At 40.2% G+C, this 72,089-nt stretch overlaps 2 protein-coding genes across 3 annotated transcripts; both read left to right on the top strand.

The window, feature by feature from the left end:
- Nucleotides 1-34,747: 34,747 nt before the first annotated feature.
- LOC111229307 lies at nt 34,748-46,804 on the top strand. The gene is made up of 10 exons (XM_022755588.1): nt 34,748-34,929; nt 36,873-38,952; nt 39,545-39,644; nt 41,272-41,349; nt 42,008-42,109; nt 42,770-42,899; nt 43,073-43,187; nt 44,597-44,721; nt 45,674-45,754; nt 46,381-46,804. Exons 1-10 carry the CDS (start codon nt 34,890-34,892, stop codon nt 46,485-46,487), a joined length of 2,958 nt encoding a protein of 985 aa, XP_022611309.1. The 5' UTR covers nt 34,748-34,889; the 3' UTR covers nt 46,488-46,804.
- A 1,423-nt stretch (nt 46,805-48,227) lies between these two features.
- Nucleotides 48,228-59,017, top strand: xpnpep1 (X-prolyl aminopeptidase 1). 2 transcript variants are annotated; one of them, XM_022755685.1, is made up of 20 exons: nt 48,228-48,374; nt 49,562-49,686; nt 50,048-50,111; nt 50,728-50,832; nt 51,294-51,386; nt 51,724-51,867; nt 52,134-52,229; nt 53,147-53,228; nt 54,080-54,290; nt 54,900-54,989; nt 55,118-55,168; nt 55,532-55,590; nt 55,979-56,056; nt 56,166-56,237; nt 56,419-56,479; nt 56,641-56,710; nt 57,381-57,554; nt 57,973-58,049; nt 58,348-58,446; nt 58,722-59,017. In XM_022755685.1, the coding sequence occupies exons 2-20, from the start codon at nt 49,570-49,572 to the stop codon at nt 58,839-58,841; spliced, it is 1,863 nt and encodes a 620-aa protein (XP_022611406.1). In that variant the 5' UTR covers nt 48,228-48,374; nt 49,562-49,569; the 3' UTR covers nt 58,842-59,017. The 2 variants fall into 2 exon arrangements, with proteins under 2 accessions (XP_022611406.1, XP_022611405.1); XM_022755684.1 differs by lacking the exon at nt 48,228-48,374 and adding an exon at nt 49,023-49,248.
- Nucleotides 59,018-72,089: the final 13,072 nt, after the last annotated feature.

Raw genomic sequence — 72,089 nt, 5'->3', positions numbered from 1 at the left:
CATGCAGACAAAAAGCCAGTAAACTGACCTGAGACCTGAGAGCGGCTCATTGAGGATCAGGTTTGTTCAGGCTACTCTTTCTGGAAATAAACAGGCTGTTGATAAACTGAGGTATCAGTTTTGTGCAGATGTGGAATTTGTAATTTTGCTTCTCTTGTTACAGAGCGTGTGACCAAATATCTTCACACAGACCACACTGCTCCACGCGGTACCAAAACTCAGGGTAAGCTCCTCCCATCAATGCTTCCTGATTGATTTCATAAACCCCACCGTGTAAACAACCCTGTCTCCTAGAAATTACGTTTGTATTCAACCACTTTGCAACTGCAAATGTATTTTGTAGGAAATGTAATGGCAAGTTGCAATTACGCCAATACTGAAGAGTAAAATCAGAAAACGTATCTGTTTTCCACCGATATATCTAATGTCACAGAATGAAACTTTTTTTATGTTTATGTTTTACGCACTCACAGCACTTTAATATTAATGTTAGGAAAAGATCGTGATCTGGTTTAATACAGAAAGAGTTCAGTGACATCAGAACCAATGTGTTTACTCACATTTATCCAACACCAAGATCTTTCACTGACCTTAACAAAGTGCTTTTGTTGCTTAAACCTAACCACAGAGCTGGTTCGCAATTGGTTCAACTTGCGAACCTTCTAAGAACCAGTTTGCTTTTCCACGGGCTAGAGAGCCATAATAGAGCCACGTCATGACGTCAGTTCATACGTCTCCATTTTCCCAGCAACACTCGGGCCAAGCAAATAAACAAGAAAACTAGAAAAACCGGTTCCACCTTTGGCACTGGCTCCGAACCAGCACCAGAACTGCCTTGGTGGGAAAGGGGTAAGATAGGACTGTGGATGTGAACCTCAGTCTCTGAGGCGGTTGTGCTCTTTGTACTTTGTTTCTTCCATATCATATCAGCAATTGAAGCTTGTACGCTTTATATTTTTGAACCATAACCTTTAGTATTTGTTCAGTATGAACATGGTGATGACAGTCATAATTACATAATTATCCAATAAATACAGAAACAAATAAACCGTGTACTTTTTGTATTCAAATAAATTAAATAAGTTTGCTTGTTAATTTCTCCTCACATCCCTTTATTTAGGAAAAACATCTTATTTGATATATTTTCAATGCGCCTGTGAAGTTCTTAATGTGCTCCTAAATTTTTCAACTTTGACGCACAAAAAAAAACCCCAACTGCCTCCGAACGTAACCCAGCCAGCGATTATACTGCACCCACAACGTAATTGGAAAAACAGTGTAGTAGTATATGAACGTAACTTTTAAAGAGACACAGTTGGTGTAAGTGTGTTTACACAGAGGCAGTTATGTGGGCAGCCCGCTTGTGTGGTTTGGACCCAGTGAGATAAGAGCAGCTGTGATGCCATCCAGATGACTGGAGAGGAGACGCCAGCCAGTCAGAGTCAGTGCCAAGTCAAACCAGTGTCTCAGGTCCCAGAGCTGATTAACTGCACCACGTATCCAACACGGGAAAGCTATCTGTGGTGATGGCAGCCTGGAGGTCGGAAAAGCTGCCTATTCACTGGGAGACTGGTGGCCAGTTTGATGCTCCAATTTATTTTGTCAACATTTTAAAATCATTCATCATCAAGCCTTTCTTTTCATGTTCAAGAAAATAAAAAGCTGAACAAGATACACCGAAGAAAATCTATTTTTCTTATGCTGCTATTATTAAGTTACTAATCCTGCCAGACTGAGGTAGGCAATAACAAATGGCATTCATTTTAATTTTGCTTCACGAAATCACAAGCCAAATTCCCCAAATCTAAATTTATGTCACTGCCTTTATACTCCGCAAAGTTCATATTCCTTCTGTAAAAACTAAAATAATGACATTAGAACGTGGTACATGACATTATCAGGGCGAGAAAGTCAGGACCGGGCTGCACGCTGAGGCATTTCACAAAGTCAGAGGACGAGGAGACTTTAAATGAGGGCAGAGGGAGACGCTGACGTCTCTTCGCTGCCCTGCTGAGTAAAGGACAGCTTGTCTTACCGAAGGAAATTAAGAAGGAAAAAGATGGGGAGAGGGAAACAGGAGGAGAAGGGATGACAAACAGTCGCAAAAAGAGAAACTGAGAGGGGTATATACTTGAAGTAGAAGGATGAAAAAAAAAGTAGAGACAGAAAAAAAGAAGAGAAAAAGACAAAGCAAGGACTTCCAGAAAAAGAAAATGACCAATGGAAAGTTCTGACCTTTGCTCTCCTACTCCAGTAAATGGTTTAGCAGTCATGAGTGTTTTATATCTCTGTTCCGCTCCTTTGTATTTTTGGCTAGTTCTCAACTTGTCTTTTCAGCTTTCCTTGTTGTGCAGACGCCCTCGAAACCCTCAGGAACACTCGCTCCTCTCTTCTTTCCTACCCCTGGTACTGACTTTGTTATCTGGTTACATGGACACCTTGACTATACCGTATGGGATGCCAAGTGTTTTGCTCTTTCAATTTCAACGTCGCGCACTGATGTTAGTCGCATTAGACTGGCTTACAGGAACAGTTAGCTGACTGGAGAGATAAAAGAGAAAGAAAGGCACATTACTCAAAGCTGCTATAATCAATATCTTTGGCCGGTCCACAACAGCACGGCCGGTCTTATAAACGTGCATGATTGACCGACTGACCGACTGACTGGCTGACTGACTGACTGATGACGTTAGTGAGTGATGAAGTTACACCATTGGTCGTTACCCTTTCAAAATGATTTGGTGCAAACTGTTTCTATTACATCATTAGGGAGTGCGTCTTGTTTCTGTTGGCCGCTCCGCTACTCTCAGCTCTGATGTCAGGTGTTTGTCGAGATCTGCCTGCCTGTCGAGATCTGCCTGTCGAGATCTGCCTGCCGGTCATGGGAATGTGCACAGCTAGAGCGGAGACTACCAGTGTTGTGGCGAGTTAACACCAGCTGACAATGTTGTCAGCAGCTCTGCAGAAGAGATGCTCCTCGGTGTGGTAGCATTTCATAACTGAGCAATGACCAAGACACCAACTTAATGTCTGTGTGAAAAAAAGGAACAAAAAGTCGAATCTTCATGGCAAACAGCCAAATCCCATTCGGCTGACAAAAGTCATTCCCAGATTTCTCCCTCCATCAAATTTAACGAGTTACCTTCCTACCTGCTGAACAGAGCGAGGAGTTGGTTGCAAATATTTGCTAACATGTTGGCTAACTTTGTAAGGTGCAAAAAAAACAACAACAAAGAAACAAAAGAGCAGCTGTAAAGAACAGGAGGAAGAATATGATTACCACTACATTTCAAGATTATTATAAAATGTCATCACGCTAATTCAGTTCAGTATTGTGTATTACTCCTGCTATCAGTGCAGGATAAACAAAATCACAGGAAGCACTATGAAACTCATTAAGGGATTACATCAACAGCTGTTAATCCACTTTCTATTGTGGTGTAATTTATAAATGGAGCATTAGGAGCTTAGCCAGATGGCTTAGTTGTCGTTTGCACTCTAAATGGCAAACGTGTCCAAATCACAAAGCTGTCAGCGCCAGTGGGAATCCTGGGGGCAGAGTCGACGATTGCACTGAGTCAACTTGTGGTCTACTTGTGAAGTTTTTTTTTTGTTTTTTTTTTTTTAAAAAGAGATTACATTAAATTAGAAAATCTGAACGCACCCATTGAAGTAATTTGAGATTTGTTACAAAGAGATGTCCAATATAAAAAAAAACACAGGAGTACATGTTCAATTTTAGATCAAGACAGATGTTAAGTGCATAATTGAATATTTGCCATTGAGTAAATGTTTAGAAATCTTCACACTAATTACAAAATCCAAAGGAACATGAACAGAACAACTTTGGTACTCTATGTCCGATAGAAAGAGGCAGCTGATAACTCAAAGTTTATATTTTACGATATCCTTACCGCCCCGTATTAGCTACTTCATTCTCTATTCTCTGAAAAATTTATACATGCATGCGTCTCACTGTTCAACATACTGATCTAAATAAAAAACACAGTATTATCAACCAGCACAAGATGAAGCAGCTACACCTGGTGAGGGTTCAAATGGTCCCATACAGGGATAAAGTACCCTGATATGAGAACGCCTGTCGCCTAGGTCAGACTGCAGCAGTACTCTGAGAGGTGTTTGACACATTATGAGACACCTCAGCAAGCACAGCTGCAAAGTTTTTTTTTTCCATTAACCTCAGAAGCTCTAGATCTGGGAGATCTACCAAACTGGGACTGAGAGGATGAGGAAGATGCTCAAAAAGTATTTGAAAAAGATAGAGTGGGAGGGTAAAATAAGACAGAGACGGGGCAGGTGGTAAAAAAAGGATGGATAGAGAGAGGATGGCCATCCTCAAAATGCTCTCTTGTTGTCCTCACAACGCATTTTTACATATATTTAATGGCCCAAATCACAGATCCAAAACAAAAACTAAATATGTTCAGTCTCCCCTTCTGTTCCCAGGTTACAGTTACTGTGAATAATGGCCAGAAGTGTTTTTGCAGAACAGTGTTGAACCCTGCTTTCTTGAGAAGCTCATATTCTTCAAGATAACATGGGAACGAAGGTCAAAAACATCCAAACAACCCAACATTTCTTTTGGTTATGATTATCATAAAGGAAGAGGAGGAAGAAGTATCTTTAAATACATTGTATTGAATTAGAGAGTCGAATAAGAATTATACTTTGACATGCACTTCTGTATAAACATTGCTTTAATTCAATGTTTGGTTAAATGGTTTAATTCATTCCACAACAACCCAAGGATTCAAATGTGCCCTTGGCCTTCGGCATGAAATATCTGTACCACACAGTACTTCTGTTACACCCCTGTGCATTATGCCTGCTGAAGTTACATTACATAAAGCAGGAGCTGCTGCAACAAATGGGATTATCTCAGTTGCGTTTGTGTAGGCTTCAAGTGAATTTGTATAAAAGAGGAGAGCACCATTTATCAGAAAGTGGAAATGAAGCATGGCAGCTGTGGCCTGTGCAGAAAATGCTCTTCAATTCTAAAATCCTGAAAGGCAGATAGTGAAATAAACAGGTGTTCTCCCATTATACAGCTGGGATGACTGACTTAAAGCAAGGCTGAATAGGCTAAGGTGTAAGTGCAAAGACTTGAAAGATGTAGGTATGAAAGACTGATAAACGAAAAGCTGAAGGTATTTGGAGAAAGGCACCTTTGCAGTAGACACAGTGGTCATCAGGACGTGTTGTTGTGTTGTGGTGCTTGACTTGCTTTGCCTTCAATTTGCAGCATTATAAATTAGCAAATGCACAGACTAATAATGTTCATATACAGCTGTCGTGTGACAAGAATCTGGTTAGTTTCATATATATATATATATATATATAAATGAAGAGAGCGAGAGAGAGAGAGAGAGAGAGAGAGATGAGAGAGGGAGAAAGTCCTGTCACTCTTTCCTTTACAGGATAACTTCCAGCACAGTAAAAAGTCTGGCCAGAAGCAGTTTGAAAGCTTACCACTGACCAAAGCCGTGTCATTTATTCAAGGCTCTCCAAAAAGTGCTCACTATTACACTCCATGTACCTTCTGAGTCCTTGAAATAAAAACCAAAGACAAGGGTGGAGGCGTTTGGTTGACAGAAAAAAAAAAAAAAACTTTCCACTTCAGTCAACACTACATTTCAGATTTTCTTTTTCCACTTTATTTCCCATCAACTATGAGTGTTACGGCATAAAATAATACTCCAAACAGTGTTGTGGTATTGATGGGATCAACAGGTGTTTTAAAAGCTGGAGCAGGAGCTGAAACGGTGTGTGTTGATGTAGAAAGTCTTACCTCACAGGGGACTGCTTGAGTTAATGACGTCTCGCCAACTAGGACAAAAACAGACACAGACACATTATTACTTTCTGCATCCAAGTCTTCTGAGGCCTGCCACAGCTCACCAGTAAAACTCTGAGCCATATTATGTGTCTGAGGTGAAGAAATCTGTTACAATTAAAAGCAGACATATATTTGTTTTAAATATTATTTACTCATTGCGTGTTTTTTGAAGTCTGTAATACCAGGGTACGAAAACACAAATTAGGCAGGAATGAGTCAAGTAAAACCTGAAATGAAAGAAGACAGCTCCCACAATAAAGTCTACTATATCCTCAAGAATGAAGCCTTTTCATTATCCTTGAAAACCCTGTACGCTCTGTAATTCAACATATCTGGCATACTGAAAAAATCTAATCAAATAGAAGATACTCAATGTTAGCAAACACCTGTAATCTTTCTTTTCCAACAAGTTAAACAACCAGATACTGTCGGTCCTTTGTCCCAACCCTCGGACACGACCCGTAGGAGCGTACCACAGCTTCATCGTCATGGTAATAATAATACAACTGCTAAAAGTGTACCAGTGGCAGTCATACAGTTCCTTCATTGTCATGATAACAATAATAAACGTAATGTGGAGTATACTCTATATACTATGTCACCTGACTTCCTGCTTTGCTCCCGTCATAATCACCACGTGATATATTACAATGGGTCCTAATGCGCTGCTTACACAAACAACCGATGGGGTCGTTTTTTTTTTTTTTTTTTTTTTTTACAGGACAGTAGCCCCTTTTCTATCAAGTGACTGACATGGAATTATGTTACTTTTACATCACATGCCTGGAGTGTCGTTTAATGCGCAGAGACCAAATTACAAACCAGCTGCCCTATTTTGAGAGACAGCAGACCTCGTAACTCACCAACTTCCTTACAAAGGAAATGTTAAATGCCCTTCTACGTCTCTTATGAACCTTTTCCAAGAAGACAGACGCTGGACAGACAAATCGACACATTGATGAAGTGTTGTATTTATTTATGTCCCTAAAGGTCCACATACTACAGGAATCCCTTCTTCCATCTCTGGATGCGGTTCAATTACTACCTATGTGTGTGTGTGTATGTAAGCTTCTACATGTGTGTTCTTGGTCACAGCAGTCAGCAGTTTCCACTCCGGAGGGTGAGCTGTGTCCTGTACTGTACTGGGAGCTACACCGAGTGGCAGGCGGTCTGCCCTTGATAGCCATCTATGTCATCTGCACAAACACCAACTGTGTCAACACCAGGGACCACGGCTCACCATGGGCGAACACGAGGGCTATTGATAGCATATGAAATGTGTTATTGCTGAGGGTGCTACGCCTGCATTCCATTATAATGATAATTGGCTACTGGGAATTTTGGGACTGGCTCAAAATAACACGTCAAAATATTCCAAATGTATGTCTGAAAGAATTATGGAACAATGTGTTCAGAGAACAACCTGCACAACCATGAACATTAGGATTACGCTCAGTCAGAACTAGTTTGTACGAGATGTTGTGCAATCACGTCAGAAATCAAAAGTGTTGACAGCCACACTGGAAGGTGGGACGAAAAGCTGGCCATCAGGGGGGAGACATGATATCGCTCAAATGTGGGGATACAGTCTTTCCTGGAAGACATTCATAGTGTTGCACTTGATTGTTTATGTGAAAATTGAGAAAAAATGTTTCAGTAATGATTTAAAAAGAGAAAGAGAAAGAAGTTCAAACACTGGCTCTTTTCTCGCCTCTCCACACAGAGCTGATCACTGTGTGAAGTGAAATTGCCATTTCTGAAAAGTTAAACAAATGGTTGGAAACAGCCCCCCCCCCAGCCCAAAAAAAAAGTTGATTTTTGCATGAGTTCGTTCAGTCACAATTGTGTAGCCTAACTGTCGAGTGGGAGCATTCGGCCGTCCACATCTGGGAGTTGTGCGAGAGGTTGTAGAACACCTGAAATGTGAAAAGCCCCAGATGACACTGCAGTTGTGGAAACACACTTCAGTCCAGGTTGGCTGAATAAAAAGGAATTGAAACCACCTGCCAAATCTGGCAGGAATGTTTTGTTAGTGGAGATGGAGAAATGGATTTTCCTTCCGTCCTCAGGTGTGTCTGCAGTCTGCAGTCTTTCACAGCTCAGACCTATCTGGCCATATATACAAAGCAGGAAGAAGCCAACCGATCACTCAGCTCATTGGTGAAGGCCTGACAGAGAAATCCAGCAATGAAATCTAGTGTCAACACAAAGGTAGACTAAAGATTCTGCTCAGATCTCAGCTTGGATATCTGTGCACCCACAAAGGGTTCCTAGTTTCCTGTAACCAGATACAGACTGCGCCTTGATCAAGTTGAGATGAAAAGACATCAGAGTCAGATCACAGGGTTTGATGGTTCGATCCCTGGCTCCTCCTGTCCACATGTTGAAGAGTCCTTGAGCAAAGAAAAACCCCCCAAATACTCAATGTTTAAGTAGTCAAAGAAAGTGTCAAATGATACCTATAAATCAAGTTTAAAAGTTGGTCTAAGTCTTCAGGAGGTTATTTCCTTCTCTGTTTGAAACAAAGAGGCAAAGAGCTGCATTTTAGTTTGGCCAAATACCCCCCACCAACAAAAGTCAAGATACGCAATGCCTTTTGCTGTACCACTGCCATCTATGCTGCTGTAATAGCAGTATAGATTGGTGCTGTCATATAAATGGTGAACATCACCACCCCATCTTTACAATCCCACATTCATTGGGTATTGCCTTCACCTTGAGAAAAAGACACTGATGCCACGGATTCAATCTAGGTCTTGGCAGCAGCAAGTGAGAGCTTTTTCCCCAGCACCATCTGAACCCACCAATCAGTCTGACACCTCAAGTGACTCTCATGAGGGTCACATACTGTATGTGTTATGGTATAAAGGTATATACATGAAATACATATGTGAAAAAGTACGTCTAAGCACGAAATGGACTCTGCTGTACCTCTATTTATACAGCCAGTCTATGTAGAATATGGAGTCTGCCAGATTGGTGTCATCTTGGGAATTCAAAGCAGTTTGAAGCTCCCCAATCATCCACACAGCTTGTCAACCCGCCACTTTAAAGTAACATCTGTGCTTCAAACTCTAGGGAACAGGGAACCGCAGGAAGGGCAGTGTCATTACCTTTAACCTGGACATTAGTCTTATGACCAGACTTACTGTCAGCAGCAATAATACCTTCATCCAGAGCAAGTGGAACAAACAGAATGAACTGTGCTTCAAATCATTCACTGAGTCGAGCACTGCACTTGACACTAATCATTTTTCTCTTTGGGCAAGGTGCAGAGAGACAAGGAAAACCAGCACAGTTACATAACAACCTTTTCTGCTGACCGCTGTGGTGGCCTCAAGGGATTTGGTGGATGTGACTTTTCCAGCCACACAGCTTGACCCCATTTGGCCTCCTTATATAAAATCCAGAAAATTCTAAGTGTTATTTTAAAATAATTATTACTTTAGGGTCACTTCAAACTTCAGCGTTTGGCTTGAGGTATTACCTACGTAAGCTCTAAGAGACACCACTGTATTATTTAAAAAAAATAAAAATAAAAATCCAGGGACGAGATAAGAGTCGACTTTTCTTGTTCCGTCACAGTTACACAACAATCCCGACATCTCATGAATCTGATTCTGTCAGACGGGTTTAGAGAGACGGTGTAAGAGCTGCAGTGTCCAGTCCGTTTAGCCCCGTCATTCTCTGATGGTGTGGCGGCTGGAGATTCGCTTAATTCAGAGGTATGAAGCGGGTGATAGATGATCCTTTCAATGCTGCTGAGCTGATTTGTCTACCTTGTGACTTTGAAATTGAATGAGGATAAGTAAGTGAGATGAGACGGTTGAGACACAGGGAAAGGCAAACATAGGGAGGCAAAGCTAACATCAGTGCTGAGGTCAAACTGTGAGCTGAGAAGCAAAACAATTAAGTTGAGCCCAAAGCAAAAGCAGAAATGTGCTAGAATTTGTTTAGCATTACATCACAGCCTCAGAGCAGATGGCAGATAAGACAGTCTGTCAGGACTGTGCTCATTCGGCTGGAAACATCAGCAGTTGACATTTTGTAAAATGTTGCTCGGGTGTGAAAATCAACCCAATTATCCAAATAATCCCACATGGGCACGGCAGCATCCCACCATGATAGGTTAAAATAATATCTGCACACGGTTGATTGAAGCCTGCTTTTAATTTTTCCCTAATACACTGAACTGGCTTCAGTTTGATGTAATAACAGTATGTAAATGGAAAAACTGAACTGAAGTGGACTCCAGTCAATCTATTCTATAATTCAATTTGTTCAAATCGGATCAGATAATATGTTTAATTTCCTTAGCATTCACTCTTTATGATCCCTTATTCCTTATTGAGTTAAGAGATAATAGCGGATATTTCTAATATTAAAAATTGAATTGGATGTTCCCTGGAAAAAGCAGATGGCAACAAAAAGCTGAATTTTCTACCTGGTAGCAGCAGTTTTTCGGATGGTGTGATTCTGTCTGTGCCACAGTCCACTGTACAGTAAAAGCCCCCTAATCTTACTACTGTTGACTCTGCTTTACGGGGATGTGTGTGTGTGTGTGTGTGTGTGTGTGTGTGTGTGTGTGTGTGTGTGTGTGTGTGTGTGTGTGTGTGTGTGTGTATGTTGTGTCCAGCACTATGCTACTACTGTTCATACACTACAGGTTGTATGAGATAACATGCTGCCTAAATAGATGAGTCACTTGTCCCACCTTCAATAAATAAACAATTACCAAAAATTACTAGATGAATGAAAACCAAAATGATAACTTAATACGAATACATAGAAAGCTGACTGTGATTCATCATCAACACAACTCTTCGTGTGTGGCTGCAGAAAATGGCCTGTTTCCAAATCTGCAAAATGACTGCACAGCTGATAAAACCTCAGGTGTGTGGCAATCTATAGTATAATCCAGTTCAATATAATTTCTCTACAATTAACACAACTGTATCTTTGTGGAACAATTGTGATACAATACTGAGTAAGTTGTGAGGCCATTGTTGAATTAAACTGCATTACACTGTAACTGTTACATCTTACATACACTGTAAGGTGTAACAGTTACAGTCCCCACCTCTCCTAAAGTGAACAAAATGACAAAAACTTCATATATGCCACAAACTGTGGCCTCAGAAATTCCCAGATAATTCAATCACCACCTTTTTTGATGCATTTTCTTTCTCTTACTGAAAGTTCAGAGGCTCTGTGAATAGAAAGATACTAAAAGATTTAAGAATATTACAAGTGTTTGCTGTTGTCTGTGTTTATTTGGAGCCGTTTAAACATGAGCTCATCTCCCAGCCCACTTTGAGGGTTTAAAACAAATACATACCCCAAAGCACTGTAAAACAAAATAGTATCTGTGAAATCTGCATTTCCATGTCCCTTCTCTTGCTTTTTAACTGTTTCATTATTTATTTTCTCCCCCACCTTACCCTACAAACTCACTGTAGACTTTCCACTTCTTACTGTGTTTATGTCTCCCCTTCCTTCTTCCTGTGCTTGGTTCTTACATTATGGTGCAATTAATGCCTTAAACCCAACCATAAAATGTCCCTTTGTACCTAACCCCTAACACAAAAAATGAACAATGTACAGTTCATACTACTAACAATCTCACTTTACAAGGGGAATCCCACACACACACACACACACACACACACACACACACACACACATATACACATTCACAGCACTGCAGCCCCAAACCAGTTATTTTTCCACAGTATAACAGTTGAGTATACTCATATACAGTTTTAGAGAGTTTGATTAATGGATGGAAACTTGTGGTCACATAATCACAAACAAACCAAACGCAGAAACCTTTAACAAAACAGATCCTCATCAGACACCTATAGTTCCCTTTTCCCATTAATTTGAATATGATCGAACATTTCTAAAGCAGATTTTGCTTAATTTGGCAGTAGGGAACCCGTTCTGACAATACACACATGCACCAACACACACCCACAAACCCATGCAGGCCCCTGCCTAGCAGGAACCTCTCCATCCCAGACTAACATGATAATCAAATTTGGATGATTAACTGAGAAACAACTGTTTAGAGAAAAACTTCACCACATCGGCTGCGGAGAAACACTGGGGTCGTCGTGGGTAGAGAGATGATACTGTAACCAAAGGGTCATGAGTTGTGAGATGTTTTTCATCAGTAATTTGTAACTATGAATACACACTTTTGCGAGACAAAGGAAACGCATTACAGCTTCTATTGATCATATCTAATCTATTTGTTCAGATTCATAATGGAAGACAAGCGTTCAACAGTTGTACGTAAGATGTTAACTGTCCATTGTCTACTGTTCTTGTGAGATGACAGAGTCTTCTGCTGCTCTTTCTCTCAGGTTGATCTGTGTTCACTTCTGGCAGCACGCCACTCTCTACAAAGCCTTTCTGAACAGCTCACACAGACAGCTGTATTAACAGGAAGAGAGCCTCACTGAAGGATGAGTTCAGGCAGAGTACATGACACCACTAGCACTGGGTACAGCCCCATTAAGCACTCAGTTTTGTTTTCGTTTGTTTTTATTAATAATAACAACAAGTCGAAAATGTGATACGCCATTAATCCCTGCAGGCAAAAACTCCTCTTCAGGGAGGTCAGTGGTCAGGCTCAGCCGGACAGCAACGCCTCTTGTGCTGATACAGAGTCAGACCCCTCAGCTGGGTCAGTGTTTAATGATGCAGCATTAGCCGTGTAGTTGAAGGATACAACGACCAACCCCGCGGCCAAAAATGGTTGGAAAGAAAACAAAAATGACTGCTAACATACACAAGCACTGTAACCGTTACAGCAACTACTTTTTAATCTTTTACATTCATGTAAAGTCTCAGCAAGGAAAGAAAAGAAATTGCTTTAGATTATATTGTAACTGTCTGAATGGCTTTCGGTCAATCCAAGCAGCTGAATAAGGCCAATGTTAGTTTTAGCCAGGCTAATGTTTCTTTAAACATGGACCATTGGTATCCAACCCACAAACTGGCAGGTCTAAGCAGCGTCTGGTGCCTGTAAACTTGAACGGGCTTCTCAGAGAGAAACCTGTGCCAGTCCCAGGAATCACGAAATGAAAAACCATCATATCAATGAAGATCAATGTGTCACAGTAAGCAATTCACAAGACTAGATTCAAGCCATGATAAGTCACCCTCATGTAGAGCTGTGGCTACAAAAGTCAAGCATATCTGTAGACGCACACCCATGGCTTTTTTTTCTTTTTCTTTTTCTTCCAAAGATTTGGGTCAGATCCTATTTCCCTAACCCTGACATCATCCCTGAGAGTTCGCCCAAACATGAACCATATTCAAACCTAACAATCACAACCACAATTGTAACCGTAGCACTAAACCGAAGCTCTAGCCTATAAAATTACTTAGAATTAAACTTGTCAACAAAAGGATCAATTTCATTTCATTCTATGTCCTCTAGAAAGAACAGTCAATAATTTGACAAAATACGCTTATGTGCATTCTTGCAGAAATTCAGATGAGATGATTGATAACAATTTCATGTCTCCCTCCAGCTTCATATTTAACAGACAGACATGACAGACATATCAGCCTTCTCATCTAACCCCCAGGAAGAGAGTGAATAAGTGTATTTCCCAAAACTTCCAACTACCCTTTTTAATGATAACCCTGGCAGGGATTAGTGTCAATCTACACACACACACACACACACACACACACACAAGCCTGTGAAATTCAGATGTAGTTGTGATTCAACTTTGCGGCTGGTTGTAAAATCCATCCGTCCCAACATTTATCACTATGATGCACATCTATTAGTCTAGCCCAGCTTAGACTCCCACTGCTGTTATGCTACAGTTCTAGCTGTGCCAGTGAAAACAGCACCGATATAACTCAAGGCTTTTCATGGCAGCAGCACTGACACAGCTGTGTGTGTGTTTCAATACAGACAAGCCATGTTCAAAATCAACGAAAGAAAGACGTAACAAATGATATCTGCATGTGACTCACAGGCCGCAAAAGTGTTACCACAAGTACTAAACCATCTTAAGCTCTTTATCTTTAGCCCGTAATGAGACGATTTTGGATTTGAAAAACCCCTGACACACACACACTCACACACACATGCACTGCCATTTCCCTCTGTTGTCACATCCCAGAGGCCATGAAACACATTTTTCCAGAGCAAAACAACATCAGAGTTGTAGGCTCACACTAATGACATCACACCACCGCACTCCCTTTACCCACAAAAACAATGACATCACTCGTCCAAGTCGTAAACAATTGTTCTCGAAACACCACACTGTCTCACTGGCCCACAAAGGCCACAGAAACATGCTATGTGGGGATATCACATGACCTTGTGCTACATGCTGTGTTTGTCTAACTTCCCACTCAAAGTGAATCAGTGACCGTCCTGGACGGACAGAACAAAAGATGGGTCCTCTCCAGTGATTTCCTTTGCTGAGGTAAAGGAAATGCTGCCTTCCCATACTTCCCATCCTGCGACGTGAGCCCGAGACATGTGACACCACACCACACACATCAGACAGGGTATCTCTCCCTGACTCTGACCAGATACTTCCTCAGTGGAAACTCTGCAAGTGTGTATGTGTGTGTGTGTGTGTGTGTGTGTGTGTGCGTCCATCCATCCGGAGGGGGAACTGATAAGGCGGAAAGTGTATTTGTCATGAGAATCTGTTTGTTGGCTTGAAGGAAAAACTGATTGAATTACAGACGCAGCCACTGTCAGGGGTTTACAATGGATGCTCCATTTCAAGATAAAACTAAAATAAAGATTAAAAACTTTTTTTCTTTGTTTCTCTCTACATTTGTAAGATGTACAATTTCCACTGTGATGGAATTTAAGTTTTCTGTGGAGTATTAGGTAAAAACAGTTTAAATGAATGAATGTCTGTCAAATCAATGATATCCAGACTCACATCTACTTTTTCTACCAGAGTAACTGGATATGACTGAGTAAACAAAAATAAATGCAATATTTATATCATATTACTTCAGAAAGATGAAAATTGTATCAATATGTTATCAATTTTTCTATCTGCACATCTACCAAACGACACGCCACAAAGAGCTGTCTTCTCACAGTACTTTTTAGGGCGGGTCTTTCCTTTAAAGAAAGGGTTGTGTTGCAGTCTGAAAGCACAGGATGTAATGCAACATCGCCCCTTAAGTAACTGAGATTACAATCTGCTCTCTAACGATCAGCTTGTTTATTTCTGCTCAGCCTCAGCAGATTCTCCTTTATAATGACTGAGATGCTAATACGAGGACAGAGCAGGAGAGGATGAGTGACAGCCGGTGGAGGCGGAGACAGATGGAGAGGCTCGGTGGTGCAACACAACAGAACAGCCAGGACACATACATTAGTCCGCTGTTTAAGGAATTTAATCGGTGAAGCATCTTAGAGGCAAAGAATAATCTGAATGCTGTTTCAAGGGTGTTTTCATAATTTTGAAAATAGATTGTGGGGCAATGATGAAGTCAAACTAGGGCTTAAAAATAAACTCTAAACCCTTGTGTCAGTATGCAAACAAACAAAAGCACCAACAGATTCTCTTACTGTAAGAAGAGAAACATTTACACTGTACATAAAAATTGGCAGTGAATTCAAACAAATCCAAAGGGAACTCGCTTGGTTTGCACATCAACATGTTAGCACTCCAAACACACAGACACAAACCAACACGCTGCATATACAGCCAGACTCACATGCTGCTCTGCGATGCCCAGGGGCCTCCTGAACAGAACGCAACATGCGTCACTAATGATACGCATCGGCCCTGCAGCGGAGGAGAAGCACAGCAACGTCAAACCACAGCAGAGTGTAAAGACACACGATACGTACCGTGGAGAGATCTGTCTTGCAGAAACATTGACCTGAATACACGTCTGAGGTCCAGATATCACGTCAAAGTACGGGGGATACTGTACATGTCTCAGAGGTTAAACACAGTGTACGGTTTTACATCATTAGATTAATTATAAAGTGGAACAGGTGTACTTCTTATGGCGTAGTGTTATATGCCCATGATTTTGAGGGCGAGAAGAAAGGTGATAATGATTCAGAACAGCCCTGAGCTGGCAGGAGTCCGCTGAAGTCTCTGTTAATTTAGCGTTTTAATGGTGTTCCATTTTGTTAATGGTGTAAATGGTATCCTCAGGAGCCACACACTCGGGAGGGAAACATTCTGCTACGTGTTAGCCTGCAGGTAGAGTCAAGGTTTATTAGCTACATCATCTTGTTCTTGTAATTTTTATTACATCACATCACATCAGGATTGATGAGCTGACAGGCCCAGATTCACAAACACTAGGCTGTGCTCACGCTTGTCCAGTCTAATAATCAATCCATACCATTGTAATCAGTTTTATTCATACTGTGTGGAAGCCATCCAGCCACAGGGCACATATGGAGCACATTTAAGATTACCACGGTAAAAAGCACAGCTTTACTTTCTCTCGTTGACAGTTTGGAGTTTGCTTCACCTCTGACCACACCCAGCAGCGCTGTCACTGTGTGCGTACGTGCCCTGGAGTCCTCTGTACATCACTTCAGCAATGTTTGCCGTAGGTCAGCAAAAACAAGATTTTCAGTTGGTGTTAAGTTGCTCTTTAAAAATGACTATGTAAATTGTTGTAACTCACTTAACTTATTCTGAAATGCAATACCAACATGTTTTCTAATGTATCCAGTACAGCTGCAGTGATTAGTTGATTAATCGGTTAATTGATCGACGAGGAATTAATCTGCAACATCATTATTTTAGTAATTTGCTATTTCCAGCCTCTCAAATGTTTGATTTGATGCTTTTCTTTGTCATATAATATTAAACTGAAAATCTTTGGTCTTTGGACTGATAAGACATTGAAAATTTCACATTGAGCTGCAGGAAATAATGAGATTTTTTCTCTATTTTTCTGACTTTTCACAGACAAAATGATTAATCAATTAATCAAGAAAATAAGTGGTGACTGATGGAGTGAAAATAACTGTTAGCTGCAGCCCTAGGATCCAGAAAACTAATGAAGACTAATGGTGGCTAATGGTGCATTCTTGGATGCATTGTGTCCTGAGTGGTATGCGAGGATGGGAGATCACGGGAGCAAATGTAACTCAATAAACACAAGGTCAACGCGACTATTTTCGATCAAGCAGGAGAAAAAAATAAACGAACTGTGGATTAGCACGATGGTGGTCCCATGGATCTAATGTCACCAGCTCACACGCCACCACCAACGCCATTTAGCCGTGTTCTGTACCTTTAAATACACCCTATCACTACGACCAGTTCTGTCAACGTGCTAAAAACACACACACACACGACACAAGACCGTCTGATGTAAACACTGTTTTGTAAGACAACACTCGGCGATATGCCACGCCTTGCCACGCCCTATCACACCGCACATCCAAATGAAGTTCACTAAACCAATCGAAAACCGTGACTAAGGACAACTAATAACTGCCAAAACACAACAACACAAGGCCACACTCTGCAGTGCTGACACAGCGTTATAGCTCTGAGGATGACAATCGTTGTTTAGTACACAAGCTGACCCAGTTAGACACGGCACAACAGAGGAGCAGAGCACAGTACATACCCACACCAACACCAGGACTCTGCAGCCAACTAAGCTCAGTGCTGTCAACTGTGATTTGTCACTGAGTGTGTGATGTGACAATACCACGGTGGGTGTGTGTGTGTGTGTGTGTGTGTGTGTCTATGCGTGTGTGGTATGTGTGTATCCACAAACAGGAACAGAGGCATGGGTGTGCCTGCTAGAACAGTGGCAGATGATGTGGTAAATCTAGATGTTTGGTCAGAGAGGCAGTAAAGTGTGTTTCCTGGACACAGGAGGCCAACAACAGTTCATTTATTCACAGACACAAACATACACATATCATTGTATTCCCAGCTTTTAAAATTAGAGCTGCAGCGATTCAATCAAAAGTAGATGAATCTGCAACTATTTTGATTATCATGGACTGCTTATATAATACATTGAACATATAAATAAAACAAGACATTTAATGACGCCTCCTGTGGTAGGGATTGTTCACTATTTTTTGTGTTTTATGGACCTAACAAGAAAATCATCTGCAGATTAATCAATAATGAAAATAATCATTAGTTGCAGCCCAATACAAATGTACTCGATGTTTGGCTATTTTGCCTCTCCAGCGCATCCACAACACTCTGTCAATAGAGCTGGACAATTAACATACTAAATTAATCATTCATTACTCCTGATACTGACAGTATGGATATAAATTATCTCATATTGCAGTTAATCACAGTCCAATAACTGTTGCAACAATCAATGATATCTCTCAAGAACTCTGACCAAGTAATCAGCCAACAGTTACATGTCTGTGACTGGTCATATTGTAACGAAATACGATGGAGAGCACACAATAGAAAGGAAATGCACTGATGTATAAGCCAATAATTATTGTGACAATTGCTGTTACTGAGGTTACATCTGATGTAGAGCGTGGGTCATATTATTCAGCCCTTCTCTGCTGCACATTCTCGCACCTCACATACCTCATTCAAATAGCGTAAAAGTGTCCACATTCAAATACAGGGGTTAAAAGTGATGTAAACTGATGCCGTGTTGAGACAGACCAAAATTGCCCTGCTGGTGGTGAACCAACTGAGAAAGTAATTGGTGCAACAAGTTCTTCCACATTTCATTTTTATCACCCAGAATGCTTTTCACCTGCCCAGCACTAACATCAGCATGTTGTGTCCATGGTCCTTAAGACTTCAAACTGCAGATTGTGTCCCTTTAGAAAATGCACAACACAAACCAGCATGATGATTTAACAAAAGGTCAGGTACAGGGCGATACATCTTTCTATACAATGATGACAAAACAAAGGGCGCACTAGGTGAAAGCCGCTCAGAGTGGACAAAGCACAACATCTGAGCTGAATGTCACTGCAGGATTCAGGGCTGAACTGTATGAGTGTGTGTGTGTTTTTATGTGTGTGCATGTATAGGAGAGTTATGTTGCTCTGTAGGACTTTTATAGCAGGGTAATAAAACAGCAGAGCAACATGGCTCAATAGAGAGGAGAGGAGAGGAGAGGAGAGGAGAGGAGAGACACACAAACTCACACATGCAAGTTGAGCTTTCCATCACACTCAGAAATAGTGACAGTGCATCCTTTCCAGATCCCCAAACAGCAAAGGGATCAACACCCAATTTGAAGGCATCCATAGATGCTACTCACGTGGCCAGACATACACACATGCACACGCGCACGCACACACACACACACACACACACACACACACACACACACACAGCCTCGGCTATAAATGAACCTCACATGAACACACTGTGGAGAATGGATTCACATGGGCTAATGAATACAAACTCCAATGGCTCACTGTACGGGACTGTATTTTTCCTCTGCCAGTAAATATGCGAAATGACAGTCTGTTAATTGAGAATATTAGGTGACCTGGAAGATTTCTAATCTAATCTCCATATTAACACAGACCCTTGGGGCACAGTAATGGGAAGGCAACCCTCCACCCACCCCCTTCATCAACAAACAGTGGCTGCACACTCACTCTCATGACTGGCACGTAGCCCAGGCAAAGCAGCATACCAAGTCAGTGCCATTCTCTGCTCACAATGGCAGCATTTCATCGGTCATCCACAGTAAAATCAACAATTAAGATTGATGGTTGAATAAGGATTGAAGCGTTCATGGATCCAACCTTGCAAGGACAGAATTCATAGATTGTCCTGCTTCTTATAATCATGACTATGTGATGTTGATGACCAGATCATTTGCATTTCCATGACTTTCAGCTCACAGCTACACAAGTTCATAAGCCGAGTGACTGAAGGGTGATGGTGTACTTTCAGATGGGATACAACATGTTCATTCTCATCATTCATGAGCACTCCAGATGATTAAAAGTCTGTCTCGACATTCCCACGTCAGCTCCGAACTTTCATGATCTCAAACGTTTGAGCCTCAGAGAGACACTTTAATAAGGTGACAACCGAGGGGATCAAAAGAAACGCTGTCTGCCTCAAAAGCTCATTTGGCCACAAACTTGGCATCTCTCCTTCTCCCATGGTCAGAGGCTGACCCCGTTGCCATGGTTACCCCACTCTAATATCTATGCAAACGCCTTCTCACTGCATGGGAAGACCCACTGCAGGCCGGGGCTGATGCTCTGCCAGGGACTGCCCCGTCACACACAAACAGAGAAAGGCCTGTGTAAACACAAACATTTTATGAACCCAGAGCAAAACAAACACACACGTACATATCAACACACATGCACAAAGTGATGGCATATGGATGCACATATGGACATACACACTTTCTCCAAGCTGGACAAGTCAGCTGTGCTCCACGTCGGGCCGGATGCTTTCTGTAATACATCCACCCACAAGTGTATAATAAGGTTATTCTAACCCCACCCCGCTGGGACGTCTGGCTCTGGCAACCAAACAATCCTGGAATCTAAACACTCAGCCCACACATGTATCACATCAAACAGCAGCCTGACTGTGGATGCACAATAGCATGAAATGAGAGACTGTTCAGCTTCGTCTGACTCCTTCAGTCAGAGGAATCAGAGCATGAAAAAAAATAAATCTCTAAGGATGCATCTCAGCAGTGCAGCTCAACAGCACTTGATCAAAATCCAGAACGAGACAAACAACAGTTAAATAGCCATCTAAAAATAATCTTAATTAGGTGTTGACCAAAAGCAAGCCATTCTGACAGTGTTGACCTTTGACGGAGTGGTGAGTCTTGTAGCTGATTTAGCTTTGTTGTACTGTGTCGCACTTTAATTTAGCCTCGTCTGTTGGAGTATAAACTGTTCCATAAAAGAGGAATCGTTTTTTTGGCAGTTGTGAGACAGGACAAAGGTCAGAAGCTCAGACAACATTTGTAACTGCACTTTGCACTAGCCTGTTCCTGGCTGGGTAGCATGTTAGCAGTTAGCTCACCAGCTAGCCCTTCAAGAGTTTCTACGTCACCAAGCAGCTAAAACTAAATATTTTTTTGACAGGCTGTTTAATGTTACTCCTCCTTCCTGGTGTAACCATGCTTTAACTCCCGGCAAAATGTTTTGATCCACCCAAACCTCTAAAGTGTAGTGTCAGAAAGTTTTGTTGTTTTTTTTTCTCAGACAAAGTCTCAAAAAGCATAACCAAGATTTTATTACCTTCACTTCAAAAAACATCTAATGTTAACAGCTTTTTAACAGGTTAATCTTATGAAGTTCAGAGCAAGCCTTTAAACCTCCAATTTCAAGTTTAGTTTAAATGAAAACGTTGACATTTTGGAAAATATGCTTTTTCACTTTCTTTGCCATAAGTTGGGATGAGAGGATACCACACTCATGTCTGTTAATATGAAGCTACAGCTAGAAGCTAGTTAGCTTAGCTTTGCAGAAAAACTGGAAACTACTAGCCTGACTCTTTTCAAAGGTAATAAAATCTTAACGCTGACAGTGGCACAGTCATATTTACTGTAGACTTGAGAGTGTATCATTCTTCATTCATGCTCTCAGTAGGAAAGTTAATATGAGTACGTCCAACCATATTGTATAGTTGTGTAATAACACAGTAAATAAAATGTTATCCCTATATCCCATATTTTTCATTTGGTTTCATTGGGTGTAACAGACACGAACACACAAGCTCAAACGCTCAGGCATGGAGTATAATCCTGTCCAACTCAGCAGGCTGAGGCCCTGTCTGACCAAACCCAGAGCTACACGCTGAAACAAGCCAAATGAATGACAGATGAAGTCAAGACCCAGAGAGAGACAAGAAAAATCCAACATAATAAAATGAAGCCTGGTTGCGCGCAAACACACACACGTCCTCTAACAAAGGAAAAACATTGGAATCCAAGACTCAATCAATTTGCAGTATGCAGGGAGAGTGGAGCCACATGTTTTTGATAAGTCCTCTAGCAGAGCAGGGTGAGGTAATGATGAAGTCATCTCTCTCCTCTGGACAGGTTCAACTTCACTGGGCCGTGTGCATTTTAAATGGCTTCAGGTTCACCAACACACACATGTATTTTCATGCTTTTTGGTGTGTTATGCAGTTAAAAAAAATTTACTGTTAAAAAAAACAAAAAAACATCCTAACTTTTGGTATCAAGACCAGACAATAAGTGAAGGAGCCGCAACTTGTGAGCAAGCTACCTCATCTTCTACCCACCTGTAACTCACAGAGCTCCTCTTTCATGAAAGAAAAACTCAAATTCTCAAGTCTCAAAACCTCAAATATTTTCCTCCTTGAAATATTCCTCCTTTTTCAACTCCCTAAAACATTCCCAGGCAATCAAGTCTTACTATGGACATGGGTCATTAACAGTCAGTGCAGACTGCAACCACTCAACTGGTCACCGCCACTTAGTTATTAGAGTCACTTCATCTATAGCCCTTTTTACAAACACATGCCACTACATTGCCATTAAGGAGACCCTTCATTATGCCTCCTTGGCTTGTTTATGTTAAGCCAAACAAAGTTGGCGTAATGCCGGCCCAGTGTGTGATTTAAGATAACATGCCCACCATCAGAGGCGTGACGTGCTAACACAACAGAGTCGGCATGTGTCCCGCCACGTCTCCCTTTTACACAGACGTCGATTCAGCTCTGTGGCTACCTGCTGCCGGCATAAAGGCGGTACAACAATGCCCACCAATTCCGTGTTTATTCCTTTTATACAGCATGGCGAGGTGGATTGAAGGCACAACATTCCCACCTTGAACAGGCTGTGTGAAAGAGGTTCATGAGACTCTCAGGCCATCCACCCACCGTAGAGGACACTGTACTTCCTGTGTCTCGGCATGGATCGTAACTTTTACTGAGCTCAATCGTGCCTTGGGTTATTATAACACCATTCATTAGGGGAGGGAAAATAAACAGGAGACAACTTCTCAGAGAGATAGACCTCTGCAGATGTGCTGGAACAAAAGACTTCCTTCTGCTCAGCCCTATCTAAATGTTATGCTGTGAGCAATCCAAAGGTCAAAACTATAAGCCTGTTACAAATGTAATATGGCCAAGGAGAATACTAAATGCAGATTGGCTGGTGCATTATTTTAAGACAGCTGTATGGCTCTGACATAAAATGCAAATGTCCAAGTAACACGCATAACAAAAAACAAAACAGTTTATTTTAATCACCAGTGTCTCAAACACATTCTTCAGCGAGCTAGTGGTCAGCGTCTGGAGACTTTGTCATGCCTCCTCATCAAAAGCAGTTGCGTGGAGCAGATTTGTAGATGCTGAGGGTGTTGTAAGCCCATGTGAGTAGGGCAACTAAACTGCATGACATTTAGTGGCAGTGTTGATTTAGAGAGTGGCCTTAAAGGAAGCAACGTGATGCAGAAAATGGAGATAACAAGTTAGAGTTTGGCCCTTTAAACCCAAATCAAATGGAAAACAGTTGTACTAATCCACAGAGCCTGTTCAGGGGAGTCTCATGGGCCTGTAACGTGTATTTTGAAGCTGTATAAAGACAGCATTATCATCAATCACTGGGTAAAATACTAACTTCAGATTACAGAGACTGGTGTGATTGGTTTTCACACATACTTCAATAAAACATGATGACATCAGTTGTTTGACTGAAAGATACTAAGTTTTCAAAACTGGAAAAAAACTTTTCTTTTAAGTTAGCTTTCATTGTAAGCTTGAGAAGAAGGCAATAATCCTCCTCTTCACTCAGTAAGACAGGGTACAAGAACCAGAAACCTCTCTGTCATGCCTCCCCTGAGTCCTAAGCAACTGCAATATTCATGAAGGCCATATGAAACACTCGGAGCAAAACAAGAAAGAAAATGGAGTTCTCATCAAAGAGGATGTGCGGAGGTGGAAGAAAAGTAAATATAGAGTATGTTTGCATTTTTCTATCTATTCCGTCATTAGCTCTGGGTTAAACGTCTCACATTATAGAAAGTCCCTGAGGGATTGTGGATTAGGGCCCCTTCTCTCCGAGTAAATCAGAGAATGAGGGGAATACCGTTTTGGATTTCAGGTCCATATGGTGAACATTCACAGTTTTTCAGAGAGCTCTGCAGAACAAAATAAAGGAAGGAAAAAAGAGAAAGAGAGATGAAAAATAAGTATGCCAGAGTGCGGGTCTTTTGGAGACAATTATCATATTTGTCTGGGCCAGGCTTTGGTGTGGAAATGTATATCCTAAGAGAGTCATTACAGGCTGTGAACTATCCAAGAGCCAGAGGTGCTGAGGAGGTGCTCGCAGGTAACATGCAATGTGGGGGGTGGGGGGGGGTGACTGCCAGACATTTGATCTGCAGAACATGAAGAAAAAAAAAAGAAAAAAAAAAATTGGGGAAAAGGCGGGAAACTGGGAGGAAGCACAAACAGTAACCCAGCTGTTGGCTATTTAACAGTTAATGTTTTCCTCAGGGCAGAGCAGTTAACACACACTGTGAGACTCTCTGCAACTATGAATAAACCAGCTAACAAAACACCTTTACCAGTGTGAGGCGTCTTATCTGCAGGTGAAGGAGTCATCCAGCAGAAAGGATGAATTCCCACCATCTCGCCTCTTTAATCACAGTCATAATAATATTAATCACCGCTTGATGCACTGATTTATGTTGACAGCAACGTGTAACAAGGCTCAGATTACACTGATCTCTAGAGGTGATTTCCGTCCGGTGGCACACCAAAGCCTGGTGCTAATTCTTGATTTATGAATAACTGTCAATAACGGTGCAATGCAAATAATTCAAATTACTTATGTATAGTTTGTCTTATGGATCATTTAGCCCAAGTAAAAATAACTCTGCTCCCTGCTCTGTAACTGTACAATGTCAGGTTCCAGTCAATACAGTAAAAAGCTTAACTAAACTAAATGTCAACACACTGTTCAAACAGCAGATCAGCATGATGCTTGTTTTTAAAGCCCTTAAGTGTAAGACATGAGGATCTCTTACTGGAGATACACAATACAACAGATTCACGCGCAGGGGCACTGAGGATGAACTGATTAAAAGCAACAACACACAACAGTTTCCACCAGCGTTGTCTCATGTTTCAACAGACAAAAACATATATAATCTGAACGATCTGAAAGATGCTATACACACACAAAGAAGATTTCCGTGTAGACCCTTTAACAGGCTCGTTTTCAGCCTTATCACTTTACATCTCATTGAAATATGCAATATATGTATGCTTCCTTACCTTCCACACCACAAGACAGTAAAGCAGATGAAGCTCTTACATACTCTGCTAAAACTGTCCTTTTCCCTTTCAGTACATGACTTATGGTTATGACCTCACCTTTGACCTCCTTCCATAAAAAGAGAACTGTAAAGGCACGCTGCTTCACCCTGACATTATACATCCAACATATATAGGCCTAATAAGAAATATGGCAGCTATTAAATCAAAATGAGAGGTACAATGACCTTACATGTTCAAATACAGTAGCAACAGTATTTCTGTGACACGGTGCAGATGACTGATACAAGTAAACAATATTTGCTGTTGTGTGGATGTCTTAGATAACTTTGTAAATTATGCACAGGGTTGCACATTTTCACAAGCTGCTGGACAAAACGTTGTTAATGCTTATAAAGAGCATTTCTGGTCACTGTGGCAGCATCTGTCTTATGAACTTATATAACCACACGATTGTCACTGAAAACAGCAGTAATTACAGCCTCTAACAAGCAAGCAGGCGCAGGTGTGCAACAATCACAAAGCAACACGCAAACTAGGTATCATGTTATACGACCCCCCCCGGTGCAGATATATGAAGAAAGTAATCCAGATACCTGCTGTGAGGAGGTCCCAGGTTAGGAGCCGACAGTCGACCTGCAGACACACAAGTATCCTCGGACCTCTTCTGACTCCTGATTCACTGTTTGAATTCAATGGTTCCGTTCAATGTGCTCGATGTGTCCGAGCACTTTCACTGATGTTCAGGCAGTGCGATGGTGTGTACTCGCTCCCCGAGGCCTGGGCCAGCAGCAGCACACATGATGTGGAGATCTACTACGCCGGCTGAGGCGGAAACACTGGCTCACTTTGTGGCAGGAAGTGAGGTCCCACTCACTTAAACTGGAGGCGCAGTTTTTCGCAAATCCCTTGCCTTAAACTGCGCACACGTGATTCAGGCTGGCTGTTGTTGGTGTGTTTTATTTATGTTTGTCCTAATTCGTATAAAAGGAGTGTATATGTGATCCTTCTTGGCGCTGGTTCACCAGACCTAGTTGGGAATATGTTTCACAATAAAGATTTTAAATCGAACCAATAATATGGACATGTAGAGTAAAGTAGGCTGTAGCTCTTATGGACACTTAAATTGGCTAACTTTTTTACGCTTACTGCATATTATTCACAGGATATGCAAATATATCAAAAATATAACTTGTGTGAATAACTGCCACGTCCATACAGGCTACAACCACACATGCTGCTGTACTTTCTGTAGGTCTACTGTATATTTTAAGCTATAGGTCGTTTTTGTCTGTCATCTCATAATGTTATGTCAAGTGTGATAATGTGTATTTGAGCAAAGACACTATCAGCTGAGCCTAAGTGTAGCCTGTATAGAAATGTCAAAAATGACCTGTCCATATCTGCTGCACTGTCTCCACCTAGTGGTCTTGAAAGGTGCTGGTGCAAAATGAATCAAGAATACGCAGATTCAAGATTCCTAATTATGTTATGCTAAATTTTTTTTTTTTCTTTGCTGAATTATGGTAATGCCATGGTTCATGTGTCTAAAGTGGATTTGTGTGAGCTTGATTGTGCAAGGCTGTGATTCTGGGGTAATAGCTGAGCCAGTGTCTCTGACTGAAATACACTCTGTTAAAAATAAGAAACCACAAGCTCAGATGACTTGGCATTTTCAGTGCAGGCCAAGCCACTTTTTACATACAAAGTGTGTGTGCGTGTATTTGTAAATGCTACATAGTAAGGATCAAAAAACAATATTTTCCGAACAGTGTGAGGACATTTTGGCCGGTCCTCACTTTCCAACACGTTCAAAGGGTTGTTTGAGGGTTAAGACTTGGTTTTAGGGTTAGGTGTAGAAAATAGTGTTTTTAAGAAATCTGACCTCTCGGCCAGATAATGGGCACCCTCTCTTTCTTCCTTCTCCTAATTACACTCTCTCCAGTGTATGTTCCTCGCCCCAGATACATCGATGGTATCCTGGGTCTTGGTCCTTTTTCCATCAACAACTTTTGTCTCCGGGGTATATTTAATTCAAAAGGGTGGATGTATTTTCCTGGAGTGGCATCGCACTCGATGTCCTAGGTTCTCTTAAGTGCCATAATATAAGTGCTAAAGTAATTCACATGCAACATAATAGTCAAAATATACAAAAAAATATATAAACACATATATACAAGCAAAAAAATAGAGAATTCTAGTCATTTTATGTACTTTTTTACCACTCCAAAGTCCTAACCTCCACCTGTTGAATCTCCTATCATGTTTATCTCCATTGTTGTTTAAAGGTTCCCCTAATTCAATTCCCAATCCAGTCTCCAAACTTCTATGAACTTTCTTCTAACCTCCTTCTTAATAAAGATTTTAAACATGATTGTTTTTTAATAAAGATTTTAAACATAATTGCTTTTAAATAAAGATTTTTAAACATGATTGCTATTTATTGCTTTTTAAACATGATTACTTTTTACTAAAGATTTTAAACATGATTGTTTTTTGATAAAGATTTTAAACATGATTAATTTTTCCTAAAGATTTTAAACATGATTGCTTTTTAATAAAGGTTTTAAACATGAAAATTAGGTTTAGGTTGGGGTTAGGGCAAGGTTTACAATTAGGCATTTAGTTGTGATGGTTAGGGTTAGGTTATGGGGCTAAGGAATGCGTTATGCATTAGCTCAACGAGTGTCCTCACAGAGATAGAAGTATGAGTTTTAGAGCATTACACTGAAATGCAATAAATGTTTCCATGTCCTCAGTGTATCATAAGGATACACGAGATAAAAAATTACAATTATTGTCTTTTATGAACAAATCTAAGGGCAACTTTTATATCAACTATCAACTAACTATATGATTTGTAATGTCTCAAAACAATAACCTAAAATTTATTAATACATATTCTGTCTCTATATGTCAGCCCTGTGACAGATTGGTGACCTGTCCAGGGTGTACCCCGCGCTTACCCAATGTCAGCTGGGATTGGCTCCAGCCCCTCCACAACCCTAAAAGGATAAGGATAATAAATGAATTAATGTTAATGTATGACAAAGTGCACATTTTGCACCCTGATATAATATCCACTAAGGGAATTAAATCAGATCATACTGGAGATTTTTCATGTTTTAGCCCATAAAGTATGTATATACAGTATATACTGTGTGTATGTATGAAATGTAAAGTATGCATGCTTTATACATTATGAAGTTATGTTTGTGGATTTTGCATTAATTTCATTGCACACAGGTGATGAACTTGCAAAGACTTGATACGTACTTGACATAGGTGACCAGGAAATCTGTATGGATGGTCATTCACAGAAATTTCGGTTCACAAATGGAATTTCTCTGTTTTTTTCACTTTCACATGCAGATTTCAAGTGTTATGTGACAACATAGGACTGTGGTAAAAACAAAAAAGAGAAGTTCTTCTTTTTTTTTCTTTTTTTTTTTAAAAATGCGAAGAACCAGCCAATTCAAATAAAGAGGTTTGTTATTGTTAACAGACTCAATACAGCCCGCATCTTCCAGAACCCAACCTGCTCTGCAGGAACATCAGATTCATCATCACTTGTATATGTTTTTTTATTTTAACTGGCAGGGAAAGATACGCACTGTGTTCTTGTCACTCATCTCAATCAAGCAACTGAATTATTTCCACTGCTTCATATTTCGGGGAAATGTAAAAACCAAACTGAAACAAAAGAAGGAGTACCAGATGAGTGAGCATATAATAGAGCAGCTGAAAGGCATATCAATTAATTGCTTTGTGGCTTTTATTGTTTTAGGCAACACCCAACGCCACCCAGCTGGTAGTACAAATAGTTTTAGCCAAAAAAAATCACTCATCAGAATGTTCAGGGAAATATAACATACATCTGACAAGAAAATATGTAACAGAGCTCAGTGTTGATGCTCACTGTAGAAAGAGTCTGAGTGGTTGAGAACATTTTGTGACAATGTAAATGAAACTAGCCAGGCCTGAAATAACTGGTGCTGCCATTCTTCCTTGTGATTCTGCACAAAACATAGACTTGTCCTGAGTGCAGGATGTGGGTAAACTATCCACACGTAGAAGCACCAGCTCAGTGTGTAAGTGTGTGTTTGTGCAAGTGCTTACATGTATTCTACCTACAGATTTATCGTGTCATGTCTCATCCAGTGGTGGGAGGTAACTATGTACACGTACTGAGGTTCTACATCCAAGTACAATTTTGAGGTACTTGTACTGTGATACTTGTATCTCCATTTTATGCTACTTTATACTTTTACTGCATGGCATATATCCGTCTTCTGTTCTGGTCAGTTTCACATTAAGCATAATTATCTGTTAAAATACAATATATTGTTAAAGACTAAACCAATGATTTCAAATTGTTTTAATTTGTGGATTATTACAAAAAAAAGTCTGGTTGGGGCCACTTGTCACGTTTCTGTGCGTGGTTAGCAGTTCCACTGAAGACATTTCCCCTTTAAACTTCTAAGATCTTTTCATTTCAGTAACCTAAGAGGACCAAGGAGGGAAAACTTTCCAATATGAAAAAAGACCAGAGAAAAAAACAAAACAGATTTGTCCAGCAGGACTTATTTGTCTTGTGAGATCATGTAAGCTTGTCAGTCACATTTCTGTGTAAATGATACTTTCATTATACCAGCCACACACAGACGTTGGTCTAGTTTTCCCCTTGTGAATCTGCGTGTCATCATGGCACAATGTGACACCTACAGTAGCAGGAATTTCTACAGAGGCGGTTTTGAGTACTTTTTCAGGTGTGTATTGTGTGTGAACACGATGTACGTTATGTTTGAATGTGGGTGTGGTGTGAGCCATTACTACTCATATTAATAATGTAGTAATAACTACTGGTGACCCTTACAAATGAGGCCAAACAGTTCAGTCTTGGTTTCACAAAAGAATCTTCTTTCTCATAGTCTGAGTTTCCTTTAGGTGCTTTATGCAAGCTGCAGTTTCTTTCCCCTTTCATGTGTCTTTCACTGAGGTGAGGCTTCTGTCTGGCCAATCTGCCATAAAGCCCAGATCGCTGGAGTGCTGCAGTGATGTTGTCCTTCTGGAAGTTTCTCCGTCTCCATACAAGATCTCTGGAGCTCAGCCAGAGTGACCATCAGGTCCTTGGTCTCCTTTCTTACCGAGGCCCTTCTCCCCTGATTGTTCAGTTTGGCTGGGCGGCCAGATCTAGGAATAATCCTGGTTGTTCTAAACTTCTTCCATTTAAGGATTAATGCAGATTGTAGCCTTCCCCAGACCTGAGCCTCGACACAATCCTGTCTCTGAGCTCTGCAGGCAGCTCCTTCCTCTTCATGACTTGGTTTTTGCTCTGATATACATGTTCAGCTGTGAGACCTTATAGGCAGGTGTGTGCCTTTCTGAATCATATCTACTTACCACAATTGGACTCTGATCAAGTTGTAGAAACATCTCAAAGATGACCTAGATAAATAGGAGGCACCTGAGCTAAATTTCAAGTGTCATAGCAGTCTGAATACATATGTCAATGTGATATTTCAGTTTTTCCTTTTTAATAAAATAGCAAAAAATTTTTAGAATTCTGTTTTCACTTGGTCATTATGGGGTATTTAATGATTTAAGCTTGAGGCTCCAACATAACAAAATGTGAAAAAAGTGAAGGGGTCAGAATACGTTCTGAATGCACTGTATATTACGTACTGAATGCACTGTCACTTTCAGAAGAAATGTGCTTTAGAAGCAATCAGAACAGACAGTGGCCCCTGAGATTTATTGGAATGTTATTATTTGTTTATTGTATGTTGGTGTTTTCATTTTACAATAGTTCTACCTGGAGATAATGCACAAATTCTCAGAGACCGGTGTGGCTGGACTGCACAGCAGCCAGCAGTCCTCTGGACATTTATTAGGCTGTATTATACTTCCTTTTTCATTATCAACAATGAGGGTGATTGTTGTCTACAACAACATCACCCTGCATCGTACCTGGAGTAGACATGCTGACAGATGCACCAGCTTAGAGTGAGATCTCATCCTCACTCCAGTTCTCATCACTGAACTTGATTATAGAAAATGCATTGTCTGCTAGTTTATTTTATTAGTTTTCATTACACCATATGCAGTATGCCACTTACAGTCACTTTGTGTGTATGTGTGTGTGTGTGTGTGTGGGTGTGTGTGTGTGTGTGTGTGTGTGTGTGTGTGTGTGTATGTGTTTCTTTTTCTATCAGCGTTCTTAACAACCTTATTGACATCTTTGACTTGTTTCCTCATACTGCCCTGATATCAGCTGAGTCTCTCCCTGGAGAGGTTCTGGTTATTTTGTCCCTCCCTTGTTTTTTCAGGCAATCTGTTTCCTCCTGCTGCCTTCTGAAATCATTTAATTTAAGTAACCAAAGAGGACTAAAGAGGTAAAACTCAATGTAAAACAAGACTAGGTCAAAACCTAGAATATGGCTGGACCGCCTTTGGTCAAATTCAGATTTTGTAACTGTGACGTCATCTGAAAAACTCACCAAACACATAAATTAAAGACAAAGAGTAAGCTGTGATTTCAGCTGTATTCACTTATGAAATGATCACTCAGAGAGAAAGTTAGAAGAGACAGACTACTACTGCGTGGCCTGCTCATTCTTTTTTGAAAATTTAAAGTTATGTTTTTGGGCTTTTGCCTTTATTTCAGTCATAGCGAGAGAAAGACAGGAAAATTAGGGAGAGAGAGAGAGGCCAAAGGCTGGACTCAAACCTGAGCCCACCAGGGAAGCCACCAGGGCACCCGCCCTGAGATAGACTGTATTTTTTGTTTTGTCTCTCACAAATCAGATGGCATCTAGAATAGTTTAGCTTTTAATTACTTCCAACTTCAGAATGTAACAGACTTTTATTAGAGGAAGGTCTTGTCTAACTGGTTTGATATGTAGAGTTGGTCATAGTGGTTAGTACAAAGCCTAGTTACTGATGACTTCTCTCTCCCTCCCTCTCTCTTGCTTTTTCTGCTCGGTGTGTCTTATGTTTCGTTATTCCTGTGCCTCCTTTAGTAATAATGATACATGTAATGAAAGTAGATTATTTGCTGTAATGGAAGCGCTCCTCCACTTCCCTGCAGTTCCCGAGCAGCCAGGAAACCAGCTTCTGTAGACTGCGGTTTGGAACTCCGCTGACCAGTGGTGGAAATATTATCACTCAGTCACTCAGGGACATTCACTCAGTCAGTCACTCAGCAACATTCAGGATCAGTGTTGTGCATAAACGCCATTCATTGAACACGTTCATATTTTACACTGAACTGAACGAATCAGTTTACAAATGATGAACGTGAACGTGAATGTGAACGTGAGTGGCGTCACGACAGTTTTACGGCACACCGCATGACATCTCAATAGATGCGACCCATTCTTGTGAACGTGATACCTCAATAATACTTTATGGGAATTTCTTCACATATGGCACAAATGTCCACTGGGACTCAAGGATGAACTGATTAGACTTTGGTGGTCAAAGTGCAAGGTCAGCGTGACTGCACAAAACACTTTTTAGCCATTAGTCAAGACTTCACACAGCAATTATGACTAAATTTCACACAAATGGTTCATATTTTATATGATTCTGGCTAAAGAGATGTAACCTTAAATTAGTCTGAGTGGGCATACAAACCATGAGGCGGCATTTCTGTCATAGGAGAGACCGGGGATGTGACACTGGTCAGTTCTCCAATAAAGAACAAGTTATGAATCACCTGATTCACTAAATACTGTACATGCTCAGTTTAGTTCTCATTCCACAATTTTAGAGGGAAATTAGAATTACCACCTTGCAGTTGTATGTGACTGTGACCTTGACCTTTGACCTTTGATCTTTGACCACCAAAATCTAACCAGTTCATCCTTAAATCCAAATGAATGATTATGCCAAATTTGAAGGAGTTCCTTCAAGGTTACAAATGTTACAATCATCCATCAGAATGTTTTGTTTTCTATCAGCATTCTTGGCAAACCTTTTGACATCTTTGACATTTTTCTATGTGCTGTTATGATACCAGCTATGCCTCTTCCTCATTCCTTGTGTTTCCTATTTGTCCCCTCTTCTCTCTGTGTGGCATTCTATTCCCTCCTGTTACCAATCCACTCATCAAGCTTCTGCAGCGGCTTTAGTCTTCCAGTCTGACACTAACGCCATGACCAAACTCACAAAGTTTCAGTTTCTGTTTTTCTCCTGCTTGCTTGGACCTAGTTTGACTCTGTATTTTGCTATGGTTCAGATTCAGCTTGCCTTCCTGTTCCCCCTGCCTGCTCTGCTCCACCGTCAACTTTGGCTCAGCTCCCCAAATCTTTGTTACACCAAATCTCTAATAAAACAGTATTTGTCTTGCAAATCTCTTGCAATCTTCTTCTGAGCCCTGCTTTTTGTTCCAACCTTAACATAACTCCCACGACTTGACGATGAAGTCGATTGTTTGAAATCAATTCTCAGTATTGTATTAAAAGACTAAGGAAGGGCCTGCGACTGAATTATTACAACATTAGGTGAAGTTTTTTCAATAATAAATGATCAACCTCTCATCATTAATAGATTATTCTATTTACAAGGTAATAATGAAATTCAGGTTCAGATTCTGCTCACCACCTATGTTTGCATGTAAAATTTCTCAAAACTGTGGTGTTATAGATCGGTTCATATATTTCACAAAATGACAGCATCAATTGTGACCTTAATGTAATTTGTGCCATCTTACAATACAATGTTTTCAAAATTTTTGTGCGCTTAAAATGCATGGAAATACAGTAATTGGTGTCAATTAATATACTATATACTCTATAGAAGATTCTTTATTTTTGTTCTCCCTGTGTTTACTGACATTTTCAAAGTTACTTTACAAAGTGAAAAAGCTTTCCTGGGAGCCACCCTGTGTCATGCAGTGGAAGGGGATCGCCTCATTGAGAAAAAACAGTCGACTACCAACGTTACGTCTCTGCTCTGTTTCTATTTGTGCCAGTCTTTAGCAGTCACTGTCTATTTCTGCATGTGTGTGTGTGTGTGCATGCACATATGGGTAAACTCCTGTGTACGTGCAGCGACAGAGACGCGGTCACATCATGATTCCAGCTCCCGCCGCAATCAGTGATCTAAACAAGCCGAGTGAAGGACCTGACCCACTTCACTGGCCCTCCAATATGTGTAAATAGCTGCGTGGCCTACCCCAAACAGCTCACAATGATGGGCCATTGGGCTGCTATTCTCGGAACACATTACTATTTTCACCCCTTTTCTCCCTCAGCCCTGTCACAAGGGCAGATGAGGCATATTGTATGAGAAGAAAGAGGAAGACGTAGAAATAGGGCCTAAACAGAGAAAGAAAAGAACAAATCTTTGAACCAGAATCATCTTCAAGGAGTCACACAAAACCACCTGGGTGTTTCCCTCGTGGTTAACGCTTCCTTATTGCTTGTATTGCTTTATTAAATATGTTACTGATTTGCATGGTCACACCATTGCCGGGCACCTCCACCCATCCAGCCTGCCTAATATTCTCCCTCCCTCCCCTGCCTCCATACATGAAAGACTTGTCTGGCTGACCAATCACAGGCTGACACAGACAGACTGCAGCTGAAAACAGAAGTACAAGAGAGGCTGCACATATCCCACATGACATGTTGCTGTAGAACACACTTAGAAACACACAAATAGATGCCATCTTTTTGCTCTCATTGAACTTCTTGTGCTGAAACCGAGCTGTTTTTTTTTTTTCACTCACCTACTCAAACCACACTAAGAACACCTTTTCTTTGCTGCGTCTTTCACACATCTGCAACATGTGCTTTCTGACAGCTGCCCTGCTGTTTTATTTACTTGGTGAGTATTTTGAGCATTTTGCAATCTTTGATCTGGCTTAAAGTCACACATGGAGTTAATGGATGATTCATCTACTGAGCAATGTAATGTTTACGCCAGGGTTTTTAAACAATGTGCTGTTCAGTACAAAGAGTCTGCAAGTTTTTTTTCTTATAGCGGATCATTTCACTGAGTAGTTTTTTTTGTTTGTTTTTTTGGTTAGTGTTGTGTTTGTTATCATCATCAGCTGCTCTTTTTCTCTGTTGGAAGGAAAACCTAAATGACTGCTGGGTTTGGTTAAAACTGATCATCTTTCTTTATAACGTTGAACTTGTTTTGAGACTGACTGTAGTCTTAACCGAGCAGATCAGCTTTATTGATGAGAGTTGCATCTCCCTAACCACACTCTGTTGTGAAAAGGTTTAAAACTATAAAATTAGAAATGTGATTTTAGGGTAGTCACTAGCTACAACCACAGAGAATCCCAAATATGCACAGTTTGCTGGTGTAGCATGTGGTAATGGACAATAACCAAACATTGCATTTTTTTTTCTATACCAATTTGATTGAGAGTTTACTATAAACAAGGTTAGGTTTGCCAGCTTAAACATAGAGCACTGAGGTTTTGCAATTCGCATTTGTCAAAGCTTTTAAACACACTACAAAAATACATTTTTTATGTATTTGAAATAATTCAAATTGCAATCAAAATAAAGTCAGTGAAGATAATGTTACACATGGGCTGTGGTCACATTGTGAAAGTAGCAATTCTTCTGTGAACTGTCAATTCAATTGCTGGGCTAACACTAAAGAAGTGAAAGTGGCTATTAACAGTGTACCGAGAATAGAAACTAAGAGGTACATGCAACTGAATTGCCAGTATAAAAACCATATGGGGGCTACTGTGTCGCCCACAAGCAGCATATTCTAAGTGATTGAGAGCTTTTATGGAAAAATACTTTAGTTATCGTTAACTGCTAGTGCACTATATAGAGTCTTGTCAAACAAACAAATTGAGTAAAGTTGCTAATTATAGGTAGTTTAAGTTATATGTGACTTAGTGATTAATTAGTCTGTATGTTAGTGACAATTTTTCCCTAAAAGTTCATGAAATGTCACGCCTTGTCTTTGTGTGCTGCCACTGACTTGGTACCTAAGCATGCGTAAAAAAAACAGTTGCACAGGGCAAATGAACAATCATATGCATTTTGAAAGTGGTTTGATAAGTATGTTTGCTTCAGAAGCTCACACTCTTCAAATAGTTTTTATATCTTTGTTAAGATTCTTCCACTTCATCTCATGGACGCTTTTCAAAAGGGCTTTTACTTCCTCATACGGAAACTTAATTCAAAAAGTCTATCCATCTTTGAACCCTTTCATACTCATTCAAAGTTTCACATAGAAACATCATCAGTTTCCACCTTTTGTGCTTTGTTATATCAGTTAAGCTTTTTACCTAGTTCTTACAGTTATAGTTCTCATAGTTCTTCAGTAATTACTATTTGAGTCTTATGTTCATTTCAGACATTTTCTGCTTTTCACATTTTGTTTATTAGGCACTGTGTTTTAGCTATACTGAAAGTTTATCCCTTAGTTCACATCTGGTTTTAAGACTTTTTTCTGAACTGGTCCCATAAAAAAACAACTTGCTGTATATGTGTGATGTGGAAGTAGGTTGGAGTTGTGTCTAGTATCAAATATTTGACATGAACAATATACAGTATATGGACACAAATGATTGTACCAAGAAGCAGAATAATTTTTGTAAGTCTTGAAACATGCCTTAACCAACTGCTTTAATTGTGTAACATTAACCATATAGTAATGTGCAAATATATAAAAATTATAAAAATTATAAATAAAAATTGCTAGTTGAAAATTTAAAAATGTAATTCAGGGATTTGCATGGTCATCCAGTATCAACCTCCTCACCTCCATCACCTCCTCCTTGTTGTCCTTTTCAGATTCCATTTCCTGTGTTCAGTTTGTGGCGCCGCTGAACATGGGAGGAGTCACAGGGTACGTGCAGTTTGACTCCATCGCCCAGACAGCCACTGTCAATGTGTCTGGAGCTGGATCCTGTGGTCCACTTAACTTTTCCCTCAGCGAGTTCCCAGTCATGTATGGCCATTTTGCTCAACCTTGCTCAAGAGCAAATATCGGCTCCAGCGTTTTTAACTTCACAGCTGATCCAAACTCCAATATCAATGTGTCAGGTCTCTTTGATCAAAGACCAAACCTAGACGACTTCTCGCTGACTTTGCAGACATGTAACAGCACTAAAGTTTGCACAGTTGTAAGTCAGGGACAAACTCGCTTAACTCGTCAGGCCAGGTTCACAGGACCAATCGCTGGTAATATTTATATCCGCCTCAACACAGGAGAGACGAACCCAAGGCTTCTTGTAGACCTTGTTACAATCGGTCAGGTTAATGCCTCACAAACCAATATCACTCTCTTTGGATCTACGAGCATGGCCGCAAACTGTAATGTTTTACTAGGAAGCTTAAACACCTCCGCTTTGACCTCTTTGGGTGTGGTGAAGGTCGGAACCCCTTTGCAATCTGAGAAGACACGTCTAGACCAGTTCAGTTTCAACATCAGCACTACTCGCTTTCTGTTCTACCGCATAGAGTCAGGTCACAAGTGTGCTCAGATCTATAATGTGTCAGAGAAACGGGTGACTGCTGCTGTGAATATGAGAGGGATCAAAGGATACTTCAGCTTCCGTCAAGCTTCCCCATTTGATACGACAGAGTTGAGGGTGAACCTCACTAACTTACAGAACAAAGTTGGCACCTACCATGTCCACCAATTTCCTGTCCCTTCAGTCAGGTCTCCTCAATCAAGCCAGTGCTCGAATGCTAGTGTGGGTGGCCACTTGAACCCATTCCAAGTTAACACTGCTGACCCATCATACCCGAGGGTTACTGGGTCAACACATGACAGGTATGAGATTGGTGACCTAAGCGCCAAGCATATGTCCCTTGCCAATAGAAACGAGGTGGATGAGGTGTTCACAGACTTCAACCTCCCTCTGTTTGGACAGAACAGTATCGTAGGTCGCTCAGTTGTGATTCACCAAACAAACGGCGACAGGTATGCTTGCGCCAGCATCAGCTATCCTGGTGAAGTGATCGTTGCCAGAGCTAGGTTTCAGAGCCCTGTGATTGGTGAGATCTGGTTCACCCAGTTGAAGAACAATCCTCTGTCTGACGTATCCATCTTCACGGATCTGTTGTATGGAAATTCCACAATGACAGCAACCAGAAACCACAACTGGCATGTTCACACCTATCCCATTAGCTCAGAGAGGGATGATGATGAAAGGCGCTGCAGCACAACAGGTGGACACTGGAACCCCTTTAACATAAGCACAGGAGACAGCAGCTATGCCCTCCACTGTGCCCCATCCAGATCCTTATCCTGTGAGGTGGGAGACATGTCTGGCAAACACAGTACCATCAACCTTGGCACCAAAGTGGGTGGAGTGGAAGCAAAAAACTTCTTCACTGATGTCACTTCCTGGTTGCCTGGGTCAGGCATTATTGGTCGTTCCGTGGTCATCCATCAAGCAGAAAGAGGAGGGCCAAGAATCGCTTGTGCCAATGTTACAATGGTGCGGGTCCTCAAAGCTAGCTTAGGTAGCTGGTTTGGCCCTGGGATGTCCAACGGCCAAGTGCTGTTCTCCCAGGCTGTCCCACAAGGCCCCACAACTATAAATGTATCCCTGATGAACCTGAACACCATAGCTGGGGGTTACCATGTTCATATACTGCCCATCAAACCTGGCAGCGAAGAGCCTTGCTCCAATGCAAACATCATGGGCCACTTCAACCCATTAGCCTGGAACGTATCAAACTCTCCATCACCAGGTAATGGCACTGTGGACCAGTATGAGATCGGAGACCTCAGTGGGAAGTTTGGGATGCTGAATGACCTAAACCAGCTTGAGGCTCTTTACATGGACCCTAACATGCCATTAACTGGACCCTACAGCATCGTGGGAAGGTCAGTGGTGGTTCACCACGCCAACACATCGAGGTGAGAACCTGTTTGTTCTCATTAGAGAGATATAAGCAACAATGACAAAGTGAAACAGAGAAGAAGGTTTGGGAAAATATTTCACATATAAAATGACCACAAGTTCCTATGACTCAAGAAGAAATGGTTAACTACTGTGCTGTGGTCACTGAGTAGACCTTTGCTAGAACATGTCCGATTTTTGTTGCAAAAAAAGTATTTGTCATTCTAAGTCATATAAGATAAGGAACAGCATACAGAAAATTGCATCAATTCTAGCCAACATTTAAGCTTCCCCACCCTCCGGCACCCTCAACAGCCCTCTGGCAAAGTAGCAGACTTACCCAGTTTATTGACCAGAGGGCAATTGTAGGTATAGGATTCACATGTCAGATAATCTCCCTCATTCATTAAGAATGACTCAACAAAAATATTGTGTCCTCAGGGTTAAGCCTGAAGGATTTGGATGCCTTGTTAATCTTGTTTGTCTTTTTGTGTCTTTGTGTGCATGTGTGTGTGTGTGTGTGTGTGTGTGTGTGTGTGGTGTGTGGTGTGTGTGTGTGTGTGTGTGTGTGTGTGTGTGTGTGTGTGCGCACCTGCATTTCCTCTGCAGACTGAGGTGTGCTAACATCTTGGCTGACAGAGATACAGATGGACAATTCATTATTGCCAAGGCTGTTTTCAACGGTACAGTGACAGGGACAGTCCGACTGGTAAGAACCAACAACAGCAAATGTCTTTTCCACTAACGGCAATGTATAGATTTACAGTTAAATTACAAAATATGCTGCATCAGTGTTTGTCATAATCCTTCTGTTTTAACCAGCACACACCATGTTTAATTCAGTTCTCCATTCACCTGTGACTGATAAACACTAACTAAAATAATCTACAAGTTATATACAAATATCAAATGTTAAAAATGTTACTTTTTAAGTATTACTGATCAAGTGCAAACAGTTTGCACTTGATCAGTAATACTTAAAAAATGATTTAGCATCGCACTTTCATAACATTGTCAGACCAGTGATGGCCCATGATACCTACAATGTAACTTGATGCACCAACAGTTCAGTCACGGTTTGGTTGTTTTATGCATTACTATAACACACCTGGCTCGAGCCACTAGCCTCACACTAGGCTCCCATCCCCCAGATCTTTTTCATCTTCAAACTTGTAGTCCAACACCTATAAACAGCTTGATGTGTAAAATCGGTGGAGTTCCCCTTTATTAAGACAGAAAGCAGATCTCATCTTCTACACCACATTTCAAAGATTGCATTTTCTGTGGGTGGCTAACACCAAAGATATTAGTAACCTTAACTCAGCCCAACTTTTATTTCACAACAGATTGCCACAGTTTGCAATAGTGCAAAATGTAAAGACATATTTCACAAAATGAGAAAAAAAGGATGTTTTTCCTCGCCTCTTCAGAGGCTTTGTGAACAGGTGGCAAGCGTTCAAATTCTATTGATGTGCGTGTATTTCTGTACGGCCTGGAGTGAAAGAGGATATAATACCTATTGTTCTTGGCACTGAAAATGGCACTGCTGGCACTGATATTTAGCCCTGTAATATATCACCCTCCATAAGATTATCTTCCTTTGTCTGCTTGACAGTCCATTTTTGATTTTGAAAGTGATTCCTCAGTTCAAAAGATTGGAAATTGTTAAGAGACCATGGCCATCGTCAATTCAAGTGAAAATCACCCAGCCCAGCCCTTCACCAGCAGCTAAATTACAAGATTTCATAGAAGACATACAAGGTTTTCCTTCTTGCTAACTTATTAGGAGCCAAGCTGCCACAAAAACATGACAGAGTATTTCTGCTGTGCTGGGCAGACAGTGAATTCATTATGCCTGTGGAGACTTGCAATAGAGAGCTATGGGAAGCAGGGGAGAGATCATTAGCTTAGCCTAATGTGCGTCTGCTATGGCTAGTGGAACCTACAGGCCCCCTGAACTAGGAAGCTCACCAAGGGAACAGCTGTCTCTGTCAGCCGCCCTCCAGAGGCCCCATACTGAGCTTTGCGCAACATCTATGGATAAGAGCTCATAATATCTACAAAAAGACCATATTATTGAGCACGAAATTATAGTCTTCAGAAAAAATCTGTTCTCTCAAGCTTAATCTGATTTTTTTTTTTGCTCAATCAGATTCGGCAAAAAGTGAGTGAGTGTAAGAATGCTGAAAGTATGGAATATCCATAAATCCCCACTGGTGTCCATTTTAACTGCCTTTATATTTTAGCATAAGCACGTACCCAGTTCTGGTGAGAATATGAAAGTACACTTTCAGTTCAGTCCGTCTAATTGTTTCATTGATTTTTCTCACTCCCAGCGCCAGCAGATGTTTCCTGATGGGAGTACCAGTGATATCACACTGGACGTGTCCCTTCAATCAGTAGCAAGAGAAAATGTAAGTACAGAGTCATATATTGTAAACTAAATGCAACTGAAAATACAAAACTAAATGCATTTCCATGTAGCAGCAAGTTTTAAACTCTTTAAAACAGAAAAGCATGGAAAGGAAAAGTTATGAGGTAGGTACGGCACCAAAGCCGCACCAAGTAGAATAATAGAAATGGCCAAGTAAATCCCAATGTGAAGGTGGAAACACTCGCAACACAGAGATCCATGTTGATAGTACCAGGATTGGTTTTATGATTGTGACAAAAGGAAGGTGTTGAGTTTAATTTCCTTCTTAAGAATGGAGCTGAATCCAGTGGCAAGAGGCACTCACTCACAAGACAGAATTTTGCTCCCAGTTTTCTTGATTCTCAGAAGAATCTACCAGTGCCCTATAATCTGAGAAGAGGTTGTGCATTGCTGCAGTACAGTGAGGGTGGATAAATAATATGGTGCAGGGTGATTGAAGTTCTCAGATATTTACTGTCCTCCAGCAAGTTAAGTTCCTTGCCTTTGACGGTAGCAGGATTTAGAAGGGAGTATAGATGTAGAGTATAGATATAGTATAGATTTGTTTGATATGTGTGCACAGCAAACAAACAAACTAACAAAAAAACAAAAAACAGTACGTACACATACTCACACTTGTATTTTACCCCTTTGTGCAGCCGACTGAGGTGTCCTTGTTCATCACCAGCAACCGCATGGGCGCTGACAGCCAGTGCAAGAATGTGGGAGGCACGTACAATCCCTTCAACATGACATCATCGGTGAGTCCACACTGTTTTTTATTTTACTTCTGTGCCTCCTCTCTGATACTTTACTGCTGAAGCTGCTAAATCAGCAGTGTAAATCTAATCTGCGTCTTATTATTATTGACATTTTAGGGCATTTTTGTTTTATGCTGTGAGAATTTATGCAGAGCTGTTATTTAAGTATTATAAGGATTTAGTTTCTGTAAACCCAGATATTTGTTTTGGTGGTCTTAAACTAAATTTTCTACATGCAAAGTGATAAAACTTGATAGCAGCTCACAGAAAATCTGGATTACAATACTGACGGTTATATGAAGACACCATTAATAAATCCATCATCAAAGCAACTAACTGAGATCAGTTTAACTGGTTGTATAATCCAACAGCCTGATGAATAAACTGCTTCATAGATGATAGAGATACTTTCTTGTTACACACTTATGATAGTGTAATTTGTGAAAGTACACAAATTAAATCAACAAATATTTCTGTAAATAATGAATTAAGATATTACAAGGATATTTGTATTTGCCCCAGGTAAAGAAAAGTCAAGCAGCGCAGAGAAAGAAGTCACATTGCAATTAAATTGTCACGTCACCAGTCGCAGTTATCGTGCCAAATATCTTTTTTGAGGTAAATGTGAGATCTGCTTCCTTCTCTCTCTTCCCCCTTTAGAACAGCTGTTCATTACAATATCCTCTGAGCTGTGTGGTGGGGGAGATATCCACAAGGCAAGGCCCTTTCAGGCTGACAGAGGGTCAGCTCTACACTGACAGAATCATCCAGCTCTCTGGAGACAACACAGGTACCACACTGACAGAGCTATTTCTAGTGAAATGATAATGAATGTGTATATCACAGTGGTGAAAAAGTTCTTCTTTATTAGCAATGCTAATTCAGGAGAGGAAGTTTCTCATGTTTAGTGAATATCATAATGTGCAAAGAAGAAATGTAGTTCATGTTTCTTTGTGTTTTTAGTGGTCCACAGGTCTCTGGTGCTGAAGAACGGAAGCAGAATCATCGCATGTGCTGACATCCTCCCAGAATCCCCTTCAGCAGAGCAGACCTTTCTCAGAGTGACTAACTTCAGCAGGTGCGTGTAATAAAAAGTCATACTGTATGATTAATAATTGATCTTTAATCTCTTTGGAGACTTTCCATGTTTGCCTGAGCAGAACATGCTTTATTTGTCTTGTATGTTTGTAATCAGAGTATTTATCTAATTACAGATTCTTGTTCCTGTAAATACCGTGTGACTATTTTTGACTTCATAAATTAGTGGGTGGGTCTCTGTAGTAGTTTGCAGACATGTACAGTGGTTTCTACTGGCATGAATCATACTGTACCTACCGCAGTGACTCCTACACTGAATGGCGTAAAGTAACTTCTGTATGTGTACATTTTTAGGTGAACAGCACTTTGGCACTGTGTACAAATGTTACTTATGAATAAAGAAGTAGGAAAAATGCAATCAGGAAAGCATTTTTTCAAATGTTGGGAAATTAATCCTTATTGCATACAGAATAAAATGATCAGTGTTACACCATGTAGCTTAACACATTTCTCTAGAAATACAATAGAGAAGTTTGGTAAGCACAAGAGAAGGTCAGACAAGGTAATTTAAGGACATGGCAATCAAGACATTTTTCCATCAAGGCTTCTCATGAAATGTGAATGTGTGGCCCAGGACACACCACGCCCTGCCATCATATGATTAGTCCCGCTGCAGTTTATGAATGAACCGAAAATATTTTACCATTTCAAATGGCTAAAACTGTATTTCACAGTAGAGCTCTGTGCAGCGCTTTTATTTGCTAAGCCCCACCTTACCCCTGTCTCTCTCTCTCTTGCTCTCTCTATTACACAAACAAATTGACAACAGACCCATCTGTCACTGTCGGATTGGCTAAAAACAACAACACATACGTGGTTATTCGCATACAGGGTCATGGTCACTCAAGACACATTAATGCCAGGTGTGAACTGACGTACTTAGATCTGTCCACTTGTGATCTGATCACCTGAGACACACGTTAATGCCAGGTCTGAGGAGGGCATCTGTTTCTTTCCCTTGTCCTGTGCACGAGCACAAACGCCCCCTGTTTCTGATTGGCTGAAACGGCTCTGTGCAAGCCAATTGTTGATTTCACATTTACTGAAACAGGACGGTGTAGGAACACCAGATTTGTTCTCAGCACACACACAGAGCAGACAGCTAGTGGACCATAAGGAGATATTAGCTGAATTTTTATTAGATTAAGATAGCTTACTCTAGCTTTAATTTAAAACATGACTCCCGTGTTAGTAATTCATATCGTAAAAATGCATCTTCCATGCTGCTAAGATGTTATTGTCATTCCTGCAGTGCTATGAATACCCCAGGTTGAGCGTACGTGGATCTGATTAGAGTGAATGCAATGAAAACAATGTATTTCCTGGTATCCCCTGGTAAGCGTTGCACTATGTAACTACAAAGTTATTGTTTAATTTCTTTTTGCCCAGATATGACTTCCGTAGGAGGGTTGCAAATGTCCTGCAGTTGGAAATGGCAAGAGTCACCATCCTCCCCAGCTCTCCCCTCTCTGCAGCAGGTGGAAGGTGCCAGCAAGTCAACTTCATGGTGTCTGGTAAGGCAGGAACCCCCTAAAAAAAAGGATGTTTCCCTATCAACACAACGTGTCTAATTTGCATTGAAGAGGCAATGGTATGACCTTTTTGAATAACATAGCTCTTAAAACAGGATCTATTCATTTTGTCTGTTATAACATGAATCTATCGGACTGCATGTACAACATGTATGTCATGACAACGCTTTAGATACTTCAGGCCTCCAGGAGTTATCTGGGCAAGCGGTGTGTCCAGAATGGCTGTGTTCATCAGGACAATGAACTATTATGGGCATTGAAAATCTTTAGAAAACCTGAAACATTTCTCAGTAACCTGATGCTGGTGTTGAGTGTCTGTCTGTCTCATTTTCTGTCCCTTCCTCTGTCCCAGTGAGGGGAACAGAGAAGTATCTGTACAGAGGTTTCACACAGTATAGCACAGGACAGGTATTTATGCCCTCAGAAGTCTCCCACAAGGTGAAGAGTTTACTATTGTAATAACTCCTGAGAAGGCCTCCTCTACTGTGACTATGTTTATGACAGTAATACAGCAGAAAGATGCACAGACAAACGTTTTCAGAGAGCATAAAGCTGAGTCTGATGAGAATAAGAGTTTTATTTGCTTCAGAGACTTGAAAACTAAAACAATTAACAGCTCCAGCACTGCATTGTTTTAAGGGAATGATTGTCTGAAGCAAAAGTACCTGATAAGCACTCAAACATTCAGCACTTGACAACCAATTGAAATGAAAACAAAGCTTTCTATGTGGCGTAAGAGCAACTATTTGTTCTTTCTGGCACATTTGACATGCACTGCACAATTCATTCATCATCTGACTTAATGATGCAAAAACAAGCCCATAACTGCTTTTGGACTCAACTGCAGTTACTATCAAGTGTGAGAAGTGCGAGTGCCCAAGTGTTTTGGACTGCCTTAGTGTAAGTGTGACCCAGCATTTTCTGTATCTTATAGGGAGTGTCAGCACAGAACTTCTGAGGTCTGTCAAAACCAGTGAGCTGATGGGCATGTTCAGAGAGTCTGATTCATGTACAGGTAAGATTGCTCCATACTGTAATCACACAGTCGCTTAAACCGCACTTTATCTCCATGATGAGAATGAGAATATGTTAATGTACTCTAAGAAAGCAACAGAACTCTTGGATAGTTTAACTTGTATTTATGAACACAACCAGCTCTCTGAAACTAATATTTCCTGTTCAACAAATATATGAGGGAAATAGGGCACAATATCCATCCATCCTGTGCAAGATCTCTATCTCTTTTTTAACGATTTCCTACATACCAAGATGGTCCAGTTAACATACTCCAGATTATTCTTTCAGACTTATAAAAAAAAATAAAAAATTCCAGTAAACACATGGCACAGTTGAACTGCAGTGAACGTAACAATAACAAGTAAAATATAAAACAAAATAATAACATAAGACATTTCAAAACCAGAGAACATGAAAGCCATGCCAAGCACTGATAAAATACTAAATCCAACTAAAACATTCATTGCAAACTATTTTTTTTTTTATTATTGTTAAATTGCTTCAGGAGAGGTGTGTATATGCTTTTAATAACACGACGTCAGAGTACAAGAATAACATACACTTGAGTTACAGCCTCTTCTAATATTTCGGGCCCTGCTTGAATAACCTGTGGACACCTTTCAGATGTGACGCCTTCACCAAGTGCAGTTTCGCCACTGGTGCCAGGAAGTTTTCTTCTTGGCTTGATGTTCGCTGCCGCCTGCCTGCTGCCTTCTACAGCTTATTTATAGCTCAGAGGTTCAGCCGTGCCATGCATCATCAGAAGGGATACATGGAGCCTCCCGTTGTAAAATTGTGAATATGTTTATGAAATCAAGCGCACCATGTGGTACAATGGTCATCTGATAAATTAGCAAACAAATAATGACTGTATAGCTTCATTTTTTTCCCACAACAAATATTGCTCATGTTTTATTCATTTGGACTGTTAAAAGGGTGAGGGGGGTTAATGTGTTACATTTTTCAGATTCCCAGACTTTTAATATTCATGTATGCACTATCTATGAATCAATGTCAAATTTTGTGTAAATATATGGAAAATTGTGAATAAAAGACAATAATGTTTGTATGCCCTGTGCCAACAATCACTGTGATTTTTTTTCTTGCTTTAAATCCGTGAAAACATCCCAGCACATGAGTAAATGTGTGTACACCGTGTATACAGTGGTTTAGCAGAGCAGTAATACTGTGAACATTCATATCAAACTTTGGTACATCTAATTTGACATTCTTTAAAAAAGGGTTTGCAAATAGTAACTAATGACTTTTGTTAAAAGGTTCTTAAACCATTTTCTAATGCTGTGTAGGCCAGTTGTGAGCCCTTACATTTTCGTCTGCCAAAATCTTGTTTACTGTTTTTCATCCTCCTCTAGAACCCTTACTTGGTCTCTTGAGCTCTTAGTTTATTAGGTAGGCGGCTCCAATTGATTGACCTTTGACGTTTTGGAAAAGTGCTACAGAGCAGCTGGACGTAAACCCATTTATTTACAACTTATTATGATTTGTAACAAATAACACAATTATTGTGAAAACCCTAATCCTACTTAGGGCTTAATCTACATACATATATATATATATATATATATATTAAAAAACTATTCATTAAAACATATAAACCTTTATAATGAAAAGTGATACATCTAGGTAGGGAAAAATCAACTCATTGACACCACTAAATGTTCTTATGGAGCCCTAAAACTAATGAAAGACTGTAAAAGGTTCTCAAATTGGTTAAATGTAATTGGTCAATAAACAAAACAGATAAATAATTAAAATGGTGTGTAAAAATACATGTAAAGCTTTATATTGCAAGTGCAGGAAATATTAATGGTCCATACATTGTAGGAAACAAAACCTAATGATTAAATGTGAACCAAGACATAAATAAATGAATATTCAAAAACAGGGAAACCAATGAGTTAAATAATAATAATGAAACGGCCTGGTAAAAGACAAATAGAGGACGAAAATATTCAAATTTTTATTACTTTTGTCAACTGATTGTTGGGGTTGTTGGCTGACTGATGGCCTAAAGAAAAGTGTTAAGTTAATTCCTTTTACATTCCATTATAATTATTTAACTAATTGTACTATTTATTGGTGTATTCAGTTATATTTTTGACTTACCTGATACCTTTTAAACCCTCTTCTCAGTTTCAAGGAGCCATATCCCAACAGTAATGTTGGGCTGCTGCACACAGGACAGTGTTGTGATTTTTCACCTGGAATATTAAATAGTTTATGTGTGATTATTCTTTGTATAAAGTCGAACATTAAAAGCAGTGGTATGCAGTTTATGAATAATCATTCTTTGTATACACTGGGATATTAAAATTGTGATGTATCTTTTATGTATGATTGTTTTCTTTGTATACGGTAGCAGTAATGTATCTTTTATGTAAGATTATTTTCTTTGTGTATGATTACTCACAGAAAAAGAGGCGAGTCTGGATCCCTCTGCGTCTACTGGAAGAAACTGCAGTCACGTGACCGCAAACGTCAACAACGAAATGGCAGCCTCCTGTTTTGTAAATTAACACAAGGTCCAAGCTGGTAAAGGAGCGCTTCGTTTTCTCCCTTTAACCCCAAGAGTCACATTTCCAAGGCGAAACCACCGGGTGTGTATTCAGCATTTCGCAGGCTGCATGTGGGGGGACTTGAACGTTAGCTATCGGCGTTTTGGGGAGCTAACGTCTCCTGGCTGCACGGAGCGACACAGAGGGATGTTGACTGTTTTCAGCCGAGGGGAAACGGCTGGTCTTCCCATGCCTGTCTCTGTTGTTCGTTAACAAAGCTGACAAAAAAGCGTTTACATAGAGCTGTAAAACTGGCGGAATGGACTAGCAACTTTACAAACATCCCACCGTCGTGTTACCACACCCACTACTAAATGCAACGCCACACGTTGAATCAATTAGTTATTGTGTGTAATGGTTGGCCTGTTGATAACAATGATCTGTGATTTATAAAAATGCCCGTCCATTTAAACAACAAGCTGTGTGGTATTATAGTTTTTTTTTTTGTTTTTTTTTTTAGAAAACCAGAAGCAAATGTTACATTTCTTTGTGGCTACTTAGCTAGCTAGTTAGTCAAACCTTATATACCCCCGATTGCTCTAAAGAACAACTTGTAAACAACAATCGCATGCGGAGCGTTTAGCCAATAGGAGAGCTCATCGATGAGGAAGACTGCAATGTGATTGGTCGGTTTGTGGCTGATGTGGCGATTTTACGCCATTCAGAGGCTGTGGACAGTGACAGTGAATTCACCACTGCGCGATGTTGTCTCAGCTTTGTCAAGTTATTGCAGTTGAAATAGGTCAATTGCATTATTCTTTTAATATTTAACCCTGGCTCCTGTGACAGTTGCTTAATCAGCATGTTACAGCAGGTTACACATCCAGGTGTGCACTGTGACTTTGAGCTCCACGTTGATAGTCAGGCTCTTTCCAACTCCAGGCACCTGAAGTCTACATGGCTTCTCAAAAGTCAGGTAATCTCTGGATAATTAGTGTGGGTTTGAAACTATTAATGACTGTGGGAATGTCTTGGTGCTTTTTGCTTAAATGGTTGGGTTGCCTTTAATTGCCGTTGCCGCTTTTGCAGATTAAACAGATTATTTTCATATCATAAAATGTCTGTAACACTGTCTGCACTTGTTCTAGCTCAGCAGCCTTTATCTTAACTTCTTGGATTCAACATCTTGCATTTTATTGCGTTAGAAAAAGCGTGGTATCAAATAACATCAGCCTATTTGAATTTTATGGTCATTTTAAAGCATGCCATCATTCTTTGTCCTGATTCAGACACAGCCATGTCTCCAAAGATCACTGGAGAGCTGCTCAGGCAGCTTCGCCAGGCGATGAGGAATTGCAAATACTTCTCTGAACCTATACAGGCCTACATCGTCCCCTCTGGAGATGCCCACCAGGTAAGTTAAACCACACAAAAAAACATAACATACATTTCCTGTATTAATACATGTTTCTATGATTAAACAAACTGAACTGTAAACAAAGGCATGCATGCATGCATGCATACGACGTGTCGGATTTGCTGCTCCTGTCTGTCTTACTTCATGTGTGTGTTGATTCACTTCTGATGGTCCTCGTCTGACCTTCACAATTAATTGTAGCCCTCTACCCACTGCTCCTCCCTTTTCCCTCTCCATGCACAAGACGTGATGTGAGAAGAGCAGCAAAGGTGGCATTCAAAATGGCTGACTGGTTGATGGCCACTTTACACTGATTGTTAATGAGGCCGATCTCTGCCTTTCTCTCTTTGCCTCTCAGAGCGAATACATTGCACCATGTGACTGCAGACGTGAATTTATCTGTGGATTTAATGGCTCAGCAGGTATGTTTTGCTTGTGTGTGAGTGGAAATGATATTTTAAAGTTAAATGAGTCATCTCGGGTTCAAATCTTAGTTGGGCAGACTAGAAGCCAAGATCTAATTTCCATTGTGGAAAAAACCTGCAACAATGTGATAAACAAACTTGCAGAGATAATCAAACTTTTATTCTATTGTGTCCTATTCAGGGTAAGCCACCCAGATACTGACGCATCTCGTCTCAGATTCAATTTAACTCTTACTCAATAGTTTCTATGACGTTAGCAGAGATGGCCTACTTTTGTAATAAAAAACCCTTGGAAAACTGACACCCCTAACATCAGTTTAAAAGAAGCGGATCTTACTCAATCTCAGACCGTTCAATGCTGTAATTTCAGAAGCATAACACTGAGTATGTTTCTTCTTAGAACTAATTAAATAACTTTGGACGCAGTGTTTTACTTTATAAACACAGCTGACACATCAGACAGTTAACAGGCAGTAATAGACTAGTGTATCACCATCCCAGGATCAATGCAAATTTCCTGCATGCTTTCATGATCTACCATTGTACAAACTGGATCCAGCAAAGCATTTGTGAGTGGAAATGTCAAATTTGCTTTGTGTGTTGTGATGTGTAGGTACAGCCATCGTCACAGAGCAGTATGCTGCAATGTGGACCGACGGGCGATACTTCCTCCAGGCCAGCCAGCAGATGGACAACAACTGGACCCTCATGAAGATGGGTAATGTCCTACTTGGTGTCTCTTTTTGTACAAGATGAATGTACTACCTGCCTCTTGGAAATGTTGTGTAAGCTGATTGTATTGTTAAGCTCCACTTTTTTCATTTTTAAAAGTTGTGGTTATTTTTGGTAATACTTTTGAGTGCTTGCTCATATTATCACAGATTTACACTACACACTTTTGTATTGAAGTCACTCTTTATACATAACACAAATGCTAAGTACTCTCAGCATCAAACTGTTGTCAGAGTACCGAATATGAGGCGTGAATCACAGCTAGACTCTTGATGTGACTTGAGAGAGAAAATCAAATGTTTTGTTTTGCCAAGCAAGGTTAACCTTTTTATGTCTACGCTGCCTGAAGACAAAAAGAACTGTTAGTGCTGTATTTTCCACAGTGGTATGAGTCAGGCTTAAAGTACATCTCTGTGTGATAAATGTGTTTTTTATCATCATATTTAGGACTGAAAGAGACACCCTCTCAGGAGGACTGGCTGATCAGCGTCCTGCCAGAGAACTCTAAAGTGGGAGTCGATCCTTGGATCATCGCTGCCGGTAGGTTACAGTAAACATTTCCCTCTCAGCACAGTGGATCAGCATCATTAGAAAGTCAGCACACACAGTGACATTACAGTAAGAGCAGCATGAACACTGTGCCCCTTGTATACAGCAGGAAATTTGCTCAGTACATTTTGCTAGTTTAAAATGTGCAGTATGAAAATATAAATTGTAAAATAAATATTCATAAGCTGTCAGACAAGTGCTCTCATGGTGTGGTGCTGATGTTGCATCTCCTCATCAGACACATCGGTTCTCTTGTTGTCAACAGAATGTTTGTGTTTTTAACCAGTGCTTGTGCATCTTAATACAATCCTCTGATGTTTTGTTTCAGATCAGTGGAAGAACATGTCCAAGGCGCTGACCAGTGCAGGCCACTCTCTGGTGGCCGTGCAGGATAACCTGATCGATGCGGTTTGGACAGACCGCCCAAAAAGACCCAGCACACAGCTCCGCACCCTGGGATTAGACTACACTGGTCAGTGCCCCACTGCCCGAACAGCATTATTACATACATGCTAATTAGGGGTTTGTTTGAGAGATACAGAGATGTTAAAATCATCCCATGTGAACATTAACACCATTATTTTCTTCTAATTTTTTGAATTATCTTATTGCGAGGAGAAGTGCTTTCCTTAATTTGAATTCTGTTCATTCCTTTACCTTTGTTTTCTTTAGTTCAAAAACCGTTTTTTGAGGAGTGTGAATTCACTGTCATGACATGTTGGTGCTGTCTACCTGTAGGTATGTCCTGGCAAGACAAGATCACCACATTGCGAGCCAAGATGACAGAGAGGAAGATCAGCTGGTTTGTTGCCACGGCATTGGACGAGATTGCATGTACGGTTCATTTTCATCATCAATTATTATTTATTTATTTATTTACTCTACAAATGAAGACATGATGATATAATAATATAATAATAATATTTTTTAAGTCAGGTACATTTACTAGGAACTTCAGAATTGTACCTAACTGCAGTACTTGAGTAAATTAACTTTGTCACTTTCCAAATGAATTTTCAACAATTCACCCTTTAAAATCTCTGACATATCTTTTTAATTGAACTGGACAACAAACTTGATATTGTTTTTGTTCTGATCTGTTTTTTATAACCAAAAGAGAAATCTTAACCTTGTGACAAGAGTGCAGTTTATTGAGCTCAGGACTATGAGTGGAGTTATAAACTGAGGGCCAAATATTGTAGCTAGAGTTTGTCGCATTAGGTTTTAGCAGTTTTTAGTTATTAGTGTAAAACAAGCAGCAGACTCTCCGTCACTTCTGTTACGTAAGTCCGTTTCGATACATGATCACGATCCAAGGACCCAGGGATACACGGGTGTCCCTCTAGATGCCTGTTTGAGCACCTTGTTCACCGTGCCTAATGAGCTCTTGTTTCTGATTGTTTGGTCTGAGAGCTTGTGTTAATTAGAGGAATGCTGATTTTGATTGTCATCAAGTAGCATTTAGACGAGAGAGTTTCAATGGGCATTAGACTGAAGGGGATTTGCTGAGGCATCTACAGAGGATGAGTGACAGTCTAATAATAACACTGATATTTAACACCAAACAACATGCATGGAGGTTTGAGATGAGAAATACACTATTCGAAATGTCAAATCATGTTGAAATGGCTCAAAATAGGACAGATGAAGTGGCTGCTGACATTGTCACTGTCATGAATGAAACAGTTGTTTTTCTTTATTATCATTACCTGTTATTAAAATGTAATCTTCTATTATTTCCTTTTTCTCAGGGCTTTTTAACCTTCGTGGTGCCGACATCGAGTACAACCCAGTTTTCTTTGCATATACCATTGTGGGAATGAACACATTAAGGTAATGGAATATAACACAACACAGTTGATCAGTAAACTATTCATTATCTTATCTCTATATCTCAATATCCAAGAAAGTGTTTTGGCACAAACACAGCTCTAAATGTCATACACACAGTCCAATAAATACAATATTACAGTGTAGAAATTACTAGTAAAATAGTAATAAAAGTGTGCTGCTTTTTGACCAAAAGTAACATATTTATAACTCTAAAGTGTAATATTTACATTATTCTTTTTGGGGTTTTTTTACATTTAGTTTTAGGGGTTAATTAAAACTCTTACATTTAATTTTATCCTTACTGACACTGAAGAGACCTTAGAACATTTAAACATCGAATTTATCAAAATTTGTTGACACCACCAAACCTCTTGATCACAGGCTTCTAACAGTCATGTGAAGTAGTTGATTACAGACAACAGATATCAATGAGTAAAGATTTGACAAAGGCAGAAGAAGATAGCAGGGATGAAAAGTATATAGTGTAGTATTACTATATAGTATTAAATTAATATTAATTTGAAGCACTATATAGTGCTTCAAATTAATATTAATTTATATTTTCACTAGCTGTTTATGAACTTTCAAGAGCATTTTGTTTACATGATCACCTTTTAAATTCATTACTATACCATGACCTCTGTTTACATGGTAACTAATCTTCAAAATATGATATTCGCACAAATAAAGCAAAAACCAAATTTGCTGTCATACATTTTTAAGTAGGAAATTGTTTACAAAACCCATTGAGGCAGATATAATCCTAGTAATACATTAAAGCCACCAAAGTTTTTTTTTTTTTTTTTAACCTGAATTTACCTCCTTACTGACCAGCTCCTTCCTCCCTGCAGGCTTTTTGTGGACCTAAAGCGCCTTTCTGATCCCGCTTTGAGAGACCATCTGCAGCTGGACTCTCCCAGCAAGCCTGAGCTGAGCATCCAGACCTTCCCGTACGAGTCGGTCTACACTGAGCTCCAGGCCATCTGCGCTGCACTCGGCCCCAAGGACAAAGTGTGGATCTGTGACAAAGCCAGCTGTGCTCTCACACAGGTCATCCCCAAGGTGAGAGAGCAGACACACGAAGCAGTAGCATTTAGAAGACAGTTAATTGTCTCTGGTGGTCACGACAGTGGACATAAAAATAGCTTTATTGTGTCTCGATTGTCTTTTTCCTCATTCATAAATTTGACTGTACTCTCCAAGTATGAAAAACTGCTACATATCAGATCTCATTATCTGTATCTTTCCCAAATTACGTACGTTCTCACTAAAAACCTGTATTGCAGGATTTAAAATTTCAGAGATTTCCATCTCAGTGTTATGGATATTATAATAATTATAATAGTGTGAATGCCACTTGTCATGAACAGAAACATGAAATGCATCCTTGAACCAGACACATTCTGTTGTATTTTGATATCCAGTTGAATCTTGACTCTTCCGCATATGAAAATATTCACCAGTTAATTTACTGAACCATTGAATTATCAGCATTTCTTAAACATTTGGATGATCAGTATTCATTCTCTTGGCTTTGACAGTAGGCACAATGCACAAAATATTTGTCACAGTAATAGTAAGTCATGGTAAACATATTTCACTGTTAAATTTATATCAAGGTAACATCAACTACTCTTACAATTGCAAATGTTTCCGCTTGATCGATTTCAGGCCCACAGGACTCCAATTCCCTACACCCCACTCTGCCTCGCCAAGGCTGTGAAGAATGCCACTGAGATTCAAGGCATGAAAATGGCCCACGTAAGAACCTTTGAGCCTGATATTTGCAGTGCTTAGCTTTTATTCAGTTTATGACATTGTTGTAAACTGTCTTGTTAACCTCATAAAAAAAAAATTAATATTCACTTTCTTCTTCTGTTTACCAACAGATCAAGGATGCGGTTGCCCTTTGTGAACTCTTTGCTTGGTTGGAAAAGGAGGTATTTTGTTTTATTTTTTTCTTGTCTGTGTTCACAGGGGTTTGAATGGAAAATTAAACAAGTCTTTGAGAAAGTGGATATTTGTATTGATAGAGCAACAGATTATTTTCCTACATAAATGATTAATTGATCATAATTTTCATTCACCATATTATTTTAATTATTGACCAATTCAGTTTTCTGTTCTTATATTATAGGAATGTACAGTACTAGTCAAAAGTCTGATTTGAACAGTTACTGGAATGCACTAAAACTTTAATCAGTGTTGGAATCGTGATTTCAGACGGATGTCGCTCGGCTTGAATTTGAACTATAACCCTCTTTGTGCAACTTGGTGCTGCGGTTATTGTTGTTGTTTTATAGATTCCAAAAGGCACTGTGACAGAGATCTCTGCTGCTGATAAGGCTGAAGAACTACGCAGGTGTGTTTATCTTTCTTATTCTCTTTTTTTTCTGCCACGTTGATTGTCCTCATTTGGCTGATGAGCATTTCCAGTTTTACTTCGCGACAGCTTTCATGCTTGACATGATGAGTTTGGAAGATGCTGTTTATATGCTTTCATAGTGACTACTCCGGAGTATTAGCTCCCCCTGCTGCACATGGAAGTGACACAAAATGTCTACTGAAGGCCTTAAAATTAAGATTATTCTGTCAGTGTGCTGCCTTTTAGAGTATCGTTCCATCCTTCTAAAAGTGTAATATTTATTTATTTTTAACTTTAACAATTCCGTCACATGTTAACATTTATTTTTTTTAAGACATCCCGTGTGAGAGTGCTGCTTTTCTTATGGATCTTGTTTCTTTTTCAGTCAACAGAAAGATTTTGTCGGCCTCAGTTTCCCCACAATCTCCAGCGTTGGTCCAAATGGAGCAATCATACATTACAGGTCAGCTGGCGAAAGACACAAATTTATGTAACTGTATTTTCTTTTTTTTGTTGTTCTTTAAAAATAGTTAATAATGCTTTATCCTATGTCTTTCTTCTGTTTCCTTTAGACCACTGCCTGAAACCAACAGAACCCTCACCATGAATGAAGTTTACCTGATCGACTCTGGAGCTCAATTTGTGTAAACAAGATCATTCTAATACACAGCAAATGCATGTAGCTCAACCAGTGGTGTCTAGTATTAGTAAGACTTACATGTCTTAATTCAGACAGTCATCGAGAACGCAGACAACATAGGAATGGTTGTGTTTTCTTGCACAGCACAAAGAAATACATCTGCATCTGTATTCTGTCTTTGGCAGTGATGGAACCACAGACGTCACACGCACCATGCACTTTGGGACACCATCTGCTTTTGAGAAGGTACATTTTAATTTTAATCCGAGTTTGAATTATTTTTATTGTCACCATGTACAAACTAAACCTTAGAACCACTGCAGTGTCATTATACATTGACTGAATCCATCCCAAACCTTGATTTTCTTTAGTGTATCACATCGTTTGCTCTCTGTTTCTTGCTCTAGGAATGCTTTACCTATGTACTGAAGGGCCACATAGCTGTCAGTGCTGCTGTTTTCCCCAATGGAACAAAAGGTGCCCCCTCTCTTTTGACATAAGGCTGATCTTACACTGCACGTACCATACCAGTTCAATGCACCCAATATGTTTGTGTGTGTATGTGTTTCTTGAGTATTTCCTTCTGTATTGTGTTGACGATAAATCTTTTATTGTCACTCTCAGACAAAAAAAAAAAATACTCATCCGTAAACCTGTTGTTCAAAATTAATGAAGCCTTCATTTTGGTGAATCAGTTCCTAGTCATGTGTAGTCAGAAATTTGCTGTCACGCCCAGGGAGGACTGGAGAATTTCTGCTGAAATCGGAGAGACACAGTGGGCTATTTTTAAACCTCAAGCAAATATAATTCCACCTACAGTGAACTTGACATTTTAATTGTGGCATTTACATGAGGCCAGTCAGACTGAAAATGCAGCATCAAGATACGGCATGTCAGAAAGTTTCAGTAGAATTGTGATATGGTTTCTGTGCATTACATCTGATGGAGGGAAACGGGGTAAATCATAGCTCTCCCACTTGATCGCATGGTGAACAAAAGATGACTTATTTGTACATTCATGCATTCATTTTCACAGGCTAACACGTGGACAAATACACTCAGTTTTACATTTAGGCACATTTAGACTTGTGTTTTTATTGCGTATTGCATTGTGATTGCTAGCTCTAAACTTCCATGCTCTCCCTAGGCCACCTGTTGGATTCATTTGCCCGTGCTGCCCTGTGGGAGTCGGGGCTGGACTACCTTCATGGTACAGGCCACGGCGTGGGCTGCTTCCTCAACGTCCACGAGGGGCCCTGCGGCATCAGCTACAAGACCTTCGCCGATGAACCTCTGGAGGCCGGCATGATCGTCAGTGATGGTACGGCAGGGTTTGGCGGGGGTTGATAAACGGCAATTTAAAATAGTCAGGTCAGTGAAAGTTATGCATTAGTGACATAAAAGCAGGTTGTAATTAAATACCTTAGAGAGGTCTCAGTAGTGTCACATATTGGCTTCTGGCTGCAGTGCAGGAATGAACAACAAACTGCTTCTGTTGATTTTCTTCTTCAATATGTAACAGCCAAACCCGTAGATAAGACACGTTAAGGCAGCTAAAGATACTGTCCTTCCTTTGTCAAAGTCACATGTAACCCTTAAGCATTTCAGTTTTCTGTTATGTTGGAACCAGAGTACTAGAAATTTGTGAGTGTGGATGGAGCTCTCCAAGACAGGAAGCGGTAGTCCTAGTGGAAGTCCTAAATCTTCATCTAATTTCTTGTCTCTTTTTTTTTTCCTAGAACCTGGGTACTATGAAGATGGGTCTTTCGGCATTCGCCTGGAAAATGTGGTCCTTGTTGTACCAGCTAAGCCCAAAGTAGGTCTTTAAACCAGAGGGGAATTAGACAGAAGGAGTGCTCACACTGTAAAGCTATAGAATTTGATTACTCTGCTTCTCAAGTTGTATATATAACACATTTTACTCACAATCAACATGTTCTAATAATCAATGTTTAAAAGCTGTGATACTCCTTTGCTTGATCAGTTGTATATAAGTTGCAATGTTTTGATAAGGAAACGTGTGTGTGTGTGTGTGTGTGTGTGTGTGTGTGTGTGTGTGTGTGTGTGTGTGTGTGTGTGTGCGTGCTCATGTGCGTGCTCATGTGCGTGCGCAGTACAACTACAGAAACAGAGGGAGTCTGACATTTGAGCCCCTCACTCTGGTCCCTATCCAAGTCAAGATGATGAACACAGAGCTGCTCACTCAGAAGGAGGTGAGGAATATCCACCAAGATATTAATCAAAGAAAAATTCACTCTTATGAAATTTAAAATTCATCTCAAAAGATTTTTTATTGGTAATGTGATAAACACTTGAAATACAACAACACTTGAATGCAGCCTACTTTACATTCTGTTGGTAAAATAGTAACCGTTTAGCTTAAGATGACCTATCAATATTTGATGATATTTCCATCTATTCCTAGTACATTATTTGCTACTTAAACACAGTCTTTTCACAATTTGACCCTCACTTCACTGTCCTGCAGCGCGACTGGGTGAACGAGTACCACAGGCAGTGCCGGGAGGTGGTTGGAGCAGAGCTTGAGAGGCAGGGCAGGAAGGAGGCACTGGAGTGGCTGGTCAGAGAGAGCCAGCCAATCGTCTGAGGACTGACTCTTTTGCAATCCAATCATGTTTTCAAAGGAGTACTTTACGATCGATTGCTCTGCAGTGATAATCGTTTGTATTTTCCTCATCTTTCTCTGTGTCTCACACTCGGCTTCTTTTTGTAAAGCACATCGTATCAGCAGTTTTATTAAAGATCAATGAAAATCAAGAAACACTTGCATGGCTTTGATGTTTTGTGTCTCAAAATAATGAAAAGTTTCATATGACACTCTCATGTCAGCGTGTAAATCCTGCATTTCTGAGGTTATCCTGTGAGGTTTTGTAAACTAAAATGGTGTGAAAAGTACAAAGTCCTTTTTATATGAAGTAAAAAAATTAAATTGCAATTATGAAGTTTGCATATGACAAAAAAAAGTATGTATTTAAATACTATCCTAATATGCATTCAAAGAGATGGCTAAAAGTGCCTCCTAATATGTTGCCAAACACACACTAAGTTATCAGGCCTTTGTAATCAACAGTATTAATCCTGTGCTTGATTTTAGCATCTTTCAAATGAAGTCCTGCATGCACCTCTGTTGCCTGGAAATGTTGTGAAATGCTGCGCTGGGCCTAAGAGCTGTGCTGCACCTTAGTCCAGTGACATCAAGACAGGTATTTTCCTTACAGCGTCAAATTCCACTGGACCGTCCTCTATCGGATACACATCCTTGTTTGCTCTTGATCCCACCCACATTTTTTCGTCCTCAGAAACAGAATCAAAGCAGCAACTTCAAACTGTTTATTCAAACTACTCTGGAGTAGAAATGCTGAGAAACTCTGGACTTCCTTGTTATATAGTACACTTCAAGGTTTTAAAGGGGTACACCAGTGATTAAAGATTGTACTCTCACTGATTGATTGAAACGAAGTCATGGCCAAAATATCTTGAATTTTAGTCCCTAGTATAGGTCATACTTGTAAAGCTGTGGATTCTGCATTCCCTATCATGCAACTTGACTGCAATATTGACCTCCTTGCCTGATAAACTCCCACATATTTCAAACTTCATCATGACTGCATATAACACAGGCTTTCTGTTCCAGATTTGTAGTCTCCAACCCTCTGCCTGGGTAACCCTAATGGCATTGCTGTGGCATAATTTATTGGGCTTCACAAGCTCCTCCAGAGCCCAGGAAGACATTATACAACTAGGCGTACTCCCAATGACGTGTGAACTGAACTTGATGTGTAAAATCGCTAGAGCGCCCCTGTAATGGCCCTACACATGGTGACGTAGTTTAACTTTTGATAGACACAGCTGCAGGGCTTAAACCTCAGACATTCAGACTGAAAACAAGTGGCGCTACACCCCTCCCACCCCTACAGCCTAACTCTTCACCTCCCTCTAAAGCTGCATGTAAAATATCGGAGGGTCCAGGATGACGCCACTGTTTGGATCACTGGCGTACTCTTGAAACGACAGGGGCAGCGACAGTGCAGTTTGCTCCTCTGTTCTCTGTGGGACTTTAATCCTCCCCTCCTCCTCCTCCTCCTTCACCCCTACAGGCAGCGGGTTGCTGTAGATGTAATAGATCCTGGAGTTGTCCTTTGCTGCCTCCGGTTTCCTGAAGAAGGCAAGAGGGTTGATGAAGCTGGTCGACCTCTTCACTGCTTTAACTGCGACAGGGTCCGTCGGCTCCCCTCGGGTCACTGCACTCTCATACACATGGGCTCGCTTTGACTGCCTGATGAAGAAGATGGTACTAATTGCACTAATGAATTCAATGTCATTTCACATTGCTGCACTCTTTCTGAATTCACAGTAGCTTTTAAGACTCAGCAGCTCAATCACTCATTGGTAAAGTAAAAGTTTTTCTCTGAATCTTATATAAATCATTACACAGGGTATGATGAAGCTATCTCATAATGATATTAAACCAGAATCTCCACCTACACAGAAACAAACATACATCCATGGATCCTAATAAAGGCGAGAAAAGCAGGTCATACACGAGAATTTACGGCGCTAATTCTTTCAAGTATCAAAACAAGGAAACTGGTATCTGATCTTCACCTGGTGCGGTTGTAGCAGACGGTGATGCAGTAGAGGCCGGTGATGGTGAGGATACACAAAGCCAGAGCAATGATGACAATGTTGAACACCTTGAACTCTGCGTCGAAGAAAAAACACAAATGTTTCACTTAGAAGAACCAAGGAAGCGTCATTCATTCAGATAAATTGGATGATGACATGCTAAACAATGTTAGTGAGTGAGCAAAGAGCTGCTCTTAAGTAGAAAACAACAGTTCAACAGTTTGGCAGGAAGACCTGAGTTTACAAGAAACGTCTCCTTTGATTGCAGTGTCTCTGTGAACTGAAAGAAACTTAACTGACATAACGCACCAAACAGAGCTGTGTTCATCTCCTCGTCATGCAGACCTAAAGCTGCGGTCCTGTTCAGATGGAGGCTGTCTGCTGTCATTGCTCGCTCCTCTTGGGCTCCACTCATGTTGCTGCCATCGGCATCCAAAAACATGGACGGAAGGCTGAGCTTCAAGCCTCTTCTCACTGGTTTCAAAAGAAACTGGGGCCATGTGACTCAAACAGCTTGACTCAGTTGCTGTGGAGACACCCCCTCTTTTGCTCTTTTGTCACCCCTCAGTTCGAGTACACCACACACCCCCCCCCTCCCCGAACCCTTGCCCCCCTCTGCTACTCCCCTTGTTTACTGCTCATTATTCTGTGCAGCTTTTTTTTTGTGGGGGGGTGGGAGGGGAGGGCATTGAGGGGAAGGAGTTGTTGGGCCTTTTATACTCTAAGTGGTGACCCAAAACAGAGAGTTTGCAGGCTCTCAGCTTGCTAAGACCACCAGTGAAAATGTGTGAGAGGAAACAAATGGGAATAGTTTTAGGGTTACTGTACAGTGTTTTCATAACTATTTGCTCTTAAAGCGATGTAAAATGCTATCCTCTTATATCAGATGCTTTCTGTGAGACAGATGAAAGATCATTTCTGTAGGTTTGTTGCCTTCAGTTATCACTGTTATGTAATGTATGGAAGTGAAAATCAAATCTCACAAAATATAATAAATGAGTAAATCCTTAAATCCTTAACCAAGGACTTGGGACTGCAAAGCCTAAACTTAGAGAGACTTAGTTTCAGTGAGACTCTTCATTGTATCGTAGCCAGCATCCCAACCTTTGGGGTCATGACCTTTGAAAGGAAGCATGTCCACTGGGGACCCCTTGCATATACCGTATCTATGCATTGCAAACAGCTCAACCAAAGATATTCATATGTGTAGTTTTTAGAAGTATCTTCTACCTAACTATCCAGAATATCATAGAAAATAGCCAAGATTAGAAAAAAACGTCAGAAAATAAATGGAAGCACTAATTTAATTTATCCAAATAACAATCATATCATGTGCCACAAATTTCTGGTCATGCTGCTGTATTTTTACACCTGCCGTCTTTAAGTTTATTATCTATTTATTTAGTTTTATATTTGTTTTTATGTGATTTGAAGACAGGAGTAAAGTGAACCAAATGCCCCAAATCAGGAAGCCAGAACCAGATCCACCGGCCAATATTTCCAAAGAGCTACCAGAACCAAAGCCAGCAAAAAGGCAACAAAGACAGCATTCTCCTTTCTCCTTATGCCTCACTTCACTCACAGCACCATGGGAGTTATTATGCAATTAGTTGAGCATCTAATTAAAGGGGTTTTGTTTTTCTGTTTGACAAGTCGAGGCTGCAGTAGAGAGTGACCTTTCTTTGGCTGGAGTTAGCCCACATGATTCACAATGCGTGCTGTAAGCCATAGGTAGCCTATCACAAGGAGAGTATATAAATCCACTTAGTGTACTGCTTTTCAATGCAATGCGTGTGATCTTCTACTTTCAATTATTTATTCAGTCTAATTTGAACCAATGTAGTGTACATTCTCCAGTACTTATTTACACTGCTGTTGGAGTAAGCTGCAGGTTAATTGGTTGAGTTTTCTGGTCATCAAAGATGATGGCCTCTTAAACCAAGCTATTAAAGTGCATTTTTATCATTCTTATTTGGCACCTGCTACAAACATATTTAGATGGATAGATAGATTTAGAGTATTTCTGGATGTGGCAGGACTCAGAGTTGTATTTAAAGAGAACAGGGAGAGAGAACATGTGAGGCTGTGTCAAACCTGTTGTAGAACAGGTTGAACTCATTGGCCTTGTCCACATCGCCTGATGTTGCTTGGCTGTTCTTCTCTTTATAGCCAGTGATGGTCCTCATCCCCTTCCACACCTCTCTGGTGTTGTTGTGCTGCAGCTTCCTCTCTGCTTTCCTTTTGTAGTCCTCCTTCACCTGCTTTAATCTCCTCTTCAGCTCATGTTGCACACACCTGGTTTTTCATGCTACATGAAATCCCAGTGCCCGGCCAAAAAATACAGTCTGACTCATGTGAAAGCTCTGAGTCAACACCGGAGCAACATGAATCACAGCAGAGCGTAAAATCCAAGATCTCTGTCCTGTCTGCCACTAAATCTGTGACTGACATTCTCATCAAAAGGTCCAGCGACACACCGGACATGGCAGAAGAGGGCGAAAATTCCCTGTCTCACATCTCTCTGGAGGCTGAGGAAGTTGCGTCTGATATTCTTCATGACTTTGAATATGTTCCTGGATGCAGCGAGAAAAGCTGCTCATCAAGACATCATTTTAATATGAGGTTAATTTTTGACAAAGTGAGTTTTCTCCAGTTCATTGTGAGACGAGGTTGACAGCTTGTTTGACAAACTAAGCCAGCAAGAGAAACCTGCAACACATGTCAGCAAAACACTGGTTGGTCGATAAAGCATATGATCATCTGATGCCCGGCCAGATATATCAAATTCCCTCTGTTTCAATGGAGAAATGTCTTTCTGATTCTGTCATCTCCGAACACAAGACGAAAGAAAAACTTGATTTTACTGGAGGGGATCTTTAAATAAAAACAATACTAAAAATTAACTAGAATTACTGCCTTGCGTTTGTCCTCATCTGCCACTCGACTAGTTTCAATTTATATCAGTTTATCCGGAGTCATACAGAGTATTAACCATTAGTGTGAAATTTTTGCTGAACTTGACCTTTGACCACCAAAATTGAATCGGTTTGTCCATGTGAATGTTTGTACCAAATTTCAAGAAATTCCCTCAAGCCACTACAGAGATATTGTGTTCACAAGGCCAAAATCTTGTTTTGTGAAGTCACCTTGACCTTTGACCTTTGACCAATATCTAATCTGTTCACCCTTGAGTCCAAGTCGACATTTGTGCCAACTTTGAAGAATTTCCTGCAAGGTGTTACTGAGATGTCATGTCATGCGTGTTGTCAAATTACTGAAGATGTTTTCTGAATTTGCAGCGCGTTTATTTATTTGCATGTGTTTTTTTTAAGTTGCAGTGCGTTGAGCTCTGAGGGCCACCGTACTATTCAATGTAATTAGAGAATAGTTAGCTGGTGTATGCAAGTGGTCACACACTTTAAGGTACACTAACAAGCCGTATTTTGTATCAAATTAGACAAAACTAGAAATAATATGTTTTCTTTATTTGACAGCAAACAAACACACTTCTTAGAAAACATACTTCAAAATTATGCTGTAATTAGAAACTGCATAATTATACAAAATACTGAAAAATAATGAAAATATTGACTTTAAACGGCTCCCGTTGATGCTCTTTAGCTATTTCCATGACTGAATGAACAATCACTCTCAAGCTGCCTCCACCTTTCACACATTATAACAGCTATTCAACAGAAAAAGCCTGGTCTGCAACAACTATATCCTCCACTAGGTGTCAGACCTCACCCTTGTGACTGTACCTCAGTCTATCATCAACATGACCCAGTCAAGGACGACTCCTTCGCTGAGATTGACTGATTAGGAAATAAGCCATGACACAAAGGCTGAAATATCTGTTTATTAACCTCCTGAATGTCTTCAAAGTCTGTTTAACTTTCACATCCATCCTGCATCTTTGCAGAGTTAAGCTGTTTTGATTTAAGGGGCATGTGGGTGGCATTAAGTTGGTATGGTTTATTTGAGCAGACTAGTATGCATAAACTGACTCTGTCTGTGGCCGCTATCATGGGAATGAGACAGCCAATATTCCCAGCTGAGTGTTTTTCAGGTTTACCCAGAACTAAAATATTAACCCTGTGGAGAAAATTACAGCTTTTATCATGATGGTTAATCAGTTGCTAGGATGGGAGAAACAATAATAATTGCATTTTCTCCTTATCCTGTTTTTTGTTTCTTTACTTTCCCTTTTCCACAGGTTTTTATTGAACATACTCACCAAGAGTAATTTGAACCATTATTATAGTATATTACAGTTTTGATATTGGTTAAGATTTAATGACAATTATTTTCTAATAATACCCCCATACTAACTGATGATACCATTTTAATGTTTGTTTTACGCTATTAAAGTTTTTTTTTTTTTTAAGCAATCACAGTTAATCATTGGGGCAAAAAACAGCATAATGCAAAAAATATATCTTAACAAGGATTATATTAATAAAACAGAATCCTTAAATTAAATATATAAAATTATAAATAAAATCCTCAAACAGATGACAATATGTCTTATATTACAAAAAATCAACCATTGACTCGATCGACTCGCCTCCAGTTTGTGCAATGAAACATGTTCCTTGTATTATTTCATTTGAGTAGGCCGCTGTATATTATGTTAGGATGCAACCTTGCACAATCTTAGCCCTTGCCACATCCAGCAGTGCTTGCATTTAGGGGGGCGGACAGAAATTAAGTATTGAGGAGGGAAAGTATTCATACTGTTTATATAACGGGAACCTTCATGATGTGCTGCCGCGTTAAATAAAAATGTATCTGTGAGTGTGTCAGCTTTAGGAAACACAGTGAATAAAATATTTAATGTCAGTCTTAATGCTTACCCACAGTTTCACAGCCCATCCACAGCCGACACCTCATGCATCACTGAAACACGCTCTTAATATGATGTCTCATGACTTTTACTAACTCTCTCCCATATGCACCCATAAGATCCCTTATCAGGCGGAATCGGCATTTTGTGTTTTACATTTAGGTTTTACGTATTTCATCGTTTTTCTATCCACAGCAGCTTACAGTGACTAAGCAGGTGAGATTGTGATGTCTTACTCAGTGAATAGTTATTAGACACTCTGGCTAGTTCCCAACATACTCACGATAAGTCACTATTTCCTTCACTCATTTCCTCACCCTCTTCCTCTTTCCTCTCCCCTGTTTTGGCCTCTGTGTTATCCTCTGTTGGTTCCAAATGTGATATTAATTGAAAAAAGTTGGCATCTGTCCGACAAAACCATTGATCGCCCACTATTTTGGCTTCCTGTAATGGTATCACAAGGCCTTGGTCGACCATATAAATGCTTTTACAGAGAGGATCCATCAAGGGTAACATTTTATGCTGTGGGCTTTTCAAAAGATTCCTTTATTTCATATTTACTTTGACTCATAGAAATGCAGTAAACTGAATCAATCAACTCTCCTATAATCTTCCCCAAACCCTCCCCACTCTCTCCGACTGGCCAGTGAATTCCAGACCATCCCTCATCGCCTGGCCTCACCCTCTGGTCCACTCTACTCCTCTGCCTCCCCCTCTTTATGTTTATACAGAGGCTGGTGGGGAATTAGCGTTCTGGCGTGATCCATTTGTTCTGATGTGGTTCAGCGGGAAGGTTCAGCCTTGATTTATTACACTTGTCAGTTAAACTTCTGGAGGTACATTTTAAGACACAAAGAGTGGGTACCGTATGTTGGTTCTGTTTTTGTCTCTCTCTGATTTTATGGATCAGTTTTTGTCACAGTGATCATGCCACTGAGTGAGTGACTTCTGTACACAATGAAATACTCTCTGTTGATGTTTCATACATACAGTACAGTACATAGGAGATATGACAAATACATACAGGAAAATGCAAGATTGTTATTGTAAGGGCCCATATTCTGTAGTTTGAATAACTTGTCTTGAAATACACCATCACATCACATCAGTTCAACAGCCTGTATCAATTTCAATTCTATTTCCTGTATTTCACCCAGATAATCCTGTATGAATACTCTTTTCCAGGGAACCCTGGGTACATATATTAAATAAAAACAATAAAAGGACAAATCACAACATATCAAACAGTAGCCTGCACAGTCTCTTGATCAAGTGCACTGGTGAAAATTCCTGAAACGAGAAATTACACTAATGTTGGCGGAAGTCTGTGAAAAGGCTGAATGTGAGAGAAAATTATTCGTCCTGACGGATGTTGGAATGATCTGCTCTCTTGGCAGCTTGAAGGTAAAAGATATCTTGGCAATGAGGAGAAGAGAGAACGACGTGTGTTGGATTTATAGCGTCAGAGACAGGAGACATCAAGGAGCTGTGAGAAGTCAGACGTCGCGTAAATGTGTGTGATTTAACAATTCCTGCTGTCATCACCGCTCTGTCCAATTAGACTCGAACACAGGGTAGTGTGGCCCTCAGTAGACAGCTGTGAAACTTTACCAAGTAGCATCATAAAGAGGCTTGTACATGGTGTATGACCCATAAAACATGCTAATGTGCTACTTCCTCCTCTCTGTCTGACCCTTGACCCCCATACTGTACTACACAGGAAATGTGCTCGGAGCCAGATTAAGTTCAGTTTATTTAAAAATCGCTGCTAACAAACACAATTCAGGGCAAGAAGCAACAACACCATGAAGGAAAACATTACTGGGCCAGAGTCTGTGTCTGTGTGTGTATGTCCTGGTGTAATTGTGTCTTGTGTGTACTATAGCAGAAAGCATCGCTATTTAAGCTCATATGGTCTCCCCATACTGACCTGAAGATTTACAGCAGAGATTTACTCTCCAGTATGTATTTTTTCCTTTTTTATCATGAACAGTATAGCCCATCTGTAATCCCTTAATAATTAACAATATCTTTTAAAGGGTTTTGAAAATCTCTATTTCAAATCAGGGGTTCACTGCTCCTGAGCCTGTATGGCTCCTGGTGCAGCCAAAGGTTTGCTAAAGATGTAGTAACTCCTCCGGCTCGGCTTTAGCTTGTGTCAGTGTGAGTGGGAGAATGAGCAAAGGCCTGCTGGCAGACATGACAAAGTACTGTATGTTTCTATATGTTTTTCATTATGTAAAAATGTGCTTTTTAAAAATCTGAATTATTAAAACAATCAAGAAAATTACGTTTATCAGTGGTTTGAAAATACATTTTAATTGTACAACAGGTTTTAGTTTCTTTCGAAGGTCTTAAACCTGTGTTAATCAATAATTTTGATATTACTGTAACGGCAGACGCACACACACACAGGTGTTTTCAATTACCCCTGGCTGATTAGATCTCTGCTGGGCATTGCTATGCTGGACATTAGGTCACCACAGTTAATGCTCCAACAGAATGATATAAGGTGTAACTGTATGTGTAACAAAGTAAGTTTTAGAGGTCGCAACTTGAAAAAAGTTTCAAGTTTGCATGAATCCCAGGGACTTTATGAATCTGCTTCATAAATGCACAGAAACGAGAGTGACAATGAAAGAGACGGGAGGGAAATACCAGAAAGAACCAGGGTTTCTGGTGAGTTCTTAGTTCAGTCAGAGGCTGAGCTGAACACAAACACATTATACGCTACACTACACTCAGTGCGTCTGATGCTAGCTTGCTAACTAGCTCGACTAACGTCTGTACAGTTGGTACATTGGCTGTTTTTGGTGAAGCTGTCAAATTCACGTGAATGGCAAAATTTAAATTTGCTTCACTTTCTGTCTGAACACACATGAAGAGCTCTAATCAGGCAGATAAGTGAAAACACCTGTGTGTAGTGTTGGTCACTGACTGTTTTAGTTTTATACAGACTTGTGTATGGGTCTCTCTTGTTTACTATCAAAACCAAACGAGCTCTGATAAACCAACAGTATACTTCCTGCCTAACTACTTAAGTAAAAAAAAGTTAGCTATTAGCTAAACATATCAACATATCGACACATTATATTTTAATAGATACAGTAGCCACCGATTCCACAACAGTCACCTGTTTTTTGTTCATAGTAGAATTCCAACAAACCTGTCAAGCTCACTTTGTTTGCAGTCACTGTGTCCAGCTATTGTTAATTGAGAAACAGCCTTAATGTGGCAACTATTAAAACTGTCATGTTTCTATATTTCTGTTGAGGGACACACATTAGCTGCATCCTCATAGCCTTTCCCAGATCTGTACTACATGCACAGAGATGAATGTATGAGAAGCAAACAAAGCATAATTTCAAATAATTAAAAAAAAAAAAAAAAAACGCTGAACTCTGTTTATCTTGTGTGTAAATATGATCTAGTGAGCTAGAGTAAGCTGACATCATTTTCTTTGCTGGCAATAATACCTAAAAAAAAATCCTTATAATCCCACAGGAGTGTCTTATCTTCTTAAACTACCACCTGTAATTTCACATCTGTCACTCAAATCAGGAACCATAACAAACCACGCTATTATAACTTAACGCTAAGGAGCAGGATGGTTCATCCCCCGCAGCTCCGTGCGCAGTTTCAGCCGGGCTCTGTGCACCGTTGGCTGGACACCAAGAGCTTGTTGCACCCCTGAGTATATCCAGGCCTAGTCTTCTGCTTGCCAGTAGTAAATACAGTTTGGCAAATGGGCCTTGAAAGTTTTGTGTGGGAACTGCAACGCACTTGCTGGAGGTTTTTGACATCTCCACACAGATTCTGTGTCTGGGGTTTATTTTAGGCTGGGACAGTCATCCGCAAGGGGTTATTGTCGGGAAAAGGAGGAAATTCAGCATCTAACCATGACGAGACATCACTCAATTAGTTGTTTTTGGAGTGAATGAATTTAAGTGAATTGAAAGGGAAGGAAAGGTCAGCAAATATTTACAGAGCACTGTTGCTGAGAGCTAAAAGAATAACAGCTGAGATGGGATTGGAGAAATTTTTTTTATTGTAACTGTCCATGGACCCTCATCTGTGTGGACCTGTCAAAAAAAATCATAAGGGACTACACATCTTTTTCAAAATGGTCAGAAATTGCCTTTTGCAGTAAAAAACATAAACTCTTGTGCAGCAGATTCATTTTGCACACTGTAGGTCATTCAATAAACTTGTGCTTGTGTATATTTTGCCTTCAGGGGGCCATAGCTCAGGTGGTCGAGCAGGGTGGCTGCTGATCCCTGTGTAAAACCTATGCCAAATCAAATATGTGGATGGTGGTCTGCTGTGGTGACCCCTCACAGGAGCAGCTGAAAGACAATAACAACGACTTATGTTTCTCCTTCATGCAGTAGCAGAAAAAAAAAAAATCCTACTGTTTCACTAAAACGCTACGTTTGTCAAAATTCTTTTCTCAGAAAGTCATTAGAGGTGACAGTTAAATAGATTTCACCCAAAATAATTTCCCCATGGGTGCATGCATCTGAAACCCCTGGAGAATTTGATTCAAGGTCACACTCTAATAAGTTCTCAACAGAAGTCACCACTGAGAAATACAGGTTTCTTAATTCATAATGTTGTTAAAAGGCTACACGACATGACAGTAACGGGTTCAAACAGGACTGAAACTGCTCTTCGAAAGGTCAACAATGATCCACCATTTCAAATTACTGAGGGAGGTTTAATAACAGCCTGTTCAAATCTAAGAGAGCAGGGAGGAGTTTATTTGAAGATTATTTTATTTATTGGCAAGGTCATCATTCATCACATCATGCCACTTGCTTTAATTTGCACAAGGTTAAAATTAGTAAAAACATAAAAAGTTCCCATAAACACAGACCACCTACTGTCTCTCCTCTACACAGCGAGGGGAGGGGGAGGGGGATTGCAACATTGCTTCACTTCAGCCTCAAAAACAACATTACAATATAAATATCCTGTCAGTCTAATAGACTGGGGTTAAAGGTGTTAAGGTGACTGATGATCGCAATTGTTGGGGGGGGGGGGTTGGTCTGTTTATAGGGCAGTGAAAAGACTATATTAAAAAAAGAGGAAGTTTGTAAGAAAAATGCATGTTTGATCAAGTAAATCAGACTAAAATGTATTTATGACACAACCACTGCTGTGTCTGCAGTAATACCATACACATGAGAAGGTGCTGCTACCTGTATCCTTCATCAGGGTATTAGAAACCTTTTTTGCTTTTTTACTATTCAACTCTTTAAACGTGAACTGAGAACAGAATCTTGGTTTATAAAGTTAAAAGGTCATGAATGTCAAAAAATATGTTGTATTCATCATATTTCCAAAACATTGGCAAGACTTTGAACTGAAAGAGGTGACAGTTTAATGAGTTTATCCAGACAGTATTTGTGTGGTCTTTTGCAACACACACACAAACACAAACAGAAGTTTGAAGTTCTCAGTAAACCTTCATTTCAATGAAAAAAGAAAATACTCCAGCACTATGTTGAATATGTGCATGTACTATGTGGATGCACTTGTCCACATGTTGAATGCTTGTACACACTCACAGACTTGGGTCTGTGTGTGTGTGTGTGTGTGTGTGTGTGTGTGTGTGTGTGTGTGTGTGTGTGTGTGTGCACCTTGCAGGGTCCCAATGAGTCAATTCTGTTATCTGAACAAAACCCATCAGACATCTATTTATCTTGGTTTGTGTGTCAAAGCAGACTGGGGAGTCTTAGTTAAACAGTTTCTTCAAAACAATCTCCTCCTGCTAAAGCTGCTGTTGGCCAGAAGATGTCTGAAGTGGCTGCAGAGGGGAACTGAGGCCAAAGAGCCTTTCTCTGGAGATGAGAGGAGTAAAAGACAACATTAGGGAAATATTTAACTACTGGAGATACGCTCATGTCAGTAAGATTTTTTAGATGTTGATTATGTAGAAAAAATAGATCTGGTATGTGTGAAAAAGGACAGCGACATTTCCTGATTGGGATGGTTCTCTCTTTACTTTTTACTTTTTTCTCGTCTTTACTTTTTTCGTAACTTTTCCTCTTGTAACTTTTATCTCTACACTTCACCCTATCATCTCTACAGTAGGCTACACATCTATTGCATTTGGCAGCAGTGTGTTAATCAAGCCTGCCCAGGCTGGGGCAGCCTCTGTCATCCACCTCCAAACGCAACTACTATCTGCAGTCCATCAAGTCAAACCAGGTTATCCATTTTTTAACAGCACCCAGATGAGATAAGGAACTTCTGGAAAAGCAGTGCTGGAAAGTGTACAGTGATGGTGTCACTCGATGAAGTAACAATCCAAATAACATTAGGGTAGATTGTATTTAGATTAACGAGTCATTTATCATG

This window comes from Seriola dumerili, unplaced genomic scaffold, assembly GCF_002260705.1.
Source record: "Seriola dumerili isolate Sdu_G_001 unplaced genomic scaffold, Sdu_1.0 BDQW01000230.1, whole genome shotgun sequence".
In the NCBI taxonomy this organism is placed as follows: Eukaryota; Metazoa; Chordata; class Actinopteri; order Carangiformes; family Carangidae; genus Seriola; species Seriola dumerili.
This window is presented reverse-complemented; position numbering and strand designations above follow the sequence as displayed.

Coding starts and splice junctions, on each gene's coding strand:
- xpnpep1 (XM_022755684.1), top strand. Junction 56,057..56,165: donor GGAGCAATCATACATTACAG/GTCAGCTGGCGA, acceptor TGTTTCCTTTAG/ACCACTGCCTGAAACCAACA. Junction 56,480..56,640: donor CACCATCTGCTTTTGAGAAG/GTACATTTTAAT, acceptor TTCTTGCTCTAG/GAATGCTTTACCTATGTACT.
- LOC111229307 (XM_022755588.1), top strand. CDS start 34,890: ATGTGCTTTCTGACAGCTGCCCTGCTGTTTTATTTACTTG. Junction 34,930..36,872: donor CCTGCTGTTTTATTTACTTG/GTGAGTATTTTG, acceptor TGTCCTTTTCAG/ATTCCATTTCCTGTGTTCAG. Junction 45,755..46,380: donor AGAGTCTGATTCATGTACAG/GTAAGATTGCTC, acceptor GACACCTTTCAG/ATGTGACGCCTTCACCAAGT.